The 70,641-nt window shown below is 38.7% G+C and overlaps 4 protein-coding genes and 1 long non-coding RNA gene across 10 annotated transcripts in view; 3 read left to right on the plus strand and 2 right to left on the minus strand.

Moving 5' to 3' along the window:
- mafgb (v-maf avian musculoaponeurotic fibrosarcoma oncogene homolog Gb) overlaps nt 1-15,345 on the plus strand; it is a 17,705-nt gene extending 2,360 nt beyond the window's left edge. For 2 of the 3 annotated variants that reach the window (XM_053512844.1, XM_053512845.1), the window contains exons 2-3: nt 13,975-14,041; nt 14,129-15,345. In XM_053512844.1, coding sequence (XP_053368819.1) covers nt 14,006-14,041; nt 14,129-14,608 — 516 coding nt within the window. In that variant the 5' untranslated portion in view covers nt 13,975-14,005 and the 3' untranslated portion in view covers nt 14,609-15,345. Of the gene's footprint in view, nt 1-8,393; nt 8,432-13,974; nt 14,042-14,128 lie in introns of those variants that run through there. The other variant, XM_053512843.1, reaches the window with a different exon arrangement.
- On the minus strand, nt 4,464-18,231 carry LOC128542804 (uncharacterized). The gene is made up of 3 exons (XR_008365678.1): nt 18,101-18,231; nt 15,342-15,455; nt 4,464-8,392 (listed from the first exon to the last, which is right to left on the minus strand). It is a non-coding gene; the product is annotated as an uncharacterized LOC128542804 (long non-coding RNA).
- A 5,306-nt stretch (nt 18,232-23,537) lies between these two features.
- On the plus strand, nt 23,538-35,127 carry si:ch73-100l22.3 (uncharacterized). 3 transcript variants are annotated; one of them, XM_053512806.1, is made up of 10 exons: nt 23,538-24,180; nt 25,661-25,786; nt 25,880-27,944; nt 28,644-28,747; nt 30,644-30,838; nt 31,019-31,129; nt 31,610-31,708; nt 32,085-32,201; nt 34,203-34,285; nt 34,698-35,127. In XM_053512806.1, the coding sequence occupies exons 1-10, from the start codon at nt 24,046-24,048 to the stop codon at nt 34,813-34,815; spliced, it is 3,153 nt and encodes a 1,050-aa protein (XP_053368781.1). In that variant the 5' UTR covers nt 23,538-24,045; the 3' UTR covers nt 34,816-35,127. The 3 variants fall into 3 exon arrangements, with proteins under 3 accessions (XP_053368781.1, XP_053368782.1, XP_053368783.1); XM_053512807.1 differs by lacking the exon at nt 30,644-30,838; XM_053512808.1 differs by lacking the exons at nt 34,203-34,285; nt 34,698-35,127 and having other exon boundaries at nt 31,610-31,763; nt 32,085-32,202.
- Nucleotides 35,128-35,557: 430 nt separating this feature from the next.
- On the minus strand, nt 35,558-60,570 carry trappc10 (trafficking protein particle complex subunit 10). Its single transcript, XM_053512805.1, has 23 exons — nt 60,380-60,570; nt 58,321-58,402; nt 55,012-55,147; nt 51,732-51,928; nt 50,306-50,501; nt 49,846-49,957; nt 49,341-49,588; nt 48,804-48,950; nt 47,814-47,928; nt 46,986-47,062; nt 45,487-45,578; nt 44,945-45,085; nt 43,528-43,643; nt 42,862-43,397; nt 41,858-41,999; nt 41,616-41,774; nt 41,300-41,529; nt 40,608-40,708; nt 40,036-40,162; nt 39,779-39,943; nt 39,112-39,292; nt 38,823-39,017; nt 35,558-37,616 (listed from the first exon to the last, which is right to left on the minus strand). The coding sequence occupies exons 1-23, from the start codon at nt 60,438-60,440 to the stop codon at nt 37,369-37,371; spliced, it is 3,804 nt and encodes a 1,267-aa protein (XP_053368780.1). The 5' UTR covers nt 60,441-60,570; the 3' UTR covers nt 35,558-37,368.
- Nucleotides 60,571-64,586: 4,016 nt separating this feature from the next.
- Nucleotides 64,587-70,641, plus strand: part of LOC128543177 (mitofusin-1-like) — a 16,214-nt gene continuing 10,159 nt past the window's right edge. For both annotated transcript variants that reach the window (XM_053513534.1, XM_053513535.1), the window contains exons 1-7: nt 64,587-64,645; nt 67,594-67,628; nt 67,709-67,831; nt 67,928-68,063; nt 68,790-68,952; nt 69,288-69,412; nt 69,573-69,681. In XM_053513534.1, coding sequence (XP_053369509.1) covers nt 67,717-67,831; nt 67,928-68,063; nt 68,790-68,952; nt 69,288-69,412; nt 69,573-69,681 — 648 coding nt within the window. In that variant the 5' untranslated portion in view covers nt 64,587-64,645; nt 67,594-67,628; nt 67,709-67,716. The remainder of the gene's footprint in view (nt 64,646-67,593; nt 67,629-67,708; nt 67,832-67,927; nt 68,064-68,789; nt 68,953-69,287; nt 69,413-69,572; nt 69,682-70,641) is intronic.

Consider the following 70,641-nt stretch of genomic DNA (forward strand, 5'->3'; position numbering starts at 1 on the left):
TGGCGTTTTCACTTGTTACTTAGCTTGCTATTTTATGACTTTGATTAGACTGGAGTGTTAAACGTATGCAGTAGGTTTATAGCGCATGCGTGTAAAAGTGCACATTTTAGAGAAGTTTTACAAATCATTCATATCATTCATGTTATTTAACACACATGCACATTTCAATTCCTTCTCTCTTTCCATTCATAAAGTTCTTGTAGGCTTGTACGGAGTCTGTCAGGCGTAGTGTCTGATGAAGGTTGACCTTCTTTTTGTCTCAAAAAGACCACATTTCGAAGTTGAGGATTTAGGATGACAAATTGGCTTGTCTTTTATAGTCTAGCATTTCAACCAGTCATTAGAACGTGTGTTAGCTTAAATCAAGTGTTTGTTTTTTTTTCCTCGTGTCTGTGTTTTCGCTTACTTCCCAGCACTGAATGCTGCACATGCAACTTTCGGAGGAAAAAATGCGACCCTTGCATCACTGCTGCACAAAAAAAAGAAATGTGATAGTTTGCATTTACAGTACGAGTTTTGCAACAGATGGCAGTTTTTGTGCTTCCTCTTTCTGCTAACAGGTAGTCTAACCTCCTTTTTTTTTTTACTACTCTTCTTCTGCTTTTTCACTTCCAGAGCAAAGATGATGACAGCGAATAAAATGACCGTCTAGTCTACAGTCACTGCTGATTTATGTTAAGTTACATTCCCTATAGATCCTGGGTCATGCATTAATGTTGGCTTGTAATAGTGCAACAGAAAGAAGCGAAGAAGCATTGTTCCTTTATTTTCTGTTCACACCAGGTGTAGTAAGAGGGAGGCAAGCAGATTTGGAACTTGGCGAGGCACTAAAAAAATGTGTCATCTGTCTTTTTTTGGAAGAGCAACCTTAATTTATTAATGAGGTTCAGCGGCATATTTTTTTATTATTTTTTTTTACCGTAAAATTCTCAGAATGAGTGATGTGCCACCCTCCTTCCTTTTCTCCTCCTGTCTCGGCGCTGCTCTCTGTCTGTCTGCGTCCTGTTTAATAAATATATGTTTAGTGGTTGCAGTTATGAGGAGGAAGGAATGGCGCGCGACGTTTAGTGAGTTAGGTGCAGGCGAGCCTCAGATTTATCACCATTTGTGAAAGAATTGCCAGAGCTCCCTGCCTCATCACGCCTGGTTTACACACAATAACACACTTGTGCGTCAGAAGTTGTTTTATGCTTGTGTGTGTAGCACCTGTCATGTAACCTAGACTTTCACACCCACATGCTATCAGGAAGCTTAATGAACTACATCTTTATAGGCTTTCCTCTGCTATGTGTCAGGTGGCTTCGAGTAAATACATGCTCAAGGTGATCATTAACTTGTGTGTGCGCGTGTGTGTATATATTTCTGTTTAGCTGTGCATGTGGCAACAGTGTCCAACCTGAACATCCTTTTTTTTTTGTTCCCAGCCAGGTTTAATTATCTTTTTATTGACAAATAAGAGCCTAATATTTACACGTTGAACCCATCGGTGTTGAGTTTTCTTCTTCGCAGCGAGTGTGGAGCTCCGTGGCCGACCGTGTGTAGGCACGCGCCAGGGATCCGGAGGGACAAGTTTGAAAGCTTCCACAAGATAAAGGGACCGAAGGTCTCGAGAGAGGGAACGACAGACAAAGGAGGGAGGGAAGAGGACTTTGGGGTGGCAGTGAGGAAGGAGAGGGGGGAATCAGGAGAGTCTATTTTTTCCACTCTGTCTCTCTCACTCTTGCTCTGGCGCGCTCACAGTAATGATGAAATAGGTTGTAAGAAGATGAAATAGGTTGTAAGACGCGTAATCTCTCCTCTGCAGCAGAATATCTATCGCATTTCTCTCTCCTGTTTCATAAAGGAAATAGAAGAAAGAGCTGTGCAGGATTTAACGATGGTTTCTGTGGGGGAATCTTGCACATTTCACAATGCTCATTTGTCACAAACTGCTGTTTGAGGGATTTCTTGCTGTGGTCTGTTAAAGTTGCGCAATAAAGGTCATTTAGGGGAAAAACGAATCAGTGCAGGGTTAAAACTTTAATGCTTAAAAAAGGATATGAATGTAAATCTCCATGTTTACAACTATTCTTCTTAATTAATCTCAATGACTTCTTTTTATTGTGTATATAAAGAGGACATCTTTGAGAAAGGATTAAATAAGCTTTCTATCTAGTTTCCTGAGTGAAAGGCATGAATGTGTTGCTCTTGAAAAGCTTTGCATCCTTATCTTTCAATCAAAACATATTATTAATAGCTGTTCACAAGCAGAAAAGTTTTGTACAGTGCTAGCTCCTCCGCGAATATACAATAAACAGAGAGAGAATTTCAGTCACGGCATCTTGTTTGACCCAGTTGAGTTGCACAGTGAAATGTGGATATTCATAAGGTCTTGTTTTTTTCGTGGCATTGAAGGCTTTCTTGGACTGCCGGGCTGGGCTGAATGTCTCCGAGTTGCATCATCTCACCAGCAATATGCCGCAGTTTTTACCCGCAGTGGCACGCTGCTCCTGCCATGCTCCAGCTGCGAAACACTGTGAAAAAGAGAAAACAGGGCGGCCAAAACTCCATGGAAAACACACAGATGGAGAACGAGAGAAAGAGAGAGTCCATGTTTGTTTGCAGTTATTAGTCCTGTCAAGGACGAGCAGGTGTCCGTAAGTCAAAATGGACACGTCTTTAAAAAGGAACGGTTTTAATTATGGAACCGCTTCCTACTAAGCAACCCATATGCAGCTCTTAAAGAAGTTTCTAGGAAGGCGTGGTGGCTGGAAAAGTAAGTGAAAGGAGAAATGAGATGAGGTGAAAAGAAGAGTGAGACAAAAGATGGAGTAGTGAAAAGAAGGAGGGGAGAGCAGAGCATGTGAGGTGGTGATGCTTGTGATGATGGGACGCAGGTTAATGGTGCCAGTCGAGTACGGTGAAAAGTCAATGCTAGCCGTGTTACGAGTAGACGAACCTCGAGCAACGCTATCTATTACGATCAAATTCGCTCCCAGACTGAACATTCATCTGTGTGCACAATCAAATAGACTCCGCAGGCCATCCTGTAAAACTGTTACGTATCGCTGTCCGTAACTGAGCTCCTGCTGACTCATGCTGACTTTTAGTGTCACGGTCTGGACACTGGGTTAAAATGTGGAAACATGGCACAGCAGAGAAATGAGTCTTTCTGAGCAGCTGTGTGCAAAATCGTAGCCACAGTACAGATACTACATTAAAGATGAAGGAGGTGATTTTAAAGTCTGAACACTCTGGAATCACATTTCAGGTAGATGTCAGACAAATCAGTTTCTGTGGTGATATGGGTTCTAAACAAGATAAGCAATAAATAACTGCCATTAAGGGGTGACAAATGTGACAAAATTTTGAAGTTTATAATCATGATAGAATTAATGTATTGGGTTTCAGAAATGAAAAATAAAAATGCTTTAACAGTATTTACCGAGATGTAACATTTTAGCATAGTTACAAAATATTTTCTAAATGTCCATATTTGCTTTTTAAACTCTTCCATAACGCCTGAGCAGCTTCTGGATCCTCTCATTTGTCATGTTTCTCTTTGACATGCCTGTTAAGACTCATGCTGTCTTTTTTTAGATCATGTCTGGAGACTAACAGGGCCAAGCCAAAACCTTCAAACTTGCTTGCCTAATGTTTTGGATTATTGTCATGTTTTGGGCCGTTCCCTTGTTTAAAAAAAATAATACATTTAGAAAACATAGAGAGTGTAAACATTTGCACTTTCACTTTTGGTCATTCTTTTTAATGCCCTAAAAGGAAAGAATGTTTTGTGCTGTAATGTAATGAATGTGCTGTTATATGTTCTAGTCATTATAAAGTTATAGTAGACAATAATTTACAATACATGATAATAGCAACAGGTTTAAGATCACATATACGCATACACAGCACTGCACAGAATAATGGGCCACATCTTGCTCTTAGTTTATAACTAACCATTCGATTAACTGTTCGATTCCTAAATCCGACTGATTAGAAAGTGTACATCCTATGCATGTTTTCTATAACAGTTGGCTGTACTGCGAATCACGGGTTTATATTGATGCTCTTATTTGGAAATGTTATGGTTTCTATAGTAACAATTCACTCACAGGGTCCTGCACAGCAGATGCTACACATAATGGATGACCAATAATAAAAGGATCAAAAGCCACCTTATTAAAAAAAAAAAAAAAAAAAAACGTGTATAATAATAATAATTGTTGACCTGTTAAAGCTTTCTGTAGGTAGTCTTTTTTTTTTTATTAGAGAAAACTTAATGAGTGTGTTGTTTGTTTAGAATTTAAAATGTGTGTATGTATATATATTTACTATATATATATATATATATGATTAGCGATAACATCAACACCACAGCCAGATAAATAGTAAATAACACTGACTGGTGATAGGACACAGGCACCTAAGTCACACCCATCTGGTCTGATCCTCCAGAAAAGCCAATGCAGGCCATGATAGTAAGGCCTCAGAGCAGCAAAAGCCCCGAACCTGGTCTTTAAATTTCCCAGATCCCAGTCTGATCGAGCTGTCATGGGAAACATCAGACTAACAAGTACAACCCACAGCACCAGAAATATCTGCTGCCAACGTCCTGGTGCCAGACACCACAGACCACCCCCAGAGTCCCTGAGAAGCCACACCCCAAAGGGGCCAGAGACACCTCAGTAGCATAAGAAGAACCCAAAACCTACGTGGTTTTAATACGCATGAATTTTATTGGTATTATTGGGGTATACAACCATTTTTCTTAATTAATCTCAATAATTTCTTTTTATCGTGTATATAAAGAGGACATCTTTAAGAAGCTATTAAATCAGCGTTCTGTCTAGATTTGTTGGTGGAAAATAATCCAAATCAGGTTAGTTAGAATGTCGAATGTTTTGCACCTGTCTGCATCGTACCGCTCTGTCTTTGATTGTTGTCCGTAACCATATGCCCCCAAGTGTTTAATTCCTTAATTATCAGTCCACCTCTTGTATTTGGTGTGTGACAAATCTGAGAAACTGAGTTTAACTCTATCTTTCACACACACACGCACACACAAAATCCATCTTCAGACTTGTTTATTTCTTTCGTCCGTTGCTGTTTTTTGTGCTGACCTGAAGGATCAGAGGAAAAATAAGATTTAGTTAACTTTATCTCAGTCTGCCTATAAAGAGAGGTTGGGGAGGGTGGGGCGGGCAAATTAACCTACGAGCTTCACTACTGGAAAAAGCCCTTACTAAATAAAAAAAAATGCACACACCCGCGTCCTGACTTGGCACTTTTTTCTGCTTGTGTTAGGAAATTTTCCCATCACACACTTATACCTGAGATGAGGAAGTGTGTAGATAGAAAGGCTTTTCTTCTCCACCCAACCTTAAATCCTGCACAGTTTTCTACCCCTAATATCACTTGTCTTGTTTTACTATCTTTTTTTTTCTTTTTCTTTTGCTACGCTTTCTTTATACTTCTGTGTTCCGTGTCATCCACCAGCTAGTCTCGTATTCTCTTTTTCTGTCTTTCTGTCTCGCTCGTTCTTCTTCAATTATTCACTTCTCGTTCGAGCAGAGAGTCTGTCTCCAATCGATATCCTGACTGCTTTTAGAAACCTGGGTGAGAGGGACGACCCCTGAAAAATGAAAACGCTTCTGTCAGTCCTCTCTCTTCTTAAAAATGGAGGTTCGCAGATGTGCTTTTGTCTGAAGATCAGAGTTGAGCTGTATTCGAAGGATAAACAAGCACCTGAGTTTTATGATTGTTTATTACAACCTGTCAGTCCTTACAATTCATCCCTCTGATTCATTCGTTATAATGGAAATGATACGGCTGTGACTCTCCAGCGAGCCAAATCCCTTTACTGTGTGTGTGTGTGTGTGTGTGTGTGTGTGTGTGTGTGTGTGTGAGAAACTGGTGTATTATAGCGCTATGCTTATGAGGAACTTGACAAAGACATCTGCACTTCATAGGAGAGCATCAGACAGGATTAATAAGGCTAAACATGGCCCGTTTGAAGGAACAAACCCACACACACACACATATATGCACACATCCAAAGAATTAAAGTATCCCTTAGAGCTTTTGTGTTCCTTTTGCCTAAATTCTAGGGAGGTGATGTGGCACTGGTAATATTATATATTATACATCTATCCATCGGCTTTTCCATTTATGCGGGTACGGTCACAGCCTGAAGTCTATCCCAGGCAATTGGGGCACGAGGCGGGGTACATTTATCTATGGGCTGACAACCCATCACCGGGCACACCAGTCAGCCTACACTGCTTGTCTTTGGAATGTGGGAGGAAAACCATCAAGCACAGAAAAGAGCATACAGTCTCCACACACACACACACACAGACAGCAGGCGACATTTGAAGACCCCAACCCTGAGATGTGAGTCAACTGTGCTAACCATTTAGCTACACCGCAGTCAATTTTTTTTTACTCAAATACAAATATCTATTTATCATATAAATGTATATATGTATTTTTCACCTGTGGAAGTTGTAAACGTTTATGCATTTCTCTTCAAAGATATATGAAGCCTTTTTCTTATAACTGCTGCTCATACCGCCTCTCTCCAGGCATTAACTTGTGGGTCATTAACTTATTGTTTAATTAGTGTAAATCTCAACATCACCAATTCTGTATGAAAAAGTCCACAAACTACCTCACACTGTTGGGTCTACATGAGCTAACAGGTGAATAGCTAGTGCCATAATGAGCAAATGCGGGTGTAGAGAAGTCATCTTGCCCACCCAGGAGTAAAGCCCAATATTCTCACTGAGAGCGGTCACTTTATTGCAGTAATCCTTGTACTGTACATTTCCTTGCCACTAAAAAACCACCCCCAGTCCATTAATACACTATGTACTGGTATTTACCTAAAATCACAAATCCATCAGTGACCTCGGAATAGAATGTTTGCACACACATTTGCTCTGCCTTATTCCTCCTAATTCATATTCCAGCAAATCCTGCCTCCTGCATTATATTGGTCAGGGGTTCTTACAAGAAGCCTGGCGATTGGATGACTAAGCAGCGTAAATGAAATGAAAGCAACTATCGAGGATATGATTGATGCAAATCAGGTCAAGTCTCAGTGGCGACGTCTAATCATTGGACTGTGGTGTAGCTAAACTTGGCTTGTCACATAGAGATATGAACAGGACAGTTAAGCCCACTTTTTAAGTTGCTTATGCAGTGTCATATTGCGGGGTGAGACACAAAGAGGCAAGCCCAGCTCCCAGAATCCCACAACTGTCTGATGTCACCGTGATGGACAGAGAGATATAGGGCAGGCTATTTCCCCCAACCAGAGCACAAAGCTTTTTTTCTCTTTCTTTCTTTCTCTTCTGGACAGGTCAGGATTAAAAAATACTAATAATAATTCAGCCTGGATTTTTCAGCATAAAAGAAGAATCTTTGCTGACTGACCCAATGTATAGTAGCGGAGTCGTTTGGGACATCTGACTGGAACACAGCATGTTTCGGACACCTGACACCAGACTCAATTTTTTTTTTTTTATGCCAGACTAGCCCTTTATGGAGCTGATCATGGTGTAGAGCATAAAAAGGGAGTGCTGGTGGAAACCACCACTACCGTAGACTTCTTACTCCGGAGTTTGAACTCGGGTTAAATTAATTACACACATTATCCCAAGCTATCGTGTGCCTCTTTTTTTCCCCCTTTAACGCCAAACTCTCCTCGTCCATCTGTTCTGTTGTCCCTCTTTTGTTGAATCCCCTTCCTGGCCCTTGCTAGGGCTCGTTTGGTTGCCTCAGCAATAGCCGAGTGGTGTGTTGATGGCCTTGCAGTTTTGTAGCAGAGGATCAGCGGAGGAACTTTTTCTAATTGGCGGTTTTAGTTGCGCTGGTTGCTGAGTTCAGGGCTTTTCTCCCCTCGGCGCGACCCCAATCCTCCTCCCCGGCCTCTAAGCTCCCACAAATGTGTTGAGGATGCAGTTTTGGCTGGGCTCTTTTCCTCCAACCTCCCACCGCCCGCCTTCCCTCCAACACACACATATACAAACACACACATACACACTCGCTCTCCCTCATCACACCGGTTCTTATGTGCTCTATCTCTCACTTCTTCTTTACAGCTCCTGGCTTTAACTTTTCCTTTTGTCTTCCTTCCTTTGTCTCTCTCTCAGTCTCTCCGTGTGCTTCTATAGACCTGTTTTTTTGTTCGGTGGCACTTTTCTTTCTTACTCGCTCTCTCATGCTCAGCGCTTTCTGTCCCTCATCCTTTTGGCGTGTGTAAGTGTGTGTGTGAGACTTAACTCTAGAGAAGTCAGCAGCGTGAAGTCTGACGGAGAAGAATTTAGCGCACGTCTGCAAAAGCCTGCCATGACCACCTCAGCGCACTCTTCCTCATCTTCATCTTCCCCACAAATTATGATGTCTCCTTCCATGAGAGATGCATGCACACACACGCACAAGACAGGTATATAACAACATATTTGTGTAATTTATTTACATCTTCAAATAAATTCAGTTAACATTATTTACTTCTACGGTGCTAATTTTGACAGATATTAGTTAACTTTTTTAAGTGATTTAATATTTAATTTAAATATTTATTTCATATATATATACTGTATGTTTTTCGTTTAAATCAATGAGACTAATAAAAGCGTGTGTCCTTTTTCAACTTAAACAGTATCATAAACGTTTAACGCTGCTTGTCGAATAATTCCTTAATAGCATGTACTGCTAAACACACACTCTTGCAGGAGTGTAAGTCCTTTATCAGAGGTAATGAGGTGTGCTGGTGCAGCGGGAAGACGTCTGTTTCTTGTCGGTGACCTCTGCTCACGGAGGAATATTAAAGAGAAACGCCATAAGTGGTGTGTGGGGGGTGTGTGTTTTGTGTTTGTGGATGAGTGGGTGGGTAGACGTGTGTGTGTGTGTGTGTGTGTAGGTGGTAGGATGAAAGCAAGGAGTTATGATGTTGCCCTTCTGTCCTTCTTGTGTGATCTCTCTCATGCATTTTCAAAGTCAATTCCCGCTATATATTCATCTTTGTGTGTGTGTGTGTGTTATCCTACAGTTCTGCTGCTGTCTCTTTATTATCCCCTCTTTCAGTCTCGCACTGAAGACGCCAGTCTGATCTGGCACAGAACAGCTGCTCGAACGTAGCGTCCAATCGCTGTGCGCTGCACTATTTAGTCCACGTGGGTTGAAATTTAGGCTAGACGCTGCCCGCTGTGTGCACCATATGGACGTGTCCCTTTTTCATTTTTTCCCCCTCTCACATTCGTCTACGCATGTTGTCCTAAATCATCATAACCTTTTTGGTGTTCTCAGTGGACTTGCCGGTGGAATAAGGAGTGTGTGTAAGGCATAGCTCTGTGTGTGTGTGTGTGTGTGTGTGTGTGGCAGGCTGGTGCATGGTACAGGGGGGTGGGTCTTTGGCTGGCGGCACTAACAGAGCAGGGGCTGATGGGGGATGGGGGTCGGGCACTGGGGAAATAAAACGAGGCTCGATAAAGATGAAGCCCCTCCCCCTCAGGTTGGTGCGTGTTAATCCGGTCTATTGTGTAGCGGCGCGTTTGCACAAAAGCGGAGTGGAAGAATGCAGGACTGGAACTGTCTCTATGTGTGTGTTTACTCGCTGCTTTGGTATTGCAGCCAGATTAGATTTGGGTCATTTTTCCCTCCTATTTTCTTTTAAATCTGTTGCGCACACATTATGAACGGTGCAATTTTCAGTCTTTTATTTATTTGTTTATTTTATTTTTTTCGATGCATTATAAACTGATTTCGACCTGTTGGAAAATATTACATACTGTAATTGTGCACTTGCAGTTCATTGTTAGCTCATGTGTTTTATATATTTATATATAATTATGTACTGTAAAGCAAACACCTTTGGAATTGACAGCTTAGTGTTTTGCTCCTTTATATTAAACCTGCTGATATGAATAATCACAGCTTCATCCATTTTTTCTAAATACAGCTGTACACCTGCACATCTGTGTATTTTATTCAGAGTCTAAAACTAGAAAGATATAAAAAAAAACAACCAAAAAAAACGCTGATCTTGCTCGCTAAGGCTATAAAGAGTGGTTGTTAGAGTTACAGTGAGCTGTGAACCGATCTCAGCATGGAGTCTCTACCCACTTTACTGCCACAAACTGGATGTTTTTGTTTGTTTGTTTTTACACCATTATATTTGGAATATTTTACATACTTTTGTTATTGAAAATTCCCAGGAGATTATCAGTTTCTGAAATACGTTATACAGCAATGATGCCACAGTCAAAGCGGCTAAAATTCTTTTTTTTTTTTCTTCTTCTCCATATTGATGTTTGATGTAAACATGAACTGAACTTCTTGACCTGTTTCTGCATGGTTGTATGCGTTGTGTGACTGCCGTGTGATTGGCTGAGAGAATAATTGCATGACTTTACATTCAAATCTTACATCCGTGTTTCTATGAAGCCGCTTTGCGACGGCGTCCTTCGCGCTATACTGTACGTGTGTTATTCTGAACGAATGAGCAGGTATACGGGGGGTCCTATTAAAGTGTATGAATATAATAGACTGACTTTACTAAACAAAAGCAAGAGTGAACTATCATACATTTTTTTACAGTCTTATAATAAAAAGGCTGTTTTGCAGTGCTGTGTCACTGTTTGTTGCTTCAGCGGTTTCCTGTCTTCTGTGTTTTGAGGCTGAGACGGGATGGACAGGTTAATCAGTCTAATCCTGAGCCTGTGGCCCTGTGCGCCGCTCCATACGGAGGGATTTCAGCCAGCCTTTGCAGGATAAAACACACCCTTGTCTATCTCTCTTGCTCGCGCTCTTGTATAGGACCTTCTGGGATTAGTAGGTTCTCATTACTCGGAGCTGGAGTCGTCCGTCTGCGATCCGGTGCTGGAAATGGGTGTAGTTAGTGGCAGGACTTACTTATGCTGACGCTTCTTGAGAGCTTCTGCCAGGAAACGACTCCCTTCAACACACACTCAAACACACACCGGACCCTTAATCTCATAATATGCACCGGGTATGTTTACTACTGAGGCGAAGGTCACCGGCGTCTGACTTCACTCGTGTCCTCCCAGTGAATGACGGCTTTAAATAACTGAAAAGGCTCCTTTGAAAAGCTGTTTCGCGTGAAATGCAAATCCCAGGCTTTTAAATCTGATGTTGATAAACCTGTACTGCACAGTGATACTTGTAAGCTGTGGTTTTTCCTCTCATCACAGTCTTTTGTAAGTGAAAATGTCTGAGTCTGGCTAGCATTTTTATTTTCTCTCAAAATATTTAACAAAAGAGATGATGCAGGAGTGTGAAATGACTGCTCTGTGCTGCACTTCATCCCGCTCGGTTTCGTCTCTGTTTCTCCATCCCAGCGTGTTCCTGATTTGGAGTAAGAGAGAGTTCGTCATTTGCGCGTGGTAATTAATCCACCCTAGTAAAAATAGTTCTGCCGTCAACCAGCTCACACCTCCGATGATGTGTGTGGAAGGTGGGATTAGGTACAATCAGAGTGAGGTAGTTACGACATCAAATATGCATACTAAATAAAACTTTTTTTTAAAGATATTTTCTATCTGTGCTTGTTGAGGCTTTTGGCTTATTGTTGTGTTATAACTATAAAACTAGTTGGAAAGGAATGTTATAAGGATAAGAGAGCCTAAGACTACAGTCCTTCGTCTATGAACTTTAAGGGGTTTAATTAGTATGGATTCTCATACAAATTTGCACACTTTATATATTTTTTTAATATTATGACATTTTCTGTAATTTAAGACACAGCTCATGCTTTAAAGGGATAGAACAGATTATTTTCAAAATCGAGGTAAGGTGCGTGTAACTTTATTATTATAGGTCTTGATCATTATGAATTTAAGTGCTTTGCTCACCAAAAGTAAATTTTGTCACTCAGCCACACTGAGCTAAATCGAGTTGGTTTATTTGCGAAGGTTTGGTGTATTTAATGCTTTTCTTTCGCCAGAGCATTGGTGTATGGCTAATTGGAACTTATGTGGAAAGAAAAGAGTTTGTACTAAAAACTAGTAAATTAATAAATAAACTTTCAAGAATACCAACTTAATTTATCTCAGTATGATTGCAGAAGATTTATATGACTCTCAGCTACACTTTGAAAATGCATTTTTGCAGAGAACAAGGATTGCGGAATTTGGCTCTGATTACTTTGACCACCAGTCAAACGTTTGGACATGCCTTCTAATTTCATGGTCGTTCCTGATTTTTATTTCTTTCAACAAGGCTGAAGGAATCCAAAATATAAAATATTATCTTTTGAACAGTTGATATTGAGATGTATCTGCTACTCATGCTCTGTAAAGCCTTCATAACGGCTGTAATCTGAGGTGCTGGTTGTTAATTGGTGATTTCTCAGGCTGGTAAATCTAAATGAACGTCTCCTCTGAAGCAGAGGTAAGGTTTGGTCTTGCTTTCCTGGAAAGGTCATCATGAGAGCCGGTTTCATCATGGTGCTTAATGGGTTTTGTAAACACTGTTAAAATACTGTTCTTGCAAGAACTATTCCAGAACAGCTGACCTTCATGTCTTAAAATAACAACTGACTGCTGCTGCTGCTGTTGTTGTTGTTGTTACTTAATTACCTAATGCCATATGTGTTATTTTATAGTTTTGGAGGGAAAAAAACATCAGTATAGTTCTGGAATTTAGGAACTACTGTAAATCCAAACTTTTGACTGGTTCTGTAAATTTTACTCGCATTCCTTGTGACAAACTGCAGAGCAGGAAAATTAACAACAACCGAGACCTGTGGTAATGTACTTATATCCACCTCAATTTTGATTTAAGACATACTTTAAAAAATCCAAACTATCCCTTTAAGTCACAGCTTTGTCTTGTTTATTTCTTCTGTTTAGCTCTGTGTGATTTGTGAGGCTGTTAGTAGTGCTGCACTCCGATGTTTGTTTGAGGCCGGGTGCCGGCTGAGGGATGCGAAGGAATGTGCAGAATCATTCTCGCTCGATCCCATGATGGCAGCTGGAACAATGACTGCCCTTCATGGGAACACCCCGGTGCCGCAGGGGTGTCATCCCAGTCCCCACCTCAATGAGGATCGTTGTAGAGATGTGTGTGTGGGTGTGTGTGTGTGTGTACTGAACTCATTTACATCTTACATATTACTTTCCCTTTCTTTGTTTCCTGTTATAGGTGCCCGTTTCCTCTAATTTAATCAGAAAAAGGAGAACTAAGATACCTGCTTTGGGTTTTTCTAGCTGTCACTTTAATAAAAACGGCTGAGCAGTTATAAGTGTTCAGTCAGCTGTCACAGCTGAGCTGGATTATATTGAGCAGTAGCCATGGCAAATGAAAAAGCCTGTCGTAAAGTGAATATTTTAAGCGGATAAAACTGTTTAAAAACGAAAAACTATTTTTGTCAAAAGCATTGAGGTCAAAGGGACCCCCAATTTCAGAAGGTAGCTACGTCTTTATGCTTTTAACGCGCTTTTTTTTTAACAATAAAATTAAAAGCCCCTCCTGAATCTACTTGAAAATGAGTGAGCACAGTCTAATTAGCCTATTACTGTCTGGTAATCCCCTGGCCTGCTGCCCATGCTACCACTTCCTTCTAGACAATTTGGCTCCTCCTCCTGTTGACTGTTCACAAGCCTATCAGCAATGAGCAGAACTCTCATCAAAAAGGTGTTCTCGAACTTGATTGAAGGTTTCCAACCACTAGAGCCACACAGGAAGTTGGAGACAGGAAGCCGGTGGTTACATGCTGCCACTTTCACTATTCCAGGTTTCTCTTTAGAGAAAGGTAACTAGTTCATGGTACACGTGGCAGGAGGAACTGAGAATACTTCAGTGTGCAGTGTATTTTAAAATCATATCAGTTGCAGCTAAATATAAAAATGATTTAATCTAGGCCTCATTTAATGGGGAAGGGGGGCGAGTTTGTAAAGGCAGTACTGTATGATTTATAGAACTGAAGGATTAAAAGCTTTTATAACGTATCTGTTTCCTGTCTCGCAGATCTGTGTGGTTTACAAGCTGCTCTCGTGGCATGACGACCACTAACAAGGGAAACAAAGCCTTGAAGGTGTGTCACCTTTTCTTATGTAGTCTTTTTAAAATCTCCCTTTACTATGTCCCATATCACCCCTGACTTTCCCCTTGTGTGTTTTAGGTGAAGCGGGAGCCAGGTGAGAATGGCACAAGCCTCACAGACGACGAGCTGGTGTCGATGTCGGTGCGCGAGCTCAACCAGCACCTCCGCGGCCTCTCCAAAGAGGAGATCGTACAGCTGAAGCAGCGGCGGCGCACGCTCAAGAACCGCGGCTATGCCGCCAGCTGCCGAGTCAAGCGTGTCACTCAGAAGGAGGAGCTGGAGCGCCAGAAGGCCGAGCTCCAACAGGAGGTGGAGAAACTTGCTTCAGAGAATGCCAGCATGAAGGTGGAGCTCGATGCCCTGCGCTCCAAATACGAGGCACTACAGAGCTTCGCCAGGACTGTGGCTCGTGCCCCTGCGGTGCCCATTACCAACGCGCCCATTCCTGTCTCTGCCCGCGGGTCTCTGGCCTCCGTCATCGGGCCGCTTGTACCGGGGAAGGTGGGCGCCACTAGCGTCATCACGATAGTCAAGTCCAAAACAGATGCTAGGTCTTAGTATAGGCCAGTGAGGAGAGAGAGGAGGAGGAGTGAGAGGGATGGAAAGGGGCTTGGTCAGTGCATCACGATTTAGGCACGGGACAGATTCAGTAAGAGGTGCAAATTGCTGCAAATGGTTCCAGATTTCTGTGAGATGGAACCTGATATGGAGGACTGCTGTCTAAAAAGACAGAGTCCTCAACTCATCCTGATACTTCCACTGAAATTGGTCAGTACAGTATATTTCTGTACACACACTTCCAAACCAAAACTACCATCAAGGACAATTAGGACACCTGGGCTTCCAGAAAAATCTCCACATTTCAAAGAAATTACGAGAATTAAAAAAAGCAGCAAAACTTTGTCCTTCATGACTGCAATGAGTGCTGGATTTTTATTATTGTTGTCTTTATATTTTGTTGGAGGTTTTTTTTGTATGTATGTTTTTTTTTTTTTGTTTTGTTTTTTTCCAAGATTTTTATGCAATATTTGAAATTCGTTGTGTTGCTGTGTTTTGTACTTCCATCCTTTTCCTGTGTCAAAGAACTTGGGCACAAAGCAGACGTACACTTTGTACTCCTTCAATCTCTACTTTGTGTTTATAAACACAAGGATGTGGAATAAAGGCGAGGCTATTTTTTATTTTTACAAGAAATCCTATAAAGCTGGGTTAGTTAGGAAGGAGAGCTTGTCCAGGACACACACACGTCTGATGTCTTGTGTAGTATTAGTGTTCCTGTGTTTATACTGACCCTGCACTGGCGTATCTCCTACTTTGAGATGCCTCCAGTCCTGGATACGCTCTACTCTTCATGCTTTTTGCATCCCTTCACCGTCGTCTAATGTCGTGCACTGACCAGCCACTGCTGAAAAGCAAAATTAGACAAGATAAGAGGAATCGGCTGATGATATTCGTATGGTAGCTATCAGGATAATTGAGACCAGTTTATGTGATTGGGTAGTCCTTTTTTTCATAAGAAACTTTTAAAAAAAGGATTTATTTCTTTTTATAACAGAAGCTTATTGGCAAGGCAATAAGATCTTTATGTTGTGGAAAGTCTAACTGCTGATTTAGTTTCCTTTGTGGAGCTCGTGAAATATTGTCATGTGTTTTTATGCTGGCAATTCTATACTTTCTTTATATATCTTTGTTCATTACAAAGTGATATCCTTTTATTATTATTATTATTATTATTATAATTATTATTATTATGTGTGTTTTTCCCATCCTATTCTTCCCAATAACTCCAGGAAGACTCATTCTCTTCTTATTTTGTCCTCTTTACCAATACAGACAAAATCTGAAAAATATATATTGCTCTTAAAAAAAAAAAAAAAAAAACACTTGAAAAGGGGACTATCCGGTTGCATAAACCGGCAATCTCTCACAAGCTTTACCATAAAATCTGTCGCTGTGAAGTTGCGTAACGTATACTAAGATACTTTGTCTATATGGTGGAGTCTTGAATTTTATATAAAAAAAATCACACATAGAGTATCTTGCATTATTTATAAAACGTTTAAAAAAATGAACTATAAAGTTGTTTGATATCTCTCTTTTTTGCAATTGTACCAAAAGTGGCTTAACTATTGAAGTCGATAGCTTTTTCTAGTGACTAGGCGCGTAAAACTGTGGACTAGCGCGTGTGGTGTGACGTGTAAGTGATAAGGTGATGGTACTGTTCACTATTTTTGGATGTGATGCTCTTTTGTTATTTTTGCCCAAACCCAGGTGATGGACACGTTACCCACAATCCTTTAGTTTTTTTTTCCCCCTTCCTCCCCAGTGCAGCTGATCTTGACACAGCCTGTACACAGCCCACAGACCTTTTGTGAATTTTTTATGAAATGGTTTAGACTGCGTTTTTGATGGTTGGCTTATACTGTCAGGAACAACAGCAAGTGTTCGTGTGTGAAAGTGGTCCCGGGCGGCTTAAAGTGTAGCAGCAGTGTTGATTGCTTTTGCTCTCAAATGTCGAAGGGACCGGACACGGTTACCTTGACATCGGCAACACTGGGTCTTTGTCCCTATTTAGTAACAACTATTTTAAGTCCTTTTATTTATAATAAAGTAAAGCGAGTTAAGGAAGAAAAAAAAAAAAATCTCAGGAAAGTGGATGTACAGCGAGGGGTTGTGGGATGCGTGTTAAAGATCCTGTGGTCTCATCACCTCTGGTTGAGAAAGCCCTTTTTTTTGTGATGTGTGATTTTTATATTTTCGGTGTAAACTGTTTTTATGGTAGATTCTATTTAATGTATTCTGTTATTATTATTTTCATTTTAAATGCCAGGGAAGTGACACTGCACTGATTTTCAATGAGCAAAGCAAAACAGACGAAGCAATGTGCTTGCGCTCTCTCTCTCTCTCTCTCTCTTAAACTCTCTCTATGTCTCTCTCTCTTTTTCTTTTTAAGCAAAAGCCTTTTGCTTATTGTGGAACTGTAGGTTGAAAGAGCACTAGAAAAAAAATACAAATGTTAAACCATTTAGTGAAAGGTAAAACCTTTCAAATTATGCTGAGAAGATATTCTACAAGCACTGTATGCAGTAATGGTACTGATTTTTTTTCTATTCATATTCCTCTAAGTTTCCTTTTCATAACAAATGTTAGTAGGTTCAATGCAAAAAAAAGCTAAATTAGGCCTTAAAAACTTTACACCAGCCAAAATTGTTTCATTCCTTGTTTAGTTTTTCCAGCCCTGAGTATGTGTGTCATGGTACACTCTCTCCAGAGATCGGGGTCGGGGTTCTGAGCTTCATTACACCTGATTCATCTCAGAAAGGGCTTGATGTTCAGCACATAAATTAAATGGGGTGTGAGCAGTGTCGTGGCTCTCCAGAGTTTTATGGACCCTGGTTTAAGCAGAGCTGAGTGACAATCCGCAGATACAGACAGCAGACTGCTCCCATTTTTAAAGCTACTATGAGTAACCTGCATCTTAAAAAAGATAAATAAAAAAACAAACAAACAAACAAAGAAACTGTACATCTACTGAGCAATGCTGCCATAATCCTGATATTAACTGGGTCTATTCAGTGTGAGATGAATCTATTGCTAAATGCACTGACTGTAGTTTAAATCCACAGAAGTGTTTTGTTGGATGCTTGGCTACGTCATATCACTTTGTCATGCTGTCGCTGCTGTTTATTTTATGTTTTTTTTTACTTTCTTTTTTTTTCAGTCCAAATCAGGTTTGCTGTATGTGACAATGGGGCTTTAAACATATAGAGCTGCACTTATCTGGCATTTAGGTCTGAATTAATATTGTAGTCTATTTATCTTTTATTTTTATTTTTAAATTAGAAATCAGTGTAAATGAAGAAAATGAACTTCCTCTGACTGGTTAATCTGTGAATTTGTTCTGTAATGGAGTCTTTGGTCCATTTTTGGCGTTGCTTTTGTAACCAGTGGTGGCGTTTCTCCTATCGGCTGTGGCAGTTCTGTGCGCCGTTTATGTGAGCAATGTGTGTGTGTTTTTTAAGGGTTAAACAAATGCTACTAATAGCTTACTAGCGAAACAGTGCCGTGCTCCTTATGGAAGTGCTTCTGCTCCAGGTAGCGCCACTGCCTAATACTTTTAGACTTGTACTCCTCCTCTTCCTGTCGTGCGGCGGGGCAAGGACGGGGTGGCTCAGCTCGTTCACGTACGTCATTGTTGTCGTCGTCGTGGTGACTTGGTGTAGAAGTGAACATATGAATTATATGCAAATGTGGGCGGTAGGGAAGATAGGGTTTCTGTTTTTTTTTTTTTTTTTTTCAGTAACCACAAACAGTGAGAAACTGTTTCCATTTTTCCATTTGTTTAAATGCTACAGCTTGTCTTATTTTTCTCAAGGCGCTTTATTTGCATGTATAAATATCACATTCCTGCTGAAATACCCAGCTACCAGATGCCAAAACACAGACCGAGCTGCACAAGCTGGTAGACCGTCTTTGCCAGCTGGTAGAAGGAAGCCGTTTCTGAATTTCTGCCATTAATACTACATCATAGACAAGTTGTTTTTTAAAGAAAATAGACACTAAGGCGGTTAGAAAATCTCAAATATTTATTGGTCATATTCATGTTATAAGGAAGATGGAAAATAACTTAATGTCTGGCAAATAAGGTGTACAAGCTTGACCAGGTCAGTTTGTATGTTCATAGCTGGTCAGACCAAGCTGGATTTCTTTTCAGCAGCGATTGGGATTAATCGACTAAGCTAATGCAACAATTAACATTCAACAATGCAACACAACAATTAACATTTACCTCAAGACAGTTTCTGGACCATCCTCTGATACAGTAATACAGCTTGTTGTTTTTTTTTAATAGAAAATAGACTTACGATTCGTTTTTCCCCTTTCGAAAATAGTGCTACCTCCCAGGAGCCGAACACAGAGGATATTAAAAGCAAACTGAGACAATCCTGGGAACAGCTTCCAGAATTGGCTCAGACACTCGCTTGAGATGACCTTGCTGAGAACAATGTGTGTGTAACCACCAACTCGCACCCGTTTGACCCCGAGCCACAACCGGCTCTTTTGTCAGATCAGTAGGAAGCAGCAGGCTGACTGAGAGCTCGCTCTGGTCTCAGGTGTCTGCTTCTGTTGCTGTGCAAAAATGCAACACTTTGTCCTAGTTCTCTTCCTGCAGAGTGAAAGTGTAGCGCATTAACCACGCCAAGCTACGTTAATACGTCGTACCCAATGACTTCTATTCGCTCTTGCCTGCACTGTTGCGTTCCCAGTTGCCTTTCACTTTATGCCTCTTGGGAGAAGCATTGAAAGGTTTCATTTCTTCTCAAAGACAAATGAGTCTCAATTTCTTCACATCGCTTGTCCCTTGTTAAGGTTTAATCAAGAAACCCAGATTTCCCCCTCCGTTTGACCGCCGTGGGCAGTTTAAATCATTAACCTCTTATCGCACTGCTATTGCAACTGTTAACATGGTTGCCATTGGTTTTTTGGGACTTGCTTATTATGCCGCGTGACTTTTCTGCCAGATTCATGACCCATAAATCAATAAAACGAGGATCCCCGCATACTGTCGGACATTTTATACATTTGTATTGATGGCACGCTTGTTGTGCTTCTTAAAGCTTTTGGTGCTTGTTGACCTTTTTCACTCCTCTATGTAAAGCAAAAAAGAAATGTATCATTTAATGCAAAATCAATTTGTATGCAGCACTCCAGAGTTTTTTTTTTTTTTTTTACTTTTTTTTTTTTGGGGGGGGGGTCCCTGTTTATAGACCAATTTGTTTGTTTTACTAGTTTTTTCGTCTTTCACCCCGATTGTCTTCTCTGTTGTTCTATCACTAAACTGCTACAGCCACATGACACACAGATGCTCCTCATCATAGGAGTAATATTTTATTTGAGTTTTTTTGTTTTGTTTTTCAAAGTACTTGAGCTATAAATTGAGAGGTAATGAACATGGAAAGTATCATCTTTTTTTGTTTATAAAAAGAATCTATTCTGTTTTTCTGTATGGGGTGTAATGAATTCTGTCACAGTACTTTGTATGGGAATTATACATACAGTAAAAGTCCATTTAATTGTAAGTATTTATCAACTAAGTTATTGTACTTTTTGGAATTTGTAGATAAGTAATATAATGTATTGGTATATTAATGATGAAATTAACTGTATCAGTCAGTCTGGGGCGTCTTTTAATTTATCGATGTATATACTGTATGTTTGTTGATATACAGCTTACTTTATTTTGTATATGACCAATAAATACATTTTAAAAAATACTGTTGCTGTGTGTGTGTGTGTGTGTGTGTGTGTATAAAAAAATTTGTTCACTTCAGGAAAAGAATCACTTGTATAAATATATATGCAATACCTTGTGTACATACACACACATATATAAATATACACTGAACAAAAATATAAACGCAACACTTTTGTTTTTGCTCCCATTTTTTATGAGATGAACTCAAAGATCTGAAACATTTTCTACATAAACAAAATAACCATATCTCTCAAATATTGTTCACAAATCTGTCAAAATCCGTTATGATGAAGAACTGGAGTCAAGTCGATACCCCAATGAGGACGACGAGCATGCAGATGAGCTTCCCTGAGACTGTTTCTGACAGTTTCTGCAGAAATTCTTTGGTTCTGCACTCCGATTGTTTCAGCAGCTGTCCGAGTGGCTGGTCTCAGACGATCATGGAGGTGAACATGCTGAATGTGGATGTCCTAGGCTGGTGTGGTTACACGTCGTCTGCGGTTGAGGCTGCGTGAGGCTGGTTGGATGTACTGCCAAATCCTCTGAAACACCTTTGGAGAGGGCTTATGGTGGAGAAATGAACATTCAATTCACGAGCAACAGCTCTGGTGGACATTCCTGCTGTCAGCATGCCAATTGCACGCTCCCTCAAAACTTGCGACATCTGTGGCATTGTGCTGTGTGATTCAACTGAACCCTTTCAAAGTGGCCTTTTACAGGTGTCCAGTCTAAGGCACACCTGTGCAATAATCATGCTGTCTAATCAGCATCTTGATATGGCACACCTGTGAGGTGGGATGGATTATCTCGGCAAAGGAGAAGTGCTCACTATCACAGATTTTGACAGATTTGTGAACAATATTTGAAAGATATGGTTATTTTGTGTATGTGGAAAATGTTTCAGATCTTTGAGTTCATCTCATAAAAAATGGGAGCAAAAACAAAAGTGTTGCGTTTATATTTTTGTTCAGTATATATATATATATATATATATATATATATATTACATACACTCGCACAAGGCTTTGAGGGAAAAAAGAAGAAAAAAAAAGAAACCACTGCAAAATAATCAGTTTCTTATGTTTTTTTTTCTCTTAAAAGGATTAAGGTTTTGTTACATTTTTTTTGTGAACGATTTCTCCCAAATTCTAAATATAACTATTGTTATTTAGAGTATATATTTCATTGAAATGACGTCATTACAACACATCAAAATAACCCAAGAGCATGCAGTATTTGCAGAATTTTAATATATAATATTATATATAAAATCTATTGGACCTGAACGTGTAGCCTAATTTCTAATGTGTCTATATTGAGAATCTCTTCAACAAACCACATGTTGATTCCCCCGCCGCTTTTTTTTCCCATTTTTTCATTAATAGCTCTGCCACATTTCATTTTATTTTTCCAATGAGCTTTTGAAAGGCAGCAGCAGAGAGTGACCCAGTTGGAAGAACCTCTCGGCGGACATATTTTTGGCTCAACATCAGTTAAAAACATGACTGTCATGACAGATCCGCGTGAACGCCCCACGCCGCTTCACGTGGGCGCGCAGGTGTTTTGGCACGTTCCTGAGCGCGCGTTCCCGCTACTCAACAGCACGGACAGCTGGACCGCAAAATGACAAATCACATATCTGTCCTTAGCCGTAAGTTACTGTAAGAGAATGTGCTTGTCGAGGTTAAGATGCCTTTTTTTATTATTATTAAAGATAAACCACCCCTCTATATAATCTTATTGGCTGTGGACTTATAACTAGGTGTTATGACTGAATTACAAATAATCTCCCTATGTTTGCACTAAATAGTGTCTGAAACAATCTTGTATTTTGACTTCTATTTTTAAATTACAAAGTTTGTAAATCAATACTTTAAAAACTACTGTAAAGGTTATTACTGAATTCTCATAGTTAATGTGAATAGACTGGTCTCTTTTCTATGGGTGTTTTACTGTAATATGATACCAGTTTCATAGTTGCTCAGTTTGTAATTTAAAGGTTAGTCACTTAACAAGTTCCGGTTAACACGTTCAGAATTAAAAATCGCATGATTCCACTTAATAAATCCCATGGAACAGGACAGTAAGCATATATAAACACTTAGCTATAAAGAACTCCCATCTGATGCATAACCCTGTCACAGCTGCACTGCACTCAGGAAAATCATGCCAGGTTCCTACCCACAGCAGTAAGACTTTATAATGAGTCACAGCACTGCTGGAGCTGCAGTATTGCACTGAGGTTTCACTATCCACAGCTGCTAATATCTTTACTATTACTTAGTGATGCAACCGCGCGCTCAGCGCACAGTCATTATGCACGTGCCTTACCAATTACAAACAAACACACAAACAAATAAACGAAACCGAGCCCGAGGCTTTGTATTTCTGTCATTTTAAGCAATCGCCATTTATCTTGTTTTTCTTGATTACAATAATGGATGTACGGAAACAATGATGGATTTAATCTATCTATAAGTATGTATGTATGTATGTATGTATGTATGTATGTATGTATGTGTATATATATGCTACTCTATCTATCTATCTATCTATCTATCTATCTATCTATCTATCTTCATGGAAATAATCTGAGTATGTATGTATAACTTTATCTACCTATCTGAATGGATGCACGTTCATATTTAAATAATTTGTATTATAACACTTTATATATCTTAGAAGATGTGTGGGAAATGTTAAAACATTAACACAGATCTCTGGTTACGAGAACTTAAGAGAGTGGGTAAACATTAATACCCACTTTACTTGCGACTATTCCAGTCAGTCTTTTGTTCTCAGTCTCATGAGCGACTCTAAACTCTTCCACGTCTGTAGGTGGCGCTGTGGCGGAAATGTAGCGTCTTATAACTCAAACTAGAGCGCGCCAAAAACCCGTAACGGAATCCCTTGGGACTTATATGTATTTACTTTATACATAATGCGTATGAATATAACATACGTATGATGTCACAAGTCTGTGACATCAGAGTTTTTTTTTTTAACTATGTTACAGAGCTATAATCCATCTTTGTTACGTCAAATCACTCAGGGTGACAGTTGGAGTCGGTTATCATTCCGACAAAGGCTTGCCTCTCGCGCTAACTGACCAGAGTTTCATACTCTCGCGCAGGTTGATGATTGGACAGTTCTCTGTCGCGCTCAGGAGGCGGGAGCATAACAGCCAATCCTGGAGCAGGAGGCGGGGATTGTCAGAAAGCAGATAGGAAATGCAATTTTCTCTAGGAAACGGCTAAAACGTAAACATTAAACCAGGTCGCTAACCAGGCAGCTAAGCTAAAACACTTATTCTGTCTACTTAAAATTATATATTTATTTGTAGTTTTAAAGCTTACGAAGTGTATGATTTTAAGCCATTACAATAGAAGACTTGAACTGGGTTAGTTTGGTGTGTGATTGCTGTGATAAGTTAGCATGGCGTTAGTTAGCTACTTGCTCATAGCTGACTCTGAAAGCTCTATATAAAATCATCACTTAAGACTCGTTTTTAATTTGTTGATATTTGGAAATGTTAGATATTTATATGGCCTTGTTTACAGAGTCAAGTTACTTAACTGTAAAGTAGCTGTATAGAAGATGTGGCAATAACTGTTACTGCTAACAACTCCTCGCATTTTACTTATATTGCTGAATAACGTTGCTTCCGATACGTTTGTTTAACAAGCTTAGCGGCAAAGTAATATTTTCAAATAAGCAGTTTTATATTGAGCACTCAACCATGGAAGACTATGAGAAATTTATCCAAAGACAAGCCATCCACATACGAAGAAATGTCACTGTAAAGTCTGAACAGCAAATCAGCCAGGCGTCATCGAGCATCAGGTTTTACGGCTTGGCCATTCTGCCTCCTCTGGTAAGGGTTTTGCAAATGTCCATTGCCTTTAGTCAACATAACGTTGCACATGAATGTTTCTTTAAGTAATACCATATAAATATTTTTTTAATCAGATTGGATTGAACTACTTGTACAAAGCCAATGAACTGCAGTTAGCATCTAACCACAAGTGCATAAGTGGTCCATTTCCATAAATAATAAGTGTAAATGAGGATTATGGGTCTATATGTATACTGATGGGGGTGATTAATATACAGAGGGTGCAGTAGGTAATAACTATATGATATATATGGTAATATACAGTATAATCTGCTCAAATATGATTTTAGCCTTTCTGCTGCTCCCATCAAGAGGTTGCCACAGTGAACCATCTGATCCGCACACAGCTTGACACAGGTTTTATGCCGGATGCCCCTCCTGACCCAACCCTAGCATTTTATCCGGGCTTGGGACTGGCACTGGATCCAGTGGATGGGTTTAAGCATTGATTGGGATTTGAACTTGGGTGGTAGGGCAGGTAGAAAGTAAGGATGGGCGATACCACTGATTTTCATTTTGATTCAATACCAAGTAATGCAGAGGCAAGTAGCCCGATACCAATTAACAAGTAATACCAAGCCTAGTATTCCTTATGCCGATATTTAAAAAATTAGTCTTTTTGTGTGCTCAAAAACAAGAAATCTGTTTTTTATAGTAAAAATTGCACAAACATCAGATGTTGTATTTAAAAACCTTTTGTGAACAATACACAATAATAAAAAAATCTCCAATTTTCTTCATATTGTATTTTTTTATAAGACAAATTATTAAAACTTGCATTTAGCCAGTCTGAAAAATGTCCAATAAATTTTTATTGACGTTAACACTTTTTTTCACACAGGAGTTGTTCACATAACATAAACAGAACCAGGAATGTTAAACAAGTGTTAATTTTTTTTTAATATCCTCTTTACAAGTTATACTTCATTGCATGAGGGTCTAACTTTCAGAATTTCTCTGTTGTTCCTGTCTTGTACTTCTTCTGATAAACAGCTGCAAGGTGAATGAAATGAAGTTAATAACAGGATTTTTTTTTACATAATTTTTTTAATTTGAGTCTGTGGGGAATTTCAAACCTAAACTGAACTTAGGTTGGAAGTAATTTTATTCCCCCAAGCACAAATATCAGAAGTCACTGATTAAGTCATGTGCACTGGTTTACATCTTTGGCATCATCTTTTAACCCTGATCTTGTCTTGAACTCTCCCCTAGGTAGAAGGTACTAAAATGAATAAGACTATCCAGCTAATGATAACAGTGCACTTGATTTTGAGACTGTGCAATTAACATCACAAGTTAAACGCAGATTTGTGTGCAAGTATTTGATAAATGATTGACAGTACAATAATTAATTTTAATTTAATTCATAATGGATTGATGGCACATGAAGGGATAATTTTCCGTGCATTTTTCTTATAAATGCTGAAAACCGAGCATACTGAAAGTATTTGTTTTTTAGCTGAACAAAGATCAGAAGGAAGAAATACAACACCTGAGAGAAGCAGCCTCTAATCTTACAAATAAGATGGCAGCATCATCACTGTCATGCGTGTCTCATGTACAGGCCATACTTGAAAGTGTCCAGGTGATATATTAATTAATATATTAAATGCCATATATGTCAGCTTCTTACATATCTGTATACATTTACATTTTTATGCTTCTTTCTCATATTAAGTTACGAAAGGTTCCAACCATTGAAGAGTTTAGAGATGAGACAGGATCAGAAAATCTATTAAACACTGAATGCCAAAGTATCACTTGCATCCCTGGAGGGAAAAATGACTACAATGGAGCTAATGAAAGCCACCGGAATTCATCCTCCTTAACTCTCACACAGCATTTGCCTGGTGAGAAAATGGAAATGGAAAGTCACCCTCTGACATCTACAGGTTGTGATGGTCATACAGCTTTAAGCCTTAGACCTTTTGAAGGAAAAGATTCTTTGGAGAGCAGCCATACAACTGTTCTGTTTGGAGGTCTTCCTTTGTTTGGTCGTAGAACAGAGCGAGCTGTGGGGATGACCACAAGTTTTGGATTTGACTCTTCCTCACTACTGTATTCAGAGAAACACTCTACTATAGATGCTAGCCACCAAGGGCTTTCATCCGGATATGTGACCAATGAAACCTGTGACATCACTCCTAGCTGGGCTAACAGCACGGAAAACGTCAGAAAAGATCCAGAGGGAAGACAATCTCATGGCAGTGAAGTTATAGTAAATTCCTCTGGCATGTCGAATAGGACTGGAAACATCATAAGACACACTCCAGTAGATGGAGAGGTCCTGGAGAAGGAGTTTGCTCTCTCAAACAATGCACAGACTGATGAGGTTACAGAGCCAGCAAATTTTGCAGTGGAGCCAGCTGAAGAACCCTACCGCATGAGTCTTCAGAATCTTTTGAAGAAATCTCAAGAGTATCGGCGGCGTCAACGCCTCCTGCGAAACCAGGCAAAGGCTTCGAAAACCAGTGAAGCTGGATGTGCCAATGAACACAGTCTGTCTGATAAGGAAAATGAGGGATCGCTGCTAGGGGACACAGGGAAAACTGAGGTCAGGAGAACTACTGAGAACCAGAGGGAGGATCATTTAGCAGATCGAGATCCCCAGACACACAAACGTGGTGGAGGGAGAGAGAGTGTAGAGCCTTGTGAAGTCGTCTGCCAGCACACAGATTGCCTTAATCTCACTTCAGCCTCAAACAGCACGGGGTGTACAAATGGAAAAGCATCAGCTTTCTCAAACAGTCCAAATATAGCTGTCAGTCCCACTCAATCCACTTCAGCAAAATCTCTTTACCAGTCCAAGGGCAAGAAGATGGGCAGCATGCTGCCCAGGCCTTGCCTAACAGGAAATAAAAAATTTAAGAATGTTCCAACTCTCAAGTTTTGCTTAAGCCCTGTGCGCAGTAAGAAAGGCAGTGCAACAGCTACCTCTGTCAGAAAGCCCCTGGTCAAGATGCCTGTCTGTGTAGATGAGGAAGCAAGGCCAAATCCTTGTGGACAAAGCAAAATCAGGGCTGTGAGTCTCCTACCAGAAACAGAGGGCGGTGCACCTTTGTGCAAGAGTATGGATCAGGCCAAACAGATCTCTCAGCTGGAGCTTAACCTGTCAAGCCTTAAAGTTCTAATCTCCGATCTGGAGTCTACACTCACAGAGTCTCAGGCACACAGTCCCACAGAGACAGCCAACAACCCCCAGCAAAGCCTGCTTTCGGAACATGAAAGTGTCTGTCTGCCTACTGGTGACGGAAAGTCTCCGTGTGTGGTTACCTTTAGCGAGACTGTGCAGCAGAAAGTCCTAGCTAAGGGTTATGAGATACAGCAAGGGAATAAACAGCATGAGCCACCACAACGTGTGACCTCTTTGGTGAAAAAAATGAGAGTGCCGGAGGCGGCCCGTCCTATCAGTCGTTCAGTGCAGCTCTCTGAGAGGACCGCTGTCCTTACAAATGCCAACATTCAGCTTGAAGAGAGGAAAAATGCCTTAGGCGACAAAAAGAAAGCATCTGAAAACATGGATGACTCCCTAAATGGCTCGTGTCTTAATCGGTCATATGATGTGGACACACCCTCAGGACTGTGGTCCCAGTCTGGGTCCAGAGAAAACGAGCTGACCCCAGAGCTGGGCGGGCAAGATGGGGTGTCGCGTGCCAAACGCAGGCTGCTAATGAACATTGCAGATGGAAACAACTTGGGCCAACAGGTTAATGAGGAACGACCTCAGTCCAGTACACCTAAAGGTAAGAGAAGCTGGTATTAAAAAAAAAAAAATACCATTAAAAAAAAAGTTAAATGTCTTATGTCACTGATCATCACTTATGCATATGTATGACTAATATATTGATGTAGTTGATGCTAAGATGAAATCTAATCCATAGGCTTAACTGCTTTATCCTCAAATGAACCTGTCTTTTTTTTTTTTTTTTTTAATTCAGTAATGTTCTGTTTTGCTTATATCATATATTAACTAAAATATATGTCTTACAAAACATAAGTAATTCCCAGATTTTGCACACAGCAGATTTATACTGCGATAAAACATAATTTATAACGGTGTATAAGAGAAAAAGATAGATCAGCTGATGGCATAATGTCTTTCGAAATACAGAAATATTTTTTTGTCTGTTACACTGTGATGGTTTTCTTAAGCTTGCAAGTCCTTTCTTTAAATCGCATTGTTAACACAAATGAGGCATATTTTGTCAGACTGGCTTTATGATCCTTTTAAGAGGATAATTCTTGATAAACCCCCTTGCTGTAATGATGATGGTAAGATAATAGTCTTGTCTCACTTGTGATGCCTGTTAAGTACCCTGGGAGCATAATGATTTTGCTTTAAGTGCTGCTACAGCGATTAGTTAATCGGTCATGATTAGAATGAACCATTATTAAAGAAATGATATAGACTAACTGAGAGCCTATGCTCTACATGTTATCAGCGATGCAGAGAGCTGTGCAGGAGCTACAGCTGAGGGATGAGCATGACGCGCAAGTCAAAGCACTGATGGAGGAGCAGCAGAGGCAACAGTATGAGCTGCTGCAGGTAGGAAATACAACACAGTACATACTACTAGACAGTTAATGCTGTCATGCTTTACCACAGATAATAGTGCAACAGGTTCTAGCACTGAACCTAATTTGAGAAAGTACAGTCAAAGTAGGTAGGGCTGAGGGAATGTGAAAAACTGAGAACTGTAAAATGGTCCAATAGTTAAAAAGGGCACTATTTAATTATTTAAAAATGACAAAATTATTGATCTTAAATAATTGCTTAATAATAGTAGACCTTGTGTGAACCTTGTTCTACAGGTGTAAACTTATGCATGCACTCACACGCACAGAGCATCTACTGATTTGATTGAGGAATTAAACAATAAATGACTTAAGATTTCCAAGAAGTTTTCATTTATAAATTGCATGACTCTACAAGTGAGACATGGTAAAATTGAACCTGTGTCTAAAAGCAGGCGTTAACATTTCGAAATTGTGTGGAACAGCTACACAAAATAAAAAAAAAACAGTTCAGATAATTTTACCACTTGAATGGACTTTTGTTAGCTCAACTTCTGTACCTCAAAGAGACTTGCAGAAATGTTTGCAGAGTTTTTCAGGTTAACACACTAGAGAACTAGATGCTGTGAAGTCGAGCCCTATATTGCGTAAGGAAGCATGGGTGTTTAGTGGGTTCATCCACTCCAAACTGTGCAAGGTGTCTGGAGCTCACGTTGTACACAGGGACGTTGACATACTGATAGAATTCAGTGGAACTAATGGATTCAAACTGTGTTATATTTTTAAACCGTCATCATGGACTGATGGTCATTGCTGTAAGGGGCAAGTTACGTTGCTGCGGACCCCAACCTCTTGCAACCTACACACACTTACACATACACTACAGGCAATTTTAAAACGCACAAAATGAATGTCTTTGGACTGTGATGGAATTTACCAAGCACAGGGCGCCACACACACACACACTGATCGGAGATGAGATTTCTTCTTGCTGCAGACCCATAAATTGGAATGAAGGTCAGGTTTACACATACTTTTAGCCATCCATTTACCTTCTGGAATACCTTGAGAAACCCGCCAGACACAAGGAGGGCCTGAAGCTCCACATGCGCACAGACCGTCTAGTTCTGTTGAATCTGTGCTGCAGCCTGGCATTTGGGGTGATGGTCAGGTGTTTATATTCTTTTTTTTTCCATATAGGGACAAAGAACAACATAAAGGAATAATGGAAAACCATTAAATTCATCCTTTGGTAATTTCTACTGATGCAACTGTTTATGAAGCCCTAAAATGCAGTCTTAAATGTCAAAACAGCTTTGTAAATGTATTAAAACCAAAAATGTATAGAAGGAGGCATTATCTATATCTGTCTTTCTGTTGTTCAAGGACACTCATGTTGGCTTCCATTTCTCCTTCGGTATGCTCTGTAGGCCGTGTCCTTGTACCATTAATTACATGCTGTAATTTATGCATCTAACAGGCCTTTAATGAACTTGGACTGTTTGTGTAATGGATGCTGGCATCCCTCTCTCTCTCTCTGTGGGTGTGTCAGGTCAGAGAGGAGAAACCCAGCCCCGCAGCCATGTTGTGGGAATTGACACAGAAAATGAGAGCATCATTTTCTTTAATTGATGATTGTCTGAGCTTAAGTGCTGATCCCTGAGTGCCCTGTTGCTCATGTTTTTTTTGGGAGGAGTGTCAGATAATGTTGCCTGTGTTCCCCATTTTTTTTTTCTTTGCCCAAGTTACTGTCCTTCATTTACCTCATATCATCTCAGTCTATTCCTTTATTTTTTTCCCTATTGGTTTCCTCGATCCCACCCTGCTTTCTTCATCTACTCTCTCATTGCCTCTTTTAGCCTTGGTCCATCCAATCATTATTTTCTGTCTCTCTCTCTCTCTCTCTCTCTCTCTCTCTCATTTTCAGTCTTTGACAATGAAGTACCAGTTTCTCCAGAGCGTGTCCTTCCCATGTCCCAGCTCAGGATCACGTCTGGAGGACATGACAACCTCCTGTCTCTCCTCCTCCCCTGTTTCTGTGGGGCCGGGCTCTTCTTCCCATCCACATGAACTCACTCTGGCTGAACTGAGTGCTCTGTCAGATTCATTGCATATATCACAGGTGCCTCCCTCGACATAAAAACTGATACATATAGATAGTTATGGTAGTAACTAGCTACTACTGCTGTTGTGGATTAATCCCTGTGGTGTTACTGGTTTACATCCCTTTTATTACCCCCCCCCCCTCTTTTTTTTTTTCTTCCCCCAATGGCTGGTGTCTTGTGTGCCTGTGCCCTTTTAGTCACGTCTTCCTCTGTGTTATCGCCCCCTGGTGGCAGCAGCTGTGAAAGGCTACCTGACACGCAGGCTTCTTCATACAGAGAGAGTAGCTCAGCTCATCAGAACCATTAAGGTAATAAATGTACCTTTATATATCTACTTCTTGTATCCAATTCTTCTTTGTTGGACTTTTTATTCATTATAATTTTTTTTTCCCGGCAATGACCATGATAAACTTTAACACTGAGTCTTATTGTAATCATTTTAAATACTTAATTATACACTCAACAAGCACCAATGGCATCTTGTCAGTGAAAATGAACTGAAAATAATGTCCCAGTATAATACAATTTATTGACAAAAAAATTAAATAGTGCAGTTCGAACTTTTAAATAAAAAACCAAAAAGGTCCTCTTTGTGTGTGTTTATGATAGTAAAAGCAAGCCATTTCTCCAGTTGCACTATTATTTTTCAAAATCTTCCTGATTCATACACACTGGTCATCGAAATATATATATCTCTAAAGTCATTATTTTGCAATGATAATTCTTCTGCCTCAATTTGCTGTGTGTTATTATTAATAAGGCTGTATTTGGGTAATCCTTATATACAGGACACTCAGCTGTTCCTCCAGGGCTTCCAGCCTCCCACGCCCGGCCGGGAGTACAGCAGCAAACAGGATCGAGTCCTACAAGAGAGAGTCACACTACAGGTACCTACTCTCTCTCTCGCATGCCAAGGTTTTCCTCAAGCCAAATGAGTTCTTTGTAAGTATACTAAACTAAAGATATCTATTTATAAGTACATTACATTTTAATCAAAAACAAGTACATGTGCATCTCAATAAATTAGAATATCATGGGAAAGTTCATTTATTTCAGTAATTGAGTTCAAAAAGTGAAACTCAAACTATAGCGATTTATTGTACACAGACTAATGTGTTTCAAGTGTTTATTCCTTTTAAATGCATTTAATTGTGAATAGCATTATTTTTCTAACGCAAATTATATCTGATTTAGTCATACTCTAAACCTATTTTTTAACGGACACAAGTTAATTTTTAATAACCACTCGTGTCTCTTTGACAGTTGCGCTCAGCACGTTATGAGTTGCACAACCTCTTCTTCAGAGTGAGGCCTGCAGAGCGCATGCAGGTAATCAGCTGGGACCGGCAGCTGACCAGAGAGAGAGAGCTCAGACATAAGGTAACGCTAGCATCACAATCCTGGCTTCAAAACTGCATCCAAGTTTAAAAACAGTGAACTGAACATGGCGGACATTTTATATTCAAAACTGTTGATGCAAATGGCTTGAGTCTGGACTACAGAATAGCTATATTAGTCTAACAGGCTCCTTATTCTGAGTCAGTCAGTCATTCTCTGATCACTGGCTTTGCTCAGGTGTATTTTGCTGTATTGATTGTTGAAGCGCTGCATGCCAATACTGTCTAAAAGCTGACAGGAAGCCTCAGGACATTCGCAGATATCGACTGTATGCCTGCTGGCATTTTATAAGGTTTTGATTGACTTTGCATGTTTTTTTTGTTTTTTGTTTTTTTTTACATAAAATCATCAGTTAATAAATAAAGGTTGATGTTTAGTTAAGGTAATCATTTTGTGATATTGATTACACTGTCAGACTGTATAATATTGTTAGAGATAAATTGGCACAGTAAACCTGAAGCATATTGTAGGTAAGATAAGTATTAAATGCACTGCATTTACACTGCATAGTAGTTAACTTTTTAATGATCTATTTCAGTAAATCTTGAAGGAAATGTGGGTCATAGTACATGTGGTAGGTTGTAAAAAAATTGGCAAGATTAAATACTTCAATAGATGTATCATAAAAAATAAAAAAAAAACTAACCATGATTTTATTTATTATACCACAGAGCTTGATTCTGAATGCACATTCGAGCAACAGCATGTTCGAGACTTGCATGACAGGCTTTATATAATCTAAGGTTATTAATAAAGCTGTGTTATTTAACAGAGAACAATATATAATTATTGATATGGCGAAGCTTTCTGCAAGTATACAGTAGATTTATTTACCCTTTGGGAAGGAGTCTCCAGTGTTAATGTTTTGTACTAGTCAGTAAGTTTTCAAATACATTAAAGTCTTATGGTTGACATAAAAAGGTGCATTATTTTGTCTTATGTACTTCAAGTGGCTGGTGAAGGAACGTTTATTTAAAGCTGCTGTAATATTAGTGATTACAGAACTGACAGACTTTGTACAACATTAACTAATGACGTCTGAAAGTTAATTAAATCTTCCATAAATTAAAACTGTAATCAGTGGTAAACTGCTTGGATATAAGAAAAAATAAAACATTTGGGACATACAGTTTTTAGAAAATATGTATATAATTAGCTTTGTGTTTACCACATCACACCACTTTGTTATGGAGTATTTCCTAATAATAGCTCTCCCTCTCATATTTTATTCCTTACCTGCTACTTTATCCACTCGAGTGGTTTAAGGTGAATACTAGACAGCCAAGTAAACTTCTATCACAATAAGATTAAATTGACATGGATTCCTGGAGTGATTTTCTAGTTTACTGGTGCACTTCTGTGCCTTCATTTCCATTGGCTTGGCCATGCTGATGTTTTTTTCTAGTCTCCTCTGAGAAAATTATGGGCTGAATAACCTACTGTTTTTAACCTGCTGTTTTTACTGTCTGTCAAGATCAACGGTTCTCTGAATTTTAGTCCTGTCTGGATGGGCAGGGACAAGATTTTCTATTCAGATGTTGCCTTATTTAAAGAAATGAAAAAAAAAAAAAAAAAAAAAAAGATGTTTGGTGCTCATGTGATTTCCTCCTGCTGTCTGGGATGTGAAATTTCTATCTCTGAGAAGTAGTGCAAAAATGTATTACTGACTAAACTAATCCAGACTGAAAAAGGCTTAACAGATGCGTGTGTGTGGATGGTAGTACAATCACAGTGTGACATTGCATAAGACTTGCTATGGTAAAGAGGCTTGCAGAGATGGGTTAAAAGATCAGCAGAATTCTGCAACCTCCTTAACATTACATTAATGGCAAAAAGTCATAACACGTTCCTGGAATTTACACCCACCCGCTTATTAATTGAAAAAGAAATGAATGCATGCACAGATGTTGAATTAGTGAACCTTTTGTGTAGGGACTTAATGTTACACAGTGTAAAATAAAAAGAATGTGTTTCCTTTTGCAGGAGAGTACAGAGCTGCAAGGCAGAGGGAAATGCTCTCTGTCTACTGCCACCAGAAAAGCCCTGGAGAGGAAGAGGAAAATAATGTGAGTGCTTTTCTGTAGATTTACTGCTTTCATCATGTTTCATTCAAACAACTGAAAGTCTGTAGAAGCAGCCATTGAGGATCTAATGAGAATAGCACTGTGGTTCCAGGAACTAGCTCACACGAATGCAGCATAACTTAAAGGTATATTTCACTTTTGGTTTAAATTCTTGGGTCTGTACCCAGGGTCCTGTTGCTGGAGAAACACTGATCTAAGCATTTTCTCTCCAGCAGAACGATTTGTTTTTAAGAAATCTTTGAAAGGACAGCACAAGGGACACTGGGCAAGGATCCCAGTTTTACAGACCAAATACAACAAGTTCTTATAAGTCTCCTTAGTTTCTCCAGGCCCTCAGGCCAATTTCTCCTGAGGGAAGCTGATGTAACTCCTTCGCTGGTGTTGCTGTTGTCAGGTTACAGAAGAAAGCGGCAGAAAGGACAAAGCCGGCAGTGGGTGCAGAGGAAAGATGGACGTTTGTGCCAAACCCACGCAGAGTTCCAAAGAAGACTACTCCATTACGGCGCAGGTGAAGAGCTTACACTTCTGCTGCACACACAGACGCCAACACAGCACGGGGCCTTGCTAGAATATCACCATGTCATGTTTAATGACACAATGCCTTTATTTATTTCTTTTTCACGTTAGGTGTCAAAATTTGGAAAAGTTTTCAAATTATTCATCTTGCCAAGTTTATTGTGAGATGTAGGAAAATATGCTTGCAAATTGACAGGTTGTTGATAGTTAATGTATTTTTATTTTTTTTACTCTCAGCTATATGTCCGCTTACTTAACTTATTTTGTATTTGCATCCATCCACTTTCTAATAAATGACTATTCTGACAGGCTCCTGTGCCGTTCTTGAACATTACAGTAATTATTAATTTGTTGCAAATTAATAGATAGGAAGAAAAAACAAGAACACCAAATATTTTTAAAACATATATATTTTTTATAACTGTATAATGTGTATATTTTCTTCATTTAAATAATGAATCTAAATACAATCTGTGGTGCTTAACTGATGGAATAATTTACAAACAGCCTGTGAAAATGTGACATTGTTGGCTGACCCACTGATTCACATGATGTAATCCCACAGTCCATCTGCTGAAGTGGGAGACCAGCAGGTCCCTGTGTGTATGAAGTGTGTAAGAGTAATGGGTGCTCAGATTAGCTTCCTGACACCCATTTGATCATACATGTAATGATGGAAAAGAGGACAACTGATCACTCACTCTTTTACCGTTTAACATGTGACCTCTGATCAATTCATCCGAGCCAGAGGAAAAGATTTATTCACAGAATAAATACTGTGCTAGCCATGAAAACCAGAGGATCTGCAACATACACATACAAGCAAAGATATGACAAGTCTGCTGCTTTTTAATTTGTACTTTCCTAAACATTAGCTTACAGCAACAGAACCAAATACATCATCCAGAAAGCACAAACAAAAACTCATTCAAACACAATTTGGCTGCTCACAAACAAGTGCTAATCATCTCAAATCCCCCCCATATGACTAGCTGGTGATAATTATGTGACCTAGTCCACATTAGTGCATGACAAAGTGCGTCCAGAATCCACAAATACAACCTCAGGCCTACAGCCGTCACAGGCCTTTCGTTACCATCAGTGCACAAAACCCCAAAAAGAAACCACCAACCCTCAGTGTTAGAGTTCTCAGAGTTATAACTTTTATGTCCCTGTCAGACAATAATAGTTTTATGGAACTCCATGAAATGAGAAGGAATTCTTTATAATCCTCACTTGTCCTTCAGTATTTAGTCACCATCATTCTGTGCAGAGAATTTAGAAATTCTGAGTTATACCTTGCTGTAAGTGCTCAACCGATTACAGGAGTTTCCCCCCCCTCACACACGCTACTGGAATGTCATGTAAACAAAAGCTTGATTGGGCGTAGTGTCATCTGTAACTGTCAAAAAGTCAAGGATTGGGAAAAAAACTCATTCCTGAAAACGTTGACTATGGTGTGTAATACACCAGTGCTGCAATATGGCTGTAAATGTGCAACTAATTATATTGAATTGGCAAAGCAACAAACTGTAGGTCGTAAAATAATGCCTTTATACATTGTGCAAATCATTAATGATGGGTCTTTTAATAGGGGCCTCAAACAGACTGTTTAGAAGTATTTACTGGGTCATTTACTTCCAGTTGCTACTTTACTGCATCCTAGCTAGCTAGTTTCTGATTTTTCTTTTTGCCATTTGCAAACAAATGCAGTGTAAAGAAAATACAGTCTGTTTCTGTCTGACAGTAATACGGATTACCAACAGTACAAACGGGGCAAAGAGGACTGCACTTTAAAAACTGTTTCTCAGGACACACGCATACACTGACTCACAAACACACTGAACATCAAGCTTAAAGAAGCAGCCTAAACGAGCAGAGCGATCCTAAGCAATAAGTCAGCAGGACTTGTTTCCTCCCTCTCTCACCTCCTCTGCCAGGTGCCATGATCATGTTTAGCAAATACATGCATGTGAGCCTGGGGTCAGACAAAGTAAACAACAAAAATAATAAAATTAAATCTTTCAACGCATACATACACACACACACACACATATTCCCAAATTAATAACCACAATATCTGCCAACCTTTCCAGAGAGGTCACTGTGTGTGTATATATATATATTTATATATGTGTGTGTGATCATCTCAGCTAGGTGTGACTCTGTCACGGTAGTATTGAAAACTTCCCCTGCAGGAAGATGAAATAGGGAGGCAGAAACGGATGACGCGTAATCCGCGGCTGCCCACTGAGTCAGAGAGAAAGTGACAGAAGACACTTCCCTGTCTCACACTTCACTCTGTAGATGAGTAAGCAATAAAGAAATGGAACAGAAACCATTAGACAGTAGATGGATTCCCAGGCTCCAGCCATTGGTTAGTGTTTCTGTTTGCAGGCCAGGCCGACGCCCATTGCCCGCCCGCTGAGTCCAGAGATTGGGACGCTCCACCGCCCCGCACCAGAGCCCCCCCTGTCCCTCTTCTCCTGTCCAATGAGATTACAAAATGCAGGGTCCAAGACCAGGCGGGGCGGGGCGTTCCATGGGTGTCATGTGACATTGACCTCAAGCACATGGTCGTCTGTGCTAGGAAGCACCAAAACCTGTTGTGTCTGGCTGGAGTTAAACACTTGGCCCGGGCTGAAGGGCTCGAGTCGGGGCATGGGAAGAGCCCTCTGCTGCTGATCGTTACTGCCCACGGAGTGGATGCTTCCCCGACTGCGCAGACTGGCTGTGTCTCCCTGCTCCTCCAGACCCTTATCCAGAAGAGACAGGTTGTCGTTTTCCAGGCACGAGTCTGGGAGGAAAGAAAAATACAAGGTTGACATGAATAATTTAGTCAGTTCATATACTGTACATCACTGGTGTCACTGCTGTTGAAGCTATTACAGTGAAACCTCGGATTGCGAGTAACGCAGTTTGCGATTGTTTCGCAAGACGTGCAAATTTTTAATCGTCTCCCCTGCTGGGTCTTAGTGCGCATCTCTTACTGGTATAATCAACATCCGTGTACTGTTCACCACAACACTGTGATCATGTGTGTGCTCGTAAAACACATTTTATTTTGTGTCTGTATGCGTGTGTGTTCAGCGTGCGTGTAAAGCAAAAGCAAGTCTGATTAGAGAGGTTAAAGATCCATTTTTTTTCTCTGCTCAAGGCTCAGCCTGCTCTTTGCTTGCTGTGTGCGCGCCCGTCATTGGACACCATGGCACACACACACACCCCTCCTACTTTTGCCTTTACAGACACACACACTCTCTCTGCTCTACACAGAAACACTGCTTTGTCGCAATTCTTTTCAAAGGTAAAGTGCAGGGTAATTTTTACTTTACAGCAGTGATTCGTTAGTGTGCGCGAATGTGAAAAGAGTGGAGGAAGAGTAATTGCGTAAGACGAGAAGGGGGAGAGAGAATCTTACTTTAGATTTACACACACACGGAAACACTTATCTGTCGGGATATATTTCTACTTTTTGTGCAGGTTAATTTGTTTTATTTTTACCTAATATTTCGTGTTCATTTTTTTTATGTACTTATTTTGTTGGGCTGTGGAACAAATAATTTATTCCGGTTTACGAGTGTTTTGGAATACGAGCCTGCTTCCGGAACAAATTATGCTCATAATCCAAGGTCCCACTGTACTCCATGGTGCATGTTAAGAAGTTTCAGACACAGCTCTAACCTCTTTGAATGTGTGTACTCATGGATAACAAATGACAAAACGTGCTGCAAAAGCTCCTGCAGATAAGTGCAAGTCTTTTCTTTCAGATAATTATCTTCCAAAATCACTCATCCTGTAGTGTTTAAGTTAGGATGAAACTGATGTAACATGCTAATATGGGAAAATAGTCCAAGACAGGGTTGAATATTGCCTGTTACAAAGCCTATCACTGCCGACGTACACCACAGCAAATTGTCGATTACATTTTGCTACTGTGTCTAGACCTACACGGAGTTGAGAGGGAGGTAGTAGGAAAGAGACAAAAACGGTGCTAGTGTGTTACCTGTGTCAGGCTGACTTGTAGGTTGTGTGCTGTGGGGCAGGTACTTGAATACTCTGATGCTGGGGAAAGGCAGCTTGCCTGCAAATAGAGGCATGACCTCCATCTGTACTTTGTGCGTTGCCATGACAGCTACGGGCATAGACACTAACCCTGAACTCTTCCCACACACAGCCCAGTTACTGCTGTTATCCACCACTGAAATACACACACACACACACTGCATTAAGTAATTCCAAAAACTTTCAGTGTACAGGCTTATTTTAGTCTTTTGTACGATTTCAGGTCTTACCCTCATACATGAGCTTGGTTGTACGGAGGCCTTCGTTCTCAGTTAACTCCTCATCCTCTCCGTCTGCTTCAGTCGGCTCAATCAGACGTGTGACCGACACTTCCAGTTGACAGAGTGTGCCGGCGCGACACTGTTCCTCCCCCACCGCAGGCTGGATGTCTGCCTTTACACTGTACAGTGTCTGTAGTGTAAAACAACACATACTTTTACATCACATCAGTCCAAAAAAACATGTGACCGGCACTAAATCATCAGAGTACAGCTAATGGTGATGTCAAGGGTTTGGGAATGTGCTTGTTTTGTGGCAGTGAAACTACAAGCATCGGGTTATTTACCTGACCACTAATAAAATAAGATGAAGAGTGATCAATATCACTTTTGATCAGTGATATTTGACAGTATCAGTATAAAAACTTTTTTTTTTTTTTTTTTTTTAAATAGCAGCGATGTCACATGCTAATGCTAACAATCCTGACTACTTCCTCAGAATTAAAAGCCACAAGTAGTAATATTTTGTGCACGATTCCTCTGTGTATGATCTCTTTGTGGAGATGTTAATAAAGTTGAGTCTACATGTGTTTTTCAAAAGTCATCTTAAGTACAACCTCCAAAAATGCCCCTTTTTTTGTATTATCGTTTTAACGTGTGTATGTGAGTGTCTCCTCACCGACACTCTTTCCAGCTGGAACTCGTAGCTGTAGGGTTTGAGCGCCGTGTCTGGAGCGTCAGCAGGAGAAAAGCTGGCAGAGAACACACACTGCAGACACGGCAGTGGCTCTGTGGTCCAATTCACCTCCCACAGACCATACACACACTGCTTACTGTAAACCACCTTCACATGCAGGAAATGACATCATTCCAACTTTAGTGACTTACTCAGATGAAAGAGATACAGTAAGAGTGAGTTCGAGTGTCTCGACTTACCTGGTCTGTTTTAGTATTGAGAGAGAGGAGCTGGAGTGAAGGTGTGTGTGAACACTCTGACAGAGTCTGATTGGCAAGACGGAAGTTTGTGTTCGAAACATTTTCGAGGCACACCTGGATGTACTTCCTGTGGGGGTAAAAGATTATTAAACAACTGCCATAAAAAAAAGTTTGAGGTTTGATAAAAATGAGTTGGGCTGCATAAGTTTTAATTTTATTACAGCTATAATTTAATGGACAGTAGAAATAGAAGTTTATAAATATAATAAAGGACATTTCTCATATTTATATTGGAATTGCTTTCTCAAAGTAACAGGAAATCCTAAAGAAATTGTTATATTTAGGTCAGAAACAGGTTACAATTTTATACATAATTATTAGTACTTATGCACTTATTTAATTAGTTTGCAATAATTTGCACTTATTTAAAGTATCTAATTTAAAGTATCTAATTAAAGAATCGTTACAGAGAGACCTGGATTTTCTGGGAAACTTCAATCAGCATGTACTTGTACATTAGGCTTTAATGTGACTAACAAACTAGGTAAAAACATACAGGCTATTTAACAAACCTTTTCCCTGCGGACAGTAGTGCGTGTTTGGCTCTGAAGGGGGTATAAAAGGTGAGGGAAATGAGGGTGGAGTATATAGACCAGGGACAGTCAATAGACACCTGTCAAAACAAAAATCTTAAGTTATTTCCAAAATGACTTCATCACTCAACTCAAATTCTTGAAATACAATCCCACATACAGTCCTGTGCAAAGGCATTGAGCAACTCATTTCCTCATGTTAAATTAAATCATGTGGAGTAAACTAAAGAAAAAGGAACAAATATTTTACTCTTTTACAGGTTGCAAATTGCTAAAAGATAGAATTAAAAATTTGATTGTTTATGTAACAACCTCAGCAGCAACCTCTTTTTTCTTTTCGTTTGTTCCAAGCATTCAGCATCAACAGTATACTAATTACCGGCCTGATCATGTCATCGTCTGCAGCCGTTTCCCACAGGTTCATGCCTTAAGTTAGATGTTTTTTTTTAGTTACCATGTGGCTTAACAAATAAAATAAAAAAATAACATTGACCGAAAATAAAAGTCAAAAGCTTGCCAAAAAAAGCAATTTAGCCGTAAGATCCATTTCTCATTACTACATAAAAAAAAAACATTAAAGTTTGGCTATTTCAAAGTAAAATATAAAAAAAACAAAGGGGTGGCTTAAGACATTTGCACAATACTGTTATGTATTTGCTGAAACACCAGACCTTCTGGTCGATGCAGGCCATGCCGCTGTTGAAGCGCGTGCGGCTCCTTGGTCGGTGGCGGATTTCGCCGTTGGTAAGGCGTTCGCTTTCGACCCGTGCTGGTGATAATGGGATATGGCACAGCACCTCTAGCTGAAACTCGAGTGTGTGATACGGTGGAGTTAGAGGTAGGGAAATGCTCGTCACCTTCTCTGAAGCCTGGATGGACAGAGCTGGCTCTCCCACCAGCTCTGAAGTAAGGAAGGGAGATAAATAAATAACAGCAAGATACAGAGCACAGAAGACTTTGACCACTGTTTGACCGTTGCCCTCTCACCTCCAGTGCCAGAAAGAATACGGGCCGAGCAGGAGGAGGAGTGCAGGATGGGCATGGAGTCGGTGTTACTTAGCTGCAGAGCGTCACCCTTCTTAACTTCGTAGTGGCCTGTTAGAATGGTAAACTTCACCCTCTGAGGAAGCCCAGCCAGCAGGCTCTCTGAAAAGCAAACATTTGGATAGTAAGGCATGGGCAGCTCATAACCATATAACTCCCTACTTAAGGAACAAAAGCAGGCTGACCTGTCAGGGGTTCGATGGTCAGCTGAGGCTCCTGGGAATATACCTCATATTTTACTATGGGGTAAATGTGAGGCAGCACAAACTGCACACGGCCCACTGTAGCACACAGCTGTCGCAAAGTGTAGGTGCCTGGCTTTGTACTCTGAGTGAGAAGGAGAGAATGTGAAAGATTATCTAGTGAGTGTGTGCTCAGACGTTAAAAATATTCAGGAGTAATACTGCCGCATACAGTTTGGTATACATGCTGACTGTTCAGTAATCTCTGCAGCATATGTCTGACTGTAATTTGAGTCACTTATTACTTTCAGGGTAAATTGGAAGCTGTTGTTAACAGTGACTGAACACTTATCTCACTGTGTGGTCAGAGAGGTGTTTATTATTTAAATTGGACAAAACTCCAGAGAAGTGCAGAACTAAATGATGTGCTTCATTTAACAAACTAAGGTACTAATGTCTGTTTGAGACTGCCATAGCATTAATAACGCATTATCTCTGTTAAAGATGAATTAAACTGCTTAAAGCATGGAAGAACGCTTTCCATGATGTTTAAAAGTGAGACATGCTACATAATTTAAAGCTCACTGAAGTGCCTGTAACAACACCACTGTTAATCATGTTCCCTATTAAACTAACCGAATGGAAAGCAATCATCCGCACATTATGCCTAAATACAATTTTATTTAGTTTCCACACTTCTCTTCACTCAAGTCATGCATGGAATTTATACTCATTAAAAAATGGATTTACTGGTTTGCAGTTTTAAGACAAATATCTCATAAGAAAATATTTTTGTTGTGGTTTCACAAAAGTTTGATGTGATTTTATAGTTGGATTTGTTTGTGTAGGTGTTGAAATAATGTTGTATTTTTTGTTTTGGTAAGTTTGTAGTGTGGCGACTGTTTATCCTATTTGTTATGGCACTGTTAACCAGGTTTAAATGGTAAAAAAGTAAATACTAATCAGCAAATATAATTTCTCATGTAAACATGCACAGCCTCCCTCACCAGCGCTGTAAAGATGACGCTGTTGTTGCCTGGCAATAAAGTCACGTTGTTGGTTTTCAGCACCCGTGTTCCGTCCTCTATAGTAAAGGCGGAGCCTACAGCACTATGCATGTCCAAGAGGGAGAAGCCATCATTGGTACGTAGCACCATGTGCGCGTTCTTACAGACAACGCTAGTGGTGTTCAGCATGTTGTCAGAGGGACTGCGGTCCTGTATTTCATAAAGCTCCAGAGCAGGCATCCCTGTTCCGGGCAAAGCACCACCAGAGGGACTCATGGCAGGGAAGGAGATGGTGCCGTCTGGACTGAGACCAGGCCGCCGCTGGCTGCCTGCAGGGCCAGAACGCGTGCCTGGCTGCTCCTCTAAAAAGTGGACGCTGGCTGCCAGCTGCTCCAGCTGCACAGGAACAGGCATCAGACTGCACAAACGTAGCTCCAATTGCAAGGTAGCACCAACATGTACTGTTGCAGATGCTGGCTGAAACTGCAGCTCTCGCAGCTGAGCAAAGGCAGTCATGGTCAGGGCCACCCGCTGGTCTAATGAAAGAAAGAGAGAAAAGGGGCAAAAAAGGCATTAAGGAGAGGGGAAAACAAGGCAAAGCTGCTACTGTGATCAACTACAAGATTTGCATTAGTAGCCAATGTGATCCCATGCCAGACACCTGACCTTTGCACTCAGCTGGAGCCTTGTTAGCAAAAATAAGGATCTCCTGGCAGAAGTGTTTTCTCTCCTCCTCCGTCAGGTTTGTATCACTGGCCAGCAGAGCGCTTGTCTGCAAGTAGCTGGTACAGAAAGTGAAGGAGCAAAAACAATCCAAAAATCTATACACTGTAATGGCTAACATAATTCTTTTTTAATTTACATGGAGATACAGTCAACACTCTGGATCCTAAAGTGCTCATAAAGGTGTATATATAAATACATTTGATCAATTACCCAAAGGAAAATAATAGTACTGAGAAAAGGTGGTATTCGTGTATGCCTACATTACTATTTTTAGTCTGAGGAAAATTTATTTGACAGTTTAAGAAGCCTTAAATGATAATAATAATAATATTTTTTTGGCCTTTTTTACAATGCAGGTGTTCGATGCTTTTAAAACAGTACCAGTGCCTAAATGATGCCTAAACCAATATTTGAAAAAAATAAAATAAAGCTAAATAAATAGTGGATAACGTTAAAGAACAATATATAAAAAGTTTAAAGTGGACATAAATACAAGTAACTACAAAACATTTCAAGAGTTAGATGTAAAAACTAATAGCATGTAAAACTAATTTACCAAAAACAGAAAAGTAGTTGGTATTCTTGGTATGCTAAGAACCAGCTTCAAATTTCAGCAATTCTTTTGCAGAAATATGACCATATTTGCCTTATCTGGGAAAATATGACACCTCTCCTGATTTTGCTAGGGTTCTGCTGGGGGTCAGTGACCTGACTCGGGGCAGGGGCACACACTGCTAGCTGATGTTCATGTGTTAAACACGGGCATCCCTTTGCTTTTAACTTTATCCTGTGTGTCTTTACATGTTTCATTAGGTTTGACGTGTTTCCCCCTTTGCAGGCAAGTGTTGAAAGACATTTGGTGCATGTTGCGGTGTCGGAATCCTTTGTTGTGAAATACAGCCACACTTTAGAAGATTTAGCTTTAGGCATTTTGGTTTAAGTGTGTTTAGCTTAGCGAGCTAACGCTACCTGGTCCCCTCAGAGCGAGTGTAATTACTGAATCCACATGCTAACCGGATGGTCTCATTTACCCAAGTTGTGCTTTTAAGTCGGATTTGTCTTATGTGCAAAGTAATGATGCTTCTTGTGTAAGTTTCAGAGAACCATCGGACAAACATTTCAATCGATCGCTCAGGCATTTAAGTGGCACCCCTATTCATACCACAGAAATAAATACATTGTATGCAAAAATCCTAAAAGTAGACAAGTCTTATCGAAGTTATACAGTATTTGAATACTACATTCTGAAAGTCTGTCTACCCCATCTGTGAAACAACTGGACCGACCTGCTGATACAAAAAGTTAACTTTTTTTTTATAATAATAATGAAGGGTGGGATGGGTTTAGTTAAGGATACTCCTCAGTCTGCTGCAGCTGTTTTTGACACTCAGCGATTTGCTTGCGAGTATGTGTGAGCGGCAGGCTCCAGCCTTCCAACGTGAATGACTTCAAGGAGTCCTGCAGGAACGTCTTTGCTGTCTGGGCATCGCCTTTCCTCCTACACACACAGAGACACACATAAGCTTTCAGTCTGTCTAATTTTCAGAGTTGTTCTAATCGAAGCTAATAAATTATCATTAAGTGAGGATGGTGTAGGATTTTAATTACAGTAATAATATACCTGTGTAAATATGTACTTAAACAATGGTATTGAAATGAGATACTAGAGCTCCTTAAAGTTACATTTTAATAACCCTTCTAATGAAATTTAAGACCAAATATGATGTGGTGTTTTCTTTCCCTTATATTTACATTTATAGGCAAAAAGAACATCATACTTGATAAGTGAGACTATTCAAGTATTTGTTGCTAAAATACATGAAGTAAAATATATATGAAACATGCTGCTGCATTTATAATTTTACACACATAATAACAAATTGTCTCAAAAAGACTCACATGTAGAACTCAGCCAGGCTCTTCCCCACCAGTCGAGCTGAACGCATCCTCCCAATGGCTCTGTACATCTCCAGAGCAGCATGAGACAACTCCTACCCGGGCAGATATAGAGAGTGTATAAATAAGCAGTCTAAAGAGAGAAGACTAAAAGAACTGTGAGAGAGAATGAATCAGACCAATTGTTCGAGTTAAAAAGGGCTTAATAGAATAAAGAAATACACTGCCTGGCCAAAAAAGGTCACCATTTCAGAAGGATCAAATTATAGGGCTGCATCAAGCAAAGAAAACAACGTAAGATAATAGAAATTACTGAAACTGCGTTAAGAACCCTTTAACACATTATCAAAACCTGAGTGGATAGTGCATAAGAGCATTTCCATACAAACAATGTGAAAACTCACAGGATTGGGACTAATCAGGAAAAAAGGCTTCAGCTAGCTACAGCGCATAAAGATTGGACTTCGGAAAAAAGAAAAACATTTATGTGGTCTGATGTGTTCATTTTTACCCTATTCCAGAATGATGGGTGTGTCAGGGAAAGAAGGTAAGCGCATGAAGTGATGCACTCATGTACAGTGGTTACTGTACAAGCCTCTGGAGGCAGTGTTATGATCTGGGGTTGTTTCAAATCAAAGATAAAGATGACTGAATTAAATCTTGGAGCGTGTAACTTTTTTGTCCAGGCAGTGTATTATACAATTTTTTTAAGACCTGAATATGTATATTGAATATGTATATGGCAATCTGATTTAGAATGTCCATATACAGTGGAACCTTGGATTACGAGCATAATTCGTTCCGGAAGCGAAAACACTCATAAACCAGAATTTTCCCATAAGAAATAATGGAAACTCAAATTATTCATCCCACAATCTCTCTAATGACACTTGATTGAGCGACACACTAACGGAATCACTGCTGTAAAATAAAAAATAAAACAAATTAACCTGCACTATACCTTTGAAAAGAATCACGACAGAGCAGTGTTTCTGTGTAGAGCAGAAAGAGTATGTGTCTGTGAAGGCGAAAGTAGGAGGGGGCTGTGTGTGTGGGGAGGGGGGGGGGGAGATTAATTTTTAACTTCTCATTCTCTAATGAGACTTGCTTTTGAATTACAAGCACGCTGTACACACACGTGGTCACAGTTATAGTAAACAGCACACGTGTGCACGGATGTTTATTATACCAGTAAGAGACGCGCACCAAGACCCAGCAGGGGAGACGATTACCCACAATTCCGCAGCGCATAAGAGAGAAAAACTCAATTGGCTCAGTTGTGATCACGTAACGCTCGGCGTCAAAACAAGAATCGCATGCGTGATATATGATACTCGTTACTCGTAAACCAAGACTCCATGTTTTCCAAGTCAAAATTTATCAAAAATCTTTGCTCGCCTTGTGGAACACACGCAAACCGCGTTACTCGCAATCTGAAGTTTCACTGTAGTTGGCCAACATGTTATTCCAATGCAAAAGAAATCACCATTAACAGGACTTACCAGATAGTGTTTTTCAAAAGCTTCGACAGATGATAAGGCTTCTTTAAGTTTTTTATATGGGCTCTGAAGACTGTTGGCTGAAAGACCATGATAAAAAGTTAGATAATTATTAGACTATTAAACACTCCTAGCCTTAAAAGTAATAGTTTAAACAAAAATAAATAAATAAATACATAAACACTTTTACACAACTTTACACTTTATACAGTGTGACCAAAAAGTATGGACCCATTCATATACAATATTCTTTTTATTACTTAAGATGGCTTCGAAACCCACAAAAGAAAAAATAAGACCCACGTCTGGGGCCTTCAGTTTGCACATTTGCTGTAATTTATACTTTTAAAACTGATTTTTGCCTATGAATGCAGACTTTTGGCCAACGCTATATATTTAATGAGCTTGATGCTGCTCATAAAAGCCAACAGGTTGAGAGAAGAGAATAAGAATATCTTTATTATTTTATTTGGTACAATGAAACTTCCGAGATCAGAGGAATGAATAAATATGCAAATAAAGATCAGCAATTAGTAATGTGCAATAGATGGTTGTGAAAAAAAATTTTTTTGAACAGTTTGACGCAATGTGTAGTTAAACGCTCCCCTTACATTTTTTTAAAGCACCGTTAACCCTGTAGCAAAATTAAACAAGAATAACGAGACAGGAAACTTGTCTTGGTTGACTGACTTCATGAAAAATAAGGGTGAAATTGTGCAACATTTATTTTTGACAGACTCCGAAGAGCATATTGGTATAATGGTATGTAGTCAGGAATGTACCATTCCATGTGAACAATACAAATTGCCCAAGCTATTCTGTATAACCGACCTGTCTCTGGTCTCTCTGTGCCGAGGCCTGCAAGCAGATCGACAGTCCGGTTCAGCTCCTCCGAGTTGGGCCCATTCTCTGACACTAAACCGCACCAACAGCCCAGAGACTTCAGCTGAAACAAATTAAACAAAAACACATGACATGGACTTAGACTACTCAGCCTGCCAGCTCAATTACACACCATACAACAAATACGAATTAAAACTCTCAGCTGTATGTTTTTCCCATCAAACCAATATCCATTTCCACTGCCAAAAAAAAGCACCATTTGGACAGAGAGTACATGCCAGGAAAAGAAAAATAAATATGAATTAACAATAATGGAGCAGATGGAGTGAACCAAAAAAAAAGAAAACATAAAGCTACCTTGAAAGCATCAGTTAACTAAACAAGGAGGCTAAATCAGTCAAAGCTAAACACCTTTATACTTAAGCTAACATAGCTAATGGGGCTAATGAAAACTTTTAGTGCTAACATAAAACTGGTCTAAACCGGTCTTTTAAATGTACTGACATGGAACAAATGTGTCCATTTTATATATTTTATTTCAACTTTGTTTAAAACTAGAGTTCATCCCGTGCATGGATTGTGCAGTATTGTTCTGCTTCACGTTTGCTTTTTACACACTTAGCTCTTCCATTAGCCTTAGCAAAACAGATTTCACATTATAAGCAGTCAAACATACACAATGCCAGATACATATTAGTAGTTAGTCAATCACTTGCAAAAAAAAACGAAATTGTGTGCTTCCTCATAACAAGCAAATTGGCTGCAGCTGCTGGTCTGAAACTTTTTTTTAACCACTGTTTCCTTTTATCAGTCCATTTTAGATATGAAGTGCTAAGACAGACCACCGATGTGTATACACAGCAGTAATCTTTTCATTAATTCTCTCGAGAAAGTCAGATGTACGTTTTTTTTTTTTTTAAGCACAGTTCAGAGCGTGTATGTGCCAGAGCTTGACACACAAAATGTGATGCATCATACCTTCTCAGTAGCATAAGACCAGAGGCCCACAGTATGGGAGAAGTTGGCCTCCAGCTGAGTGCGATCACAACAGCCCTCAATTCTGTGCAGCACCTCCAGACAGCTCAGGAAGACCCAGCAGTCCAGGGCCCCTTGGAGAACCGAGACCTGATGAATGAAAGCAGTGACAGCAATTAGAGTTGTGAGCAGACACACATACTGCACAGGTTCATAATACGAAGTGTATTAAAGTGTAATAAACTGATTTGCCATTTTATTATGTACACTTATCTTGCTATTGTTATCCAACTGTATTTCATTCATTAATTCAAATGAATCAGATTTCATTCGGGTGGATTATTCTCAGCACATTGACACAGGATATATAACATCAACTCTATTGAGTGGATATTTTAGAATTGGCTGACGTTTCTCAATCCAGGATAAAGGTCATCCACAAGTAATGATATTTGTTAGAGTTAATAAGTTGTGGGCATATCAGATAAAATTACCAATAAGTGTACAGGACCATACACGCGGAGACACAGACACACTGACCTCAAGCAGACGGAGCTCTTGCACACAGTTGTGAAGAAGCTCCAGGGCTCTCTGCGTGACCTCCCAGGGCCTCTGCAGAAAGATAAGTAGCGTGCACTGGCGAGAGAACAGGTAGCTGCGCAGGTCTAGCAGGCTAGCCTCGCTACGCTGGATCAGCTCTCTCTTCTCCATATCGATTGGTCTGCGCAGGAGAAGCCCATTCCAGTTCCGCACAGGCTGGCAAAATGAGCCTAGCCAGTTGGCTCCATCTAATCGCCACGTCATAAGATAATATTTAATTTAGCTTATGAACCGATATTAAACTAAATATTGTTATTATACTGTACATTAAAATCCAGGACAAATGTTTATAAAAGGATAAATAAAAAATACAAATGTTAAAATATTTCTTTTCTCTATTATTGCATTATCTCGGTTTTCAGTAGCACTCAGACTTTGCAAGTACATATAACACTTCTTACTCATTTTAAATACATGTACAGTGGGTATACAGAATGGACTTTACCTCCAGCGCCAAAGTTAAGCACATACTGGGTGAAGAGGGCGTCCAACTCGTCATACTGGACCAGTGCGTCCTCATACTGCTGTAGCATCTCAAACACAAATGCCAGCTCTTCCTACACATAGACAAACCCACAGCATTAAAGATGACTCATGTTTATATCTATGATGTTTGAGGGATGAAAAAAAAAAAAAGACCCTAGACCAGCATTTGTATTCTGAGGAGTATGACAAATCCAGACCTAAGAGGATTAATTACGTCCACAGAAGTCAGAACAAGCAGAGAAAAAGGAGGAATTTATTTTATTTTTTTGCTTGAGGACCCAATGATTTCTACAATGTAATTTAGGATTCAATAATACTTAATATAGCCAAACAATATCATGAATTTAAAGCGTAGACCCTTTTGCCAATTTAAAAGTTTTATTGAACTGTGAAAATGAACAGCTGTAGTAAGGATGTACCTGGACCATAAAGTAGTCGCAGAAGCTCCAGCCAGGCTCGGTGCGTTTCTCCCGCAGCGTGCGCATGTCATCCTCAAAGCGGCCCAAGTTCTTGGTGAAGGACATAAGAAGCAGAGTGCGCAGCTTTGTCAAGAATGCGTTCCACGACTCCTGAGAGCGAGAAGATTCCTTCAGGGGATCCGACAGAGCAACACACCTAAGCGAGAGAGAAAGAAATGTTAAAATGAATAATGAAGAAAGGAGCTCCAGGGTATCCTCATAATTCAACAGCAGTTCGATCTTATCTATGATATATTACATTGCTCTAGTCATACTGCACTTAATCATGTTTGACTACAAATCAAAATTTATCAAATCAAAATGCAGTTTCGTTTTATAATTGTTGAAAATGTGGTAATATATTTAAATCTTTTCATATTTTTCTCTTTCACATGAAAGGAAAGTTTATTATATTTATTATATTCATATTGTATTATATTTTAAAATAAAGCAGCATGACATGCTCATTATGATGAACTTTAGTAATAACAGGATGAACTGTGAGTAATGGAGGGGGGGAAAACTCACTTTTCTAAAGCAAAACACTGAGGAAAGCATTTCCTATCATGGTAAAACTGCTGAGTGTGTCACATCTGAAAGACTTTATAGTGCTACGAGTTATACTGCAGCCAGCCTATGTTCTCGTAAAAAGCAAAATTATGTACACTGTCAATTTACGATTTAACTTACTAGACTAAACTTTATTATGCTATTTAATGTATGCTATTTACACCTACTGGCGGTTTGGTTTGGTGTGATAATTAATAAGCTCTCTTGATCATTCAAGTTAAAGAACATTAACATTAAAGAATAATCCATGCTTGATTACAATCCTCTGAGGTATGTTACAGTCATCGCAATGACACGTAGCTAAAACATGTTGCACCATGTAGCTCAATTGCACATTAAAGGGAAGAAAGAGAAATTATAATCATCATCAGAGCAACTCAATAACAAAACAAGCAAAACCGGTCTACGTATGAGAACATGATTGTACACCGCACATCTTTCTAATACAAAACCGTGTGTCATTTATAAAAGACATAATTATGCAGTAGTCTGCACCACCTACTGTTACTTCTAACCAACAGCCTAAGAACTTCTCCAGTACAAACCATGCATGAGTCATGCCTTTATAGAGAAGCTCTACTGTGGAGTCACAGGCCAGAAATAGGGCCTGCCAGCAAAGCCTTACTAAATTAGCACAGTGCAGGACACATAATCAACAGTGCTGAATATCAGATGGCACAAATGAAATTCCATCACAGCAGCACTTATTTACACCTGTCTTAAAAAATAATTAAAAAATAAAACAAGGCTGACAGTCTGACCCGCAACTTTGACAGAACAGGGGGTCTGGACTGGGCTGCTGCTGAGCTGTTCTCACCTGTCGCTCTGCTTGTTGCAAAAATCATTGCGGATCTTGTCCATGATGGAGGTGCGTGGCAGGATGTTGGTTTTGTTCTTCTTCTTACTGTCGCTTTCCACGACCACGATCAGCCAGTCTGCTGAGCTGTGCAGCTTTAGCACACTCTGCCACCGCTGCATGTCCTCCTTCACTGAGGCCTTATATGTTTCTGTGTCCTAAACAAGAAGAGACAAAAAGCTTAGGAGAACATTTTTCTATTAATCATTAGCTTAATCCCCTGGTTCCCCTACCTATTCTAATTCATGCTTTTCTTTATTGACAATAAAGATCGCACATTTGAAACTAAACAATCACACAAGGAAATGGATCATTAATACAAGTAAATTAAAATAACATCAGAGAAAAAGTGGAACCATAGTGCAACAATAACGGTTACCGTCGGCATGTTAATTGCAGAGGAACAATATATAAGGAAACATTCGGTATTATATATGTAATTTAATTTATTCCAATGTGTATGCTGATGTTTCTGTATTTTTATTTTTTTATTATATTTTATCAGGCAGTACTAGTCTGACATTTCTAGTTTCCGGTGTGGCAAAAAAGTTGCTTTTTGATCCTTCAGGCGCTGAACAGAAGGGAAGATCAATATCGTTCTACGGTTTTTGTTGGTGTGCTGCAAATGCGATGATCCCTAAATCATTTGTTGCGCCGTAGAGTATAATGGTGTTTATGCTTTTAAACATGTATAATTTAAGGCGGATGTAGCTTAAAGACAATGTAAAAAGGAAATATACGTGGGTACCTTATTTGCGGGTTTATTTACGCAGCTATTGAATTCGGAGATGCGAATATAAAACTAACTTTACCGCGGACACAAACCGGGTTAGTAGCGTACTGTATGTAGTGAGCATAATAACGTCAATGTGTACATTTGTTACATGGACCACAAAAAAGCAGGTGATTCAGCACTATCAGCCTAATCACCCACCCAAAAAGCTAGCCGAAAGGACAACATGATGAAGCCTACTGTATGTTGCGCTTGGATTCATGGTGGGGATCGTGGAGGCAGAGGAGAGACCCGTGTGCGTTTTCTGTCTTAAACCACTGGCAGCAGACGGCACGAGACCCATCAAAGTAGGTAGACACTTAGAGACAACACACCCCAGTCACGTTAATAAGCCACTCGACTTCTTTAAAAGAAAGCTCTAGATAAGTGACGAAGTAAGTCTGTTATAACAATTGCACGAATATTTTATCTGTTTTGAACTTGGTGTTATTTGATCTTATTGGTTTAGAAATTTATATTTCAATAAATAGTAAACTTGGCTGATTTCGTTATCATTTTGTTGACAAGTGGGGCTTGAAAATTCACCCACCCCCTGACAAGTGGGGAATGACAGAAAATGTTTGAGAACCACTGGCTTAATCTCACACTGGAAATACGGAAAGCTTAAATTCTATTAAATGTATTCCGAGTCTTTAAAAACCCTGTTTCAAAAACATATTTTTAACAAAACCATGTGGCAATTAATGGTACTATAAAAATCAGTGGTCTCCAACCTTTTTTGCACCACGGGCCAGTTTTATGTATATATGTGCATAAGAGACCACTACAAAATTATCTGTTTATGTTTTTTTTTTCTCACTGGTGGATGTATTGGTGAAATATACAGTTTTGTTAAATTTTTTGTTAACTAATGACAAGCTTAGTCCTTAATTCAAAATATAACTATTGTTATTTAGAGTGTAAATTTAAATGAAATGACATCACAACACATCAAAATAACCCAAGATCATGCAGTATTTGCAGAGCTTTAACAAATCAAATAAAATGTCAATAATCTGCCAAAAAAAATTTTGTTAATGCATTGGCTAAATAACATTAAGAAATCAGTATTTGGTGGAATAACCCTGATTTAAATTTATAGCTTTCGTGCATTTTGGCATGCTCTCCACAAGTTTTTCACATTGCTGTTGGGTAACTCAGCTTTGCTTGATGGTTTGTGACCATTCATCTTTCTCTTGATGACATTCTAGAGGTTTTCTGGAGCATATTGCAGTGGTCGCTTATTTTTTTCCTGAGCTGTATATACAACACATCATAAAGAATCAGTGTCAGCTCTGAGCTTTTTCTCCTGTGGCGAATCAAGCTTTTGTGGTTATTTCAGAATATTACTTCTTAATATTAATCTAGAATATTAGCAGAGTTCAAGTTGTTTCAGACATACTTTTAAGGCTGCATCTATTATATAGAGCAGGCTGTAAGCATGTGAATCACATGTTGCGATATGCAGATGGGAGCAAAAGAAAGACAATCAGATAATTTTTTTAAATAAAACACTCTGCAGACTTATATAGCAAATAAAATGGAAATAAAAACAAACATTTTTTATTCTTTCTGTTCGGCCCAGTACCAAATTATCCACAGCTTGGTGATGGTCCGCGGCCCGGTGGTTAAAAACCAATGCTATAATTGGCTGTCAATAATATTTAACTGAGCATTTTACCATTTACATTTTTTAAAATCACTCATGTGTTAAAAACAGTCTTAAAACCATCATCCTTGACTTCCTGTTTGACTTAAATTTAAATGTGTGACGCAATAGCTAAACTCCCTTCAACATAAGGAAAATATTAAAGGTGGTCTTCATAAATTAGGCAATAAAAAAAGGGAGGAAAACGGTAATATAAATTAGGGCTATAAAAATGTATGTAAAATATAAATGGTAACTAAATTTAATTATATACGTTTTATAAGAATTTCTAGAGATGATTTTGCAATTTCCTCTTGAAAAAAATTAGCTGGTAGTAAAGACTCTTTTTTTCTTTACCTATCCACCTATCTATTCAGCCATCCATTTGATAGTGCCAATTGTTGCCAAAAATAGACATGGCCATACAGTATAAAGATTATTACTAATGAAATATAGTGTTGTTTTACAATCACAGATGATTAGTCAACCATTTTATTATATAATACTGATAATGTTGTGAAATGTATCTAAATGGAATCTCTACAGTCTGAAGTCGTAGTTTGCTAATCTGCTTTGTTTCACAGATCACTGCCCAGAAGGACACAAACTTTCATCACATTTTCATCAGCTCTTATGTCAGGACTATCAGGGTGTTCAAGGGTGTGCTTTTTTTAAAGGTCAGGTTTATTTCTGAGATTTCCCACTGGATACAGATTGACTTAAATAAATTTCCATTTATGCATTATTAATTTATTAAAATACATTTGTCTTACAGTGTTCTTTAGAAATATCAAACAATTATACACAAGATGAGGACTTACACAACAGTCAGTCCAGTAGATGTGCAGAAAGGGGAACGTGAGGAGAGCTTTGTTTCCCTCTTTAGGAAGAAGCTCCTCTTTGAACTGGACAAAGTTGGCTTCTAGGTGGATCATCTTTGGTGCCCGGCCGTAAGCCCTGGGGGAAACGAAAATGGAACAGTGACGAGTCAAACCACAGCACCAATGCCAGTTCACACTACTAGTTCTCTATACACAAGCATGCATCTAATGTGCATGGCTCGAGTGACCTTTCCTATGATGTTTCTAGTGTTACAGTGGATAGGTTACTATTCTTTCCAAGGAGGTGAAGCCGAAATTGCATGTAACTGAGGAATGGAAAGTGTTCACCAGTTTGTGCTACTTTATGCTTAACAGAGCCTTGAAATCAGCAATGACATGCCTTTGAGGCAAAACAGGAAGGTTATATAAGAAGGTTAGAGTTACTTAGCATCAAAAATGAAGGGAGTGTCATGAAAGGAGCACAACACACTTAAGGTTTATACTCAAAAAGCTAATCTCTGCTGCTCATTACGCTTAAGTAATAGGAGTTTAGCATGCTTTTAAGGTACCTTCCACCCGGAGAATAATATCTAATGTGTGTCAGCACGTTGTGTGATCAGCTTGGATGAGTGAGTTCTGAAAATGAGCACGCAGTTATTTTCTGAGTCAGATGTGTCCTTGACTAACCATTAACTATCAAGCTTTATTCGTACCCAGAATACTCTCTAAAAGAGAGAACTAAACAACCACACTTTAACGCTTCATAATTACTTTCTTCACAAAGGAAGTGCAAGGTCACTGGTTGTTTATATCACAGAGATCATACGCTGCCAGAAAAATAACATGAAACCTTGAAAATAGCTTCAGTTGTTCTGCAGCATGCACTTTAGCTACCACTCAATATATTCTAGGTGTTTCTTGTAGGTAAGATTTTATGATGATGCAGTACTGAGTTCATCCAAATTGTGTCACTTTTCTAAAATAGCATGAAAGTCTAAACTCTAGCTGGTATAAGAGTGTTGAATCATTTTCTGTAACGCTATATTAACATACAGATACTCTCTTCCACTCCCCCAACATACAGTATACACATACAAACATACATACAGCACATGAAATGTTGACAATTTCTGTAAGCAGGTTCTGTTTTATTATTTTTGGAAGGAGTCTTCTGTGTCAGTGGTAAAGCTGTTTCCATTATATTTTCTTATTGCAATAAAAGTCTTGCTTTTTTGTAAGATAACCTTTTGTTTTGTCTTTCTTCAATCAAGGAGGAAAAAAAAGAGACTTGTAAGGTCCAAAGTCATAATGCAAGTAACTTGTTGCATATGTTTCAAGCACACAATCATGTAAAACATTTTATGCTCTAGAATTAGAATTTCACTTTAATGAAATGAAGAAGCTCCATGAAAACATGTTTTGCCAAGGTTAGAAGAAAGAGGAAAAACTGTACAGAACCCCAACCTTAACCCCACTGATGTGCACACATTTGGGATAAGTTGGAAAGTCGCCTAACTTCAGTAATGCTCTTGTGGCTATATTATCACAAATCCATACAGCTATGCTCCAAAATCAAGTAGAGAGGCTTTGTTGAAGACCGGATGTTAAATGATGATATGAAACCAATGTGGGACAAAATCAGGAATGAATAGGATCGCCACAAAAGTCAAAACACCTTTAATTACAGAGGTACATTTTTGTTTTGTTTTACAGAACTTAAAAATACAGTTGTTCTGACATTCTACAGCGACATTTTTTTCAGCTACATGTTGCTGGAGGGGTTTTGTTGCTCTACCTGTCTCTTTAAAAGTGTCTCTGTTCTGTGGGATTCAAGTCAGGCGACATACTTGGCTAGATCAGTGTTCTCAGTTCTTTCTTTATTTGAAACTTTTGTGTAATTTTGTCAGTATGCTTTAAATCGTCGTTATACTGCTGGGTTATTTCTTTCCTGCCAAGCAATCGGAGACTAGGAGTCTTCTTGTTAGCCAGTATTCTAGTATGTCCACAGGTATTTTATGTTGCCATTGATAAATTAAATCTCCCCAACACCTTGTGCACTCTTGCAGCACCATATCCTCACACTCCCATCTCCATACTATGCATTCACTGTGATAGTACTGCCCAAGTTTACACCATGTGAGCCAATATGCATAAGGCTTCTTTTCACATTCTTTAAGTTTATTCTTATAGTTTTGTGCCAATGAATAAGCAATGTTTTTTTTTGTCCTTGGACGCCGTCCATAGAGATCGATGTTTTGCAATGTCTTTCACACTGAGCTGTCACAGGAACTCAGATTTCCACTGATAACCCCTTGGCCGATTCTAAAGCACATGCTTGGTTTTCAGGCTGCCTGTTTTTTTTAAAGAGGTAGATTGTGCACAACTGTCAACAAAGTACAATCTCCGTGGCTCTGATTAGTGGTGCTATAACTCATTCTATACCTCCTGATAACTGTAGCAGCTGTGTGTCTACTGATATTTACTGATACGGTACTGTATACTGATACAGTATCTACTGATACTGATTGCTCCTCAATCAATAATTTTCAATCTTGGTGAAGTCACAATTTTTTTTTTTAAATGTTCAGGTGTCCACAAAAAACTGTGGTGACCACAGTTGTACACAATTTTGTGCCAGTAATCACAGGTGTATTTTATTTTGCTGAATCGACTTTGGGCCTGGTATTTGGGCCTGTAGCCTTTTTTAAAATACTTACACGATTAAATTGTGCAAGTAACACAGTTACTAAGAGGTGAATTTTTTTTTGATCATTTAAAGTGATATTTCGAAGATTTATTGCAGATGTGATTTACTAACCTAATGTCTGCAAAACAGCAGTACCCCCTAATGTGTAAATACGTACAGAAAGTAACAGGAATGGGAATCACCAAGGACCACCCAATACGGCATCATCATGATACCTAGGTGCCGAGTCAATTTGTATCGCAATATTATAAGTATTGTATCATGATTTTTTTATTTTATTTTTTATTTTGTCCCCTACCACACAGTGGGCTGCCTTCTAAAGTATGAACAGATTAGAATGTACCACCAGTAGGATTATAGAAAAATGGAAATGGTTTTACCTCCTTAAATATATATAAATAATCATTTAAAAATTGTAATCAATTTTGAAGTCAGTGTAGCGATACATGCAATGCCATACAAATGGATTGTGATGAGTAACAGAATACATTTTTCCTATCTTAACAAACTGATAAGGGAAAATTTTTTAATTTTGTGCAAAACACTTGTTAATGATTATGTTATTATACCGTTCAATACAGATGAATAATAAACAGCCTCACCTTCTCCACTCCATAGGCTCCCGGGGAAGCTGCTGTGCCAGCAGGGTATAAAGAGCAGTTAAGAGGTTTTGGTCCCCAGCACCTATAGATCACATAAACAGTTGTGTTTTTCTAATGCAGTCTCAGGTAATATCATAACAGTCATTAACATTAGGATAGGCCACTTTTTTTGCTTGCACCCTCATTCTTACACGTATACACACACACACACACACACACACACACACACACACAATGCTTTCACACCTGCACTTACTGCAGCAAGAACTGATGTTTCTGTATGACTATACATCTTTCTAAACTTAACCACTCAAACATGCAACAAAAATGTTTTAAAATGTACAGTCGTATAAGAAATAGAACTGAATGACTGTCATCCTATGAATGCGCACACCTCAGTATGAATGGTAAATGCCACACCTTTAACACACAAGCACTGAGGTTTGCACTGTACAATATAAAGAAATGTATATTCCTGATATTTAGTTATTCAATACTGTGACACTTAAGACAGAAAACATTTATCCTCCTCACTATCCTTACAGTCCACTCAGAAGACAGTTGCCTAGGTAGGCCACATTGTTTGGCAGGGTTTCTGCTCATTAGATAAAATCTGTCCCATTTGGGAGGCAGCATAAGGACAGCTGCCATCTAAGATTTCTTATTTTAGACAGCCCTGCATGTGTGCAAGAAAACCAATTCTTCGACTACACAGTGCTGTGGAACGCAGTAAAAGGTTGTTGTGATATAGGATTTAACCAGCATGCGCGTAAGAACACAGTGTATCATCAACTTTCATCAGGTCGATCATTAATTCAATTTCTGTTCTGTCTGTCTATACGCAAATCCTGACCCATACCTGATTCCTGTGATTGCATCACTGTCGAAATGTGCTAGGTTTTTTATTATTATTATTATTATTAGTAGTAGTAGTAGTAGTAGTAGTACCACTCTAGTGGAAAGGACAAATAATTATGTTGCTTGCACTAAGTTTATCGTAGTTTTGCTTTCCATTTTGCTTTAAGGTCTTTAACTTAAAAAGCCTGGTGAGTTTTTGTTTTTTCTTTTTGAAATAATTACATAAATTTTGAAATGGATTAAACTCTATTTGATCTAAACTTCACTGATGTTTACTAACAAACATCGATTTATCGCCGCTTCGCAATGATTTCAGAATTAACTGGAAAATTGAATGGGAGTGGTTAGATGTGAGTCAGGTGACCAGATATCAGGTGATGTATACTTCAGATGTTGTATGAATGACTCACTTGAACTTAATATAAACAATAAAAATCAGATAACAAAATCAAACCTGGGAAATGAAAATGCATCACAAACCCACCAGGCCTTGCTACACTCTTTAAACCTCGGCTTCGAGCTTTGCATTCAGAAATAAACTGGGATTTTCCCGTGTCGGTGCCACATTATCATGTTCACCACGTCAACAGGGATGGAGTGATTTTTTTTTTCTAGCAAAGCATATATCTTGTGTAACACACAGTGCATGCGCAGTGCATACAAACAATTCATTTGCAACTGCAAACTAATATATTCAATTCCTCTTCTTCTTTTTTTTTTTGAGAGGTCTAGACTATTAATATAAGGTTGCAGATAGAATATATGGTACGGCATATACATTAGAGGTCAGTGCAGTCTTTAGGGAAATCTCCTCCCACTGGCATTCCTGAAGTGTCTGGTTAAAAAGTGAAGGGGTTTTATTGATGATACAAATCAGAATGAACATTAATGTGTAAACATAAAGATAACATGCCTAATCGATCATGTTCACCCCGTTCTATATCTTTAACATGTTTTCGTTCGATTTTAATTCATTTCTGACAACACTGCTTGTACGTGTGCGAGTTGAAAATTCGTCCTCGGGTGATTATAATCCGCTGGGGTGAAGTTGTTCATGATGTGAATCCGCCGCTAAACGGATTGAAGGCTAGTTCTGCAGTGGACACTGCAACGCTCGCGCACAGCAGCAGCGGCAGGAGAAGGAATAAGCTAGCTGGTCAAAGCTAATGAGCTAACAACAAGCGAGAAAGCCGACACTCACATGTCACTATGGGTTTGTTCTCCATCGTGTAAATGATGGGCTTTTCCTCATGGGTCTCCATGACGTCTGGAAACGAGCAGTTAGTCCACCATAAAAACGTCCATTCGGCACTTGAGCGCTAATAACTGCAGTACGCTAAGGTGTCGCTAAGGCCCCTTTTCCTCTCCATTTCCCTATTTGCTGACGCGATGACGATTTCCGGTCCTCGTGAATGTGAAAAGCGGAAGTTGGACTGGGAGGGGAAAAAGCCGTTGGTATGGATGAGTGCAAAAGTTTGCATACCCCAAGGACAAAGTGAATAAAGCAAAAACATTAAAACATACGAAAGGAGCTCTATCTAAAGGATTAATTCATTACAATAAGTAACACACAAATATTTCAACGGTAATTTTTTAATTGATTTAAAAAATCCAAACATAAAATTTAAATTCTTTAAGTCATTTATTTTAAACAATTCGTTTATTCATGCATTCGTTTGTTTAATGCATCTGTAACACTGACAAATCAAGAATTTGAATTGCTGATTGGTTAAGGCTCAGTAACCCTGCTGGAAAGAAGAATGGCAGGGCTACATTAGCAACGAAAGCAAAACGAAAACATTTTTTAAAGTGTAAAAGACACCCATTCCCATACCAGCTGGGCAAGAATATATATTTCTATCGTTCTGATGAGGTTCGCACACAAAATTTTAAAAGTAGTTTAAGGCTAGACGATTTTCGTAGTTGTATAAATATAACTGGGGGTTAAAATTCCAAATGGACCTGAAAGCAGTATGTAATAAAGTTAAATGTCTCAGACGCCCTCTAGTGGCTATATGTAGTTCGCTCAAAGTTGTACTACATAAAACCACTAGAGGGCGGCCGAGTGATCAACAACTACTTCTACTACTATGAAATCTAATTCAAATCAAATTCAAATTTTGTCACGTATACAAAAAAAAAAAAAAGGCAGTATGATAAGCAGTGAAATTCTTAAACTGGTCCTTACCCAAAAAGGAAAGATGAGATCTCTTCGATACAATCTCCCAATATCAATTTCCCTGCAATAAGAAGAGAAGAGAAGAAATGCACTAAAAATAATGTAAAATATACAGATATACAATTATAATAAAAATATTAAATGCACATATAAAATGTATAAATTATATGGAATGTGCAATATCAAATGGGTATGGTAAGGAAAAAATATGGCATGAGGGTATGACAGCAGCAGTATGAGTGAAACATGGAGTGTGAAATGAGATGTGTGTGACAGCAGCAGTAGGATTCTCTATGAATTAAAGTTCAAGTAAGTCCTCATTTATGTGTAAATAAATGTGTACATTACTACTACTTTTACTACTCTTACTATTACTACCACTAAAAGTAATAATAGTTATAATAATAAAAATAATAACTGTAATGTACAAGTCCAGTCAGTTTTTTTTTATCTCTCACAATATTTTTTTTAATGATGCCCAAACCCCAGCCACTAAATGCAGTGCTGGTCATAAGCCGGATAAAATATAAGGGTTGCACCAGGAAGGTCATCCGGCATAAAACCTGAGCCAAGTTGTTGTGTGGATTTGGATGGTCCACTGTGGTGACCCCTCATCAGGAACAGCCGAAAGACTAAGAACATTTGTATAGAAGTGACAGAATAATATTTATCAGGGCGTGGTTGATGAAGTGATTTGACAGGCAGATGACGAACAACAAAAGTATTTAAAAGTACAAATAATTACTTGATTAAAGATAACACTGTTAATTAAACAAATCATAAAAAATATGTTATAAAGTTTGTATGTATTATTATTCCTAATTTGATATGAATGCCTTTCCTCTGAAAAAGAAAATCAGAAAAAAATATATATACAATGTTTATAAAATAATAAACAGAAATTTACATACAAATATATGATCATATATCTGGTTTACTGTAGTAAGCTACATGTTTATTATATTGTAATTACATCCCCTGGAATTACCACTCTTGAAAAATGTTCATTTAATTGATTAACTGTTTTGAAAAAAACTAATCACATACATGCCATAGAACTATTTTCATTTAACATTCCAACATATTAGCTTTAAGAATTATAAAAAAAGAAAGAAAGAAAGAAAGAAAGAAAGAAAGAAAGGGAAAAATTGTGGTAAAATTGCCGCAGTTTTTACAGAACAAGCAAAGTAAAAAATTTAATTCCATAAATTTTGAGTAAAATATTATAAAATCGCAATGTACTTCTCAGTTCTAAAACAAACACCTGCATCAGATTACATCTCCTAATAAGTCTGAAGTTGAAAAAGTGTTTTGATATAGATCATGGTTCCACCACGAAAGATTTTGGTTGAAGCAAGAGAGGATTATAAAACTTTTTGCTGTTCCAATGAAATGTATGACGACAAGTGCCTTCAAAAAAATTGCAAATTTATACATGCCTTGATAATATGGGGTTGCATGTCAGGTAAAGGTACAGGGCTAATGACAGTCATTACATCTTCATTTAATGCACAAGTTTATATTAAGATTTTGGACACTTTTCTTGTTTCATAAATTAAAAGGATGTTGGTCGATGGTGCATCTTGTCATAGGTCGAAAACCAGACTGATGAAGAATACTGTTTGTCGATACTTTATTCCAAAATTATACAATTAAATGAACATTTTCCAAGAATGGTGATTCCATACTTTTGTACTTTAAATAATAAAGATTGCAAATGCCAGTTACACAACTTGTAACTATCACGCTAAGATCCTTAATGAGTTTGACTAAAAAAGGACGTCAGTGGATAAAACAAATAGTCAAACTTGTATTTTCTGCGTTATACTTAAAATGACCCATTGGCGCCCTCTTTTGGTCATTTTATAAACATCAACTTGTAAAACGCTTCTAATCTGAAAAAGCTCATCTTCTGAGCTGTTGTCCTACAAAGAATCAATTTAATAATTAATATGCTATCGAGAAGCTGTATATTTAACATTTATGAAAGACAAAAAGTCAGAAGTTTTTTTGCCATAAGAAAGTCTTCACACCCTAAAATAAAAGTTTACACTAAATATCAGTACAAGTCCTTTGCAACATACAGTACAGTCTTAAAATGTCTGAACGTGTCTTATGGTAAATGTATGGCGTGGGACCTGAACACGAGACAAATTTATTAAATTACCACAAATTTTGCTTTAATTCAACAATGCGGACTTTAAAGTTTATATGACACAAAAGTAAGTTGAGGTAATTATTAACGTTATGAAGTGGCCACTACTCATTAACATATTGCTGTCATTTTTTATTTTATCCTGCAAAAATGTTTTTAAATAACTGGTGGTAATTCTTCCCTTGAGTATTTTTTTAGAGTGCAAGACAGACATAACAAGCTCCATTAGTTTGTCTTATTAACGTGAAGAAAAAAGAGAGCTTTTTTAATGAATGACGTGGTAAAATTATGTGGTAAATTTAAGACTTTGTGTTGTATTACATCACCCTGACAGCATTTATTTTCCTACCACAAAACATTTTAAGTATTTTTTCCCCTACTCTTCCAAATGTTAGCTGCCATTATGGTATTGTTCCTCTCCTTCTTATGATTGCTCTTTTGTGGGTCACAAAGCAGGTCACCTTTTACTCTTACAGGAATCTAGTTTATGATCTACATATTTGATTTGTCAAAGGTTAGACACTGGATGGCCTTTCTTATCCACCTCTACTATTTAATCTTGGCTTTGGGAACAGCACTGAGAGTTTAATGGCTTGTGCAACAAGCCGGGAATTGAACTTGGGCCTTCCACGTGGCAGGAATTCTACTGCTGAGCCAAACCACCAATCCCCATGTTAGCTAGCATGACAGAGTAACACCAGTGGTATTAACTAGGGCACCATGGTGGCACAGCAGTCATATTCTCCATGTGACCATGTGGATTTTGTCTTTTATAAAGTTGGATATTATAGAGACATGTAGTGATGTTTATGAAAATGCACTTAATAGGAAGAGATGGTAGATTTGGGATTAAATGTCTAAAAAAACATACTTAACTACAGGTTTAAAACACTTATAAGAACTTTCATTTGTTTACTGTGATGTTGGGTGTTGCTGGTTAATGAAAGGTTTGTTGGCAATGAAGAAATGTGTGACTTTTATTTTGGAAACAGAAGCTCCTTTCGGTTTTATACTCATGCACGTCAAGTGTGTGTGAGCGCGCGCGTGTGTGTGGGTCAAATATTCTCCTGTAGTCTGTAGTCTGCACTAATATCATGCCAAGTCCAAAGAGGATATAATAAACCGCAGAATAGGTAAGATGCATATTCGATTAATTAATCGATTAATCTGACATATTCTAAGCATCATGCGCTAATGTCATTTTCTGAGCTTTGATATTTATCTTGGAGTAATCCGAGGTAGAACGGACACTGAGCGCGTGAGCCAGTTAGCATGTTAGCTTGTTAGCGTGTTAGCAGCAGCCGGTACATTCCTCTAGTCGACTTTGCTATCCTAGTTGTGACCTTAGTGACAGGTTTTGTTTCGTTTTGTTGTAAAGTGTCTATTACCGTATAAGCTAAAAATGTTAACTAAAAGCATTAGTGTGTATTTTTTTTTACACGTTATTGTGCGCTAGTCTGTAAAGCTAGCAAGCTCAATATTTTAGTTTAATCTACTGTATATATTATCTAACGTTATTATGTAGTCAGGTTAACTGATAACGAGTTATTAATGAAGACTAAAAAAGTGTTAGGGACAAAATGTGTAGCAGATATCTTTAAATGATATCTCTACGTTTCATTTATTGGAGAACCATAAAATTCTCAGAAAAGTTTCTCTCTATCTGTCCGTCTGTCCAGCCAGATTTGGTCACAGCATCAAGCACAACTGGCTGGACGGAATTTAATGAAACTTTGACAGTATTGGGGTATTTGCTTCCTAAACTTAAATCTGTGCCATAAATGAAATGACAAAGCTTGAGTAGAAGGGATGTTACGGTCCAGATTGTGTTACAGCATCCAGTGCCTTTTCTTTTGCTTTTTAACTAATTTAACGTTTTCCCTCGAGGGGGGCGTGGCTATCCGCGTCAACAGTGTCGATCAACGCGATAGTTTACCGTGTATAGACAGCGTATGCGGAAGACACAGAAACAACAGTAATGCATCTACAAGCCTGCACAATTCTTAGGAAACAGAAAGAAAATCGTAAAACAGCATGACTTACTCTAAAAAAAAGAGACAAAACAAAAAGGAAAGTAGACTATGAAAACTGAAATCTTAAAGATGAATGGACAAATCAATTTACAGTATGTTTATTTTTCCTGTTGGAATTTTAAAACCAGTTTGTCTCATATGTTCTGAATCCGTGGCGCTAGTAAAAAGCAGCAATTTGAAGCGCCTTTATGAGATAAAACATGGGTCGTTAGAGCAAACATATCCGCAGCAGTCCGAGGTGAGGGCGTGTAAAATACCCAAACTGAGAGCACCAGTAGATATTAATGAGCAACGCTAAACTCAATATGTTTACTGGGATTACATTTTCACAGCTGAAATAACAGTGCTAAAGTGGTATAAGTGAATTTTAATTTGGAGTCATTTTAAGACAAAACTTAATCTTTATCAGATCTGTGATACACTTTTTGATTACCTATTAGGGAGTGTATTTGGCTGATGACAAAACTTAGCGTGAACAGGGTGTAAGATGCTCAACCTTACTTTTTTCTTCTTCTTTGTGTTAATAAGTAAGGCAGAGAGTTCTGCAGTACAGAAAGACAAGGAAACCTGTATGTGGGCTTCAACCTTAAGTGATATTATTGATAATGCTAAAAATAAGCTATAATTTTAACTTTGTAATTATTTCTAAAACCTTTTCTCCCCATCAACGATTTATCCTAGCGTGTATTTTTATATAAAAAAAATATATATATATATATATATATATATATATATATATATATATAAATATATATAAATATCCCAATTTGATATAAAAAAATTTTTTAGATTACAATTCTAAACAAACTTAGCAAAAGTTGCTCTTGCCACACAGGATGTTGGGCTGCCATTATTTGAATAGTCTAGAGCAGACATCACTAAATAGTGGACAATTCTGTCCAGACCAGACCCTGATGCTTTTCTGATAAATCAAAGTAAATAATACAGCAGTAACCTAGCGCTTTTTTCCTTGAGGCGGGCTTGCCTATACGTGTCACTCAACAAAACCAATTAATGCGATAGTTTATTGTGTATAGACAGAGTGTGTGGATGGAACAGAGCCATAACCAGGAAAATAGGCTATGAAAACTGAACCTTCAAAGATGAATGGACAGATGAATATATGTTTATTCTTCCTGTGGGAAGTTTTAACTCAGTTTGTCTCATATGTTCTGAAACACTATGAGGCAACACATGGGCTGTTTAAGCAAAAATATTTGCAGAAGTATGAGGTGAAGGCATGTCAAAGCAACCAGAGTTCTTTCATCATCATTAACAGCCCAGTAGCATGCAAATGAAGATCCACTGAAGATTGATTAAAGGTTTATATACAAGGCCATCAAAGATTAAACACTCCACATGTTTAACATAGTTACTGAAAAAAAAAAAAAAAAAAAAAAAAAAAATATATATATATATATATATCGGCATTATCGGTTTCGGCCGAAACGTAAGAAAGCGCCGAAAATAAAAGCCGAAATTGTCGCCACGCCTCTCCCATCCTCCCGTCTCGTTCGCGCTGTCATTACGCATCAAACACGGAGTATGTCCGCAGTTTGGAAGCACTTCAAAGTTTCAGATGAGGACAGCAAAGTTGCAATATGCAAAAAATTTTTAATACAAACAAAAAGAAAATATTTTAAACATGTTTTTTTAATGAAGCCATTTTCGGTTTCGGTATCGGTTTTCGGCCAAGTGCATCCAAAAATTTCGGTTTCGTTTTCGGCCCAGAATTTTCATTTCGGTGCATCCCTAATATATATATATACACACATCTGAATCCTGACACAAACTTGAAATTCGGACCTTGGCTCGAAGAAAATTTTATTGACCGGACCTTCAGTACGACTGGTTTAGAGTGTGCTACCTGCCAGATTGCAGAGGAATAGGAATAGGCACATAATTATTATTATTATTATTATTATTATTATCATTGTATAATATGGAATAGGATTTAGGAAATAATCCTTTATAAATAAATCAGTGGCAAAATAAGCATGAATAAGCATTGTGCAAAATGAAAATGATCCTGTGTGTCTATTTTTTAGGTTCAGCAGATCTTTCTCTTTTGTGGATATTTAAGGTATGAACGGAAAAATAATGACTCACTACGAGAAACATAAGTGATGAAATCTAAACCCTGAATTTTGTCCCAACTTACAGGTATAAACATGGACCAGGAGGACCGCTCTCCACTCAAACGCTTTGTTCTGGCCAAAAAGAAAATTGGTGATGTTTTTGAGCAGCTGCTTATTTACGTTCAGGAATGTTCATTGTTTGTTAAAGGTGAATAGAAATGAATTACATATTTGTAATTTTTTTGGAGCAAAACAAATATTTTTGTTGGTATGATTTCGGATTCTTTATCTGGTTGTCTTTCAGATACGTGCTCTAATGAATCGTTAGAGCATATAGCAGAACAAGATCAGTTGGATGAGATAGAAGCGTACACTAGCAAACTAGCAGTTATAAAAGAAGTGCTGGCCCGCAGACATATGAAAGTGGCTTTTTTTGGCAGGTGAGGTTTCTGCTTCCTTCTGCAAATCATTTGCTAACTCTTTACCCGAGGTTGTATTTGAGAGAGAGTGCTGTTGTAATGAATATAAGCACTGCTGTGATGCGGTTGTAAGCATAAGTCCGCAGCCAGAGTGGTGAAGATATCACAACGTGCTGATATCCAGTACAACAGCATGACCTTGAATGTTGTATTGCTTTTATACAACAGTTTGACAAACACTATTTGTTATCAAGATATTATGATTTTCCTGTTTATTTAACCAGTTTTTTTGCTCCGCCAACACATATCTTTCTGTGACTGGTGGAACTAGTGTTAAGCTGGGGGGAGATTAGTTTTAAACTCTTGCCGGTAATATGTAGCCAAAAGGTGAGAAGAATAAACCATAGGGGTGTTGGACAGTTCTGTAAATATTGCAAGCTTTTCTTTACAGTATGTCTTTAAAAAAAAAAAAGATTTGACTAACTAAATGTTCCACGGTTGAATCTGAAATAGTGTAACATGAAATCTGGTTCACCATGTAGGCTGTAGAATCCATTGTCTACACATTTAAGTAGTGCCCTTGAACAGAGGTTAACGATGACAAGTATGAAGTCGACTCATGCATATAGTTAAACATCCCAGTGCTGTTATCAGTACTCTTGAAAAGCCTCTTGTCCGAATAAACTACTTGGTTGGAAGTAACTGTTGGATATAATTATTTTTAAATGAATTGTATTATTTTATCAGGACAAGCAATGGAAAGAGTACTGTTGTCAACGCCATGCTGCATGACCGAGTAATGCCCAGTGGTATTGGCCACACAACTAACTGCTTTTTGAGTGTTGAGGGCACTGATGAAGACAGAGCTTACCTAAAGACTGAGGGATCTGAGGAAGAGAAGAGCATCAAGGTGAGAGCCATCTTGATGAGATTTACTAAAATTGTAACAGTGAGGTTATTTACTGTAAGGAGTAAATCGTTTTGTTGAATGCTAGTATAGGGAAATCTTTAATCATACAATTAACAAATATAATCCACTACAGAATTGCGAAATGTTCCTTGAAGTAAAGTGTAGTTTGCTTTGAATGCTTTTTCCTGAAATCGTTCTTCCATACCACACTTTTTATTTGTTAACAAATAAAACAACAAGGTTGTTCAAACCAGATCTAATGTGACACTTGCATGTGCATTGGAGTAGCATTTAAATCTCATTGTAAAAATGTAAATGCTTTTATTTTAAATCAGACGGTCAATCAGCTGGCTCACGCACTGCACATGGATGACAGTCTTGATGCTGGCTGTTTGGTGAAGGTCTTCTGGCCCAAAACAAAGTGCGCCCTTCTAAGAGATGACCTAGTACTCATGGACAGGTACTGATTTTTATGATGAATCTTCTATGTTAAATGCGCATCGTGGTATGGCTATACATGGATTGGGTTGTGCATGCCTTTCATGTGTATTGCCATTATTGTGAAGCAGTTGTTTTGGGAGGAACAATAAGGTGACATTGATCATGTTTTGTATCCACAGTCCTGGAACTGACGTCACCACACAGTTGGACAGCTGGATCGACAAGTTCTGCCTGGACGCTGATGTGTTTGTGCTGGTGGCCAATTCTGAGTCTACGCTGATGAACACAGTGAGAAGCTACTGCCGCACATCTAGATGACATTTCCAAATTTTATTTTTTCATAACCTATATGAGTTCCAAAATAACAATATGGCACTTGAAATCTGTTAAACTGGTTATCGATGCTGTCATCTGACTGAGTAGATATACAGTCATTTAATATGGTATGTGGAATCACTGGTTTGCCTAAGCGTCACACAAGGATTAATATAAACTGCCTATACAAAAAAATAAGTTACCATTTCAGATGGGTCAAATTATTTGGGTGCGTCATGCAAATAAAAAACTAAGGTGATTTAAAATGACTGGAATTAGGTTACGAACCCTTCGACGATTATCAAAACCTTAAAGGAAAGTCAACCTTGTAAACTTTGTAAAAGAAATGTGGCCAGTGAATTTGATGAAAGTGAGAGCATTTTCAAACACACACCATGTGAACTGCTTATTGAGGTTAATCAGAAAAAAAACAGGTTTAAGCTTGCTAATAAACATAAAGATTGGACTTATTGGATGCTGTAATCAAAGATAAAGGTGACTGAGTAAAATGTTATTGTGGTTCCGTTCTTTTTTTGACCAAGCAGTATAGAATGTGTTTACACTTGGCAGAGTAGGGGAGTGTCACATTGCTGAGCATTCTGATTGGTTGTGCGTTGGAGCGCAGATGGTCATTCCCGGCTCTGTTTAGACCAGCTGAAGTATCTATGGCATGCAGAATCCAATGAGGCACTTGTGTAAGCTTGGGGTAGAGCTGCAGTTTCTGTTTAAGTTTTAAAACTGCATCATAAAAAACATTAAAACTCTTTCAGATTAAAATAAAAATAATAATTTTGGTGAGGAAAATTTATTTAAGCCTAACTGGTATAGGGCTAAATGTCCAGGATATGACATTTTTATAGCCAGTTTGCTGATTAAACACAATATAATTTAAACACACACACACACTAATCAGCAGCTCATAAAAACAGTTGG

Source organism: Clarias gariepinus, chromosome 15 (assembly GCF_024256425.1).
Source record: "Clarias gariepinus isolate MV-2021 ecotype Netherlands chromosome 15, CGAR_prim_01v2, whole genome shotgun sequence".
NCBI lineage: Eukaryota > Metazoa > Chordata > Actinopteri > Siluriformes > Clariidae > Clarias > Clarias gariepinus.

Excerpts from the sequence above, each read along its gene's own strand:
- si:ch73-100l22.3 (XM_053512806.1), top strand. The coding sequence starts at position 24,046 with ATGGAAGACTATGAGAAATTTATCCAAAGACAAGCCATCCACATACGA. Across the intron at positions 32,202-34,202 it reads AGAGAGAGCTCAGACATAAG|GAGAGTACAGAGCTGCAAGG; the intron begins GTAACGCTAGCA and ends TTCCTTTTGCAG. Across the intron at positions 34,286-34,697 it reads GAGAGGAAGAGGAAAATAAT|GTTACAGAAGAAAGCGGCAG; the intron begins GTGAGTGCTTTT and ends TGCTGTTGTCAG.
- trappc10 (XM_053512805.1), bottom strand. The coding sequence starts at position 60,440 with ATGGAGACCCATGAGGAAAAGCCCATCATTTACACGATGGAGAACAAA. Across the intron at positions 43,398-43,527 it reads GGCTCCAGCTGAGTGCAAAG|ACCAGCGGGTGGCCCTGACC; the intron begins GTCAGGTGTCTG and ends TTCTTTCATTAG. Across the intron at positions 40,163-40,607 it reads CTACTGTCCGCAGGGAAAAG|GAAGTACATCCAGGTGTGCC; the intron begins GTTTGTTAAATA and ends TTACCCCCACAG.